Below are 60,948 nucleotides of genomic sequence, written 5' to 3'. Positions count from 1 at the left end.
CACGTAGGCACCAAAGAAACCATGACTGGCAGGAGGAATGTGCATATAGGCGCAGATAACTTTGTAATGGCTGCAGATTAAAAAATAGGATTTTAAAAAGTACACCGGAAATGGGCCCAAACCTTTTGGGATTTGGAGACTCCAACATATGGGGTCCTTGGCAAAGCGGTTCTGTTTGGACCCATTCCCCCCAAATTAAAAACAAACAAACAAAAACAGTTACAATATAAAATAAAAACCAGAGGAATCGGTTTGCTTCAGAATACCATTGGACAAATTATGGCTACAAAATTGATGGCAACAGACGGGTTAAAACATTTGTCAGCCCCAGTGGTCTGACTGATCAGGGTGGGAATTTCAGGAGCAGAGAGAGAGAGAGACGGACGATGTGAACCTTAGCCCCTGGCAGGTTTTGGCTACGGAATTTCTTCTGGCAACTGCAAGGGGTAGGAGTTCTTTGCCCATTGAGCCACCACCATTGTATCCATTGGCTGATGGGGGAAGTAAAACAAGCAGACACTTTCTCTGAAAAGGTTTTTCCCTCCTTGGCATTACTGTGGCTACCCAGCTGGACTTTTAACTTGGGGCAGGCTCACCTGGTCAGCGCCGCCTGCCCTTATCCAAGTGGGCGTCTCACTCTGACACAAGGCAGCCATTCGCTGCACACGCTCGTGAAACCAAAAAGTTCTCCAGCCCAGCGACGCGGCTTCATGTCAAGCCCAGATGGGGCTGGACATAGCCAGTGTTCAGCAACAGCTCACCTTTGCCTGTCAGCCAGACTTCCCGCTAGCCCCAGATTCACAATGCCAGATGTATACACCTGAATTTTGCACAGGGCTGGTACGAGGGCACTAGCTCATGGTTATTTAAATCGTAGGTTCTATTTCAAGGAGTAACATGGGGCATCATAAAGAGAGAAATCTGCCCTGGCAGATAAAGGCTCTGACCCTACAGGGGATCTATTAAATCCACTCAGATTGGCAGGTTTTAGCCAGCTGGGACAAAAGCACAAGACAAACTCTTTGATAAGAGCAGTATCACTTCAAGGCGTGATTTTCAACTGGCTGAAGCTGCAACCTACAGAGCACCCAAGAAACAGAGGAGAATGGTCTAACCCCAAAGATCTCATGTGTTGTTACTTCCCTGTGATTCTGGGCATTTTTTGAGTAACGTCCATGGGACATAGATCTTGCACTATAATCAAGAGGAACAGTGTGTAAGAAATCTGTTGCAATTCAGTGTGATTCCTGAGGATGATGGGCTATGAGAAATCTGACCATACTGGCTGGCAATAGATAAACGCCCCGGGCCAGTAGCACTTTTCTGGCTACCACTAACGGTACTATGTCTAGCTTTCACATTTTATTACAAACATAAACCCCACAGGAATCTTTTCCTCTTGATTTAACTTTAGAAAGATGGCGCCGTTAACAACTGGAGCTGGTTGGAAAACACACAAATTTTCAACATTTTTTGGCGGACAGTTCAAATTTTCAGAAGGTTTAGATGGCTCTATACGCTGGCTGAAAAACTTCCACAAAGGACGTCACTGAAATTTTCAACATTTCCAACCATCTCTGTTACTAAGAGCACAGTCACCGTATGTGTGAGAGACACAGAGAAGCGGATGAACCAGAGGAAGCTGTGGGTGTGGCGAGAAAGGGCACTAGGCAATTTGATGCTATTCAAAAGGGAGAAAATGCTGCTTTCAAAACTGAAGACATTGCTATAAACTTCCTGCTCTTACGGCTTTTCAGCCACCTTGGTGGGGATTTCGTGTTTTACTTAAAAAACTGAAATCGGAGCCTGGCTTTCCACATGGTTTAACTCTTCAAATAACAAGTGGAAGCGCCAAATGCTACGGGTCACAGCCTTGCCAATGGAGGTGAAGGAGGGGTTTGAAGCAAGAGTAGGAATCTCCAACGTTTCCAGTCTGCATTCTGCTTTCTAAGAGAAAGTCCCTGTCCTAGGTCCACATCCCACTTGACAATCTGATCCTTCCTCTTTTGCTTGGTTCCCAAAATGTACCACCCTGCAGGGTTCCCTGGATCGGCAGCAGAACAGCTGCTCCTGGCAAATAGAAATGCTGCTCGTTATTTAAAACTTGGCTTCCCCCATGTGTTTGTACAAAGAGACTGTAAGTGGCCGGCCCATAAAACCCTGTACAGCTCAGATGGCTTCACAATGTCTTTTTCTCTCTCTCAATGTCCCTGGACCTCCTGGGCTTGTGTTTATGCAGCCTGGTTACTCACCTCGGGAAAGAGGCTGCGATTCAAGTGAGGGACCCAGATGACACTCAAAGGGGAACTCGTATGAGCAAAGTCACATCAACTTCATACCATTGCTTCCCAAAGACAAAGCAAAGATTCTGGAGCCAGCTGGGTTGTGAGACTTTCCCAGCAGCTGACACGGGCCCCGTAGCACTAGAGGATTCATTAACATTCATTTTTGTTCCTATACTGGCCCTGGATAGTGAATTAAGAGATCTAATTTGTTCCCTTTAAATGAGCAATATGGAGACTGTCTAGGCTTAGAGTCCATAGAGAGGAAGACAACACTGGGTTGTGTTGCTGCTGCCACAGCGGAGTCATTGTCAGAGCATCTCTGATTCCTGGCATGCCCTGGGGAGCCCAAGGTGCTACTGTGGGCAGAAAGAGGGTTCAGCCTACGACATCTCCTTGGGGCAGCTGCAGCCTCGTGGCCCAGCGCCACAGGTACCTGTACCATAGTGCTCGAGGTGCCGCAGCCATCTCAGAAAGGCTGGAGAGGACAAGAAGGGGAAGAAATGTAGGCTGGTGACTAGACGACTTCAGCTGGTTTCTTCTCACGATAGCTCTCCCGTGCTCGAGAGAGAATCCGCTCAGCACGATCCTGTTCTCTAGCGGCTGGGGCATGGCCGGCCGGCCGGCCCCCTGGCACCTCACCGGTGAGCTGCAAGGGATCTGTCTGTCCAGCCAGCCACCGACGGCACTACGGCTGCTGCTCTGCAGCACGGCTGATAGCAACACATCAAAGAGGCAGCTTTGGCCCGGATGGACACTGAAATTCAGAGCCACCCGTCGCACCAGGATGCGGGAAAGAGGCTGGGGTATCAAACAAGTGGAGCGAACGGCAGCATCTCCCCTGGAGACCGGTCACCAGGCAGCACTTCTGGCTCCACTGTGAGGAGAGGTTTGTCTGTGAGGAGACCCCTCCGCTTCTCAGTAGTCTGATCAATGGGGCAGTGAGTCTGGGGGAGAGGAAAGGTCCCTCTGTAACCCACGCTGTGCTGGGAGCTGGGATGGAGGGCGGGATAAACAACCACAGCAAGATTCTCCACCAAGTCTGGCTGACCCCTAGCTGGTCTCACCGGTGGGTGTGGGGTAGCAACGGCCCTGCCCTTTCTACAGAAAGCTCTCTTCCATGTCGTGGTGCCCTGGGTTTGGCTCCGGGCAGCCTGACTTCGGGTCTGGTTCCTCTTCCCCTTCCTGCTGCGGGTCCAGGGGGCTGTCACAGGATATTGTGGACGCTGTGTTGGCTTCATTCAGAGTAGAACTAAAAAGGGAGGAGGGAAAGGAGAGAAATAAATGCACTGTCTGAAATCTCTGATGTCCCGAGCGAGGACCCGCTTGCTAGGAAAGACGTGGCTGGCTCTCCTGTGGCATGCCAAGTTACTATGTAGGCCCCACAGTGGCCCACTGCCATCCTCCATCTTGGAGGGGCTTCAACCGAGGCTGCACCTCTCACAGAACGATTGACAAAATGGAACTTAAATTCACCCCCTTCCCATACACACAGCGCAGCCAAGGGCTGGGCGCTCCGGGAGCACTAGATGCTGCGTCTAAACAGTCATTTGCTGTGGCTGCCTCTCAGCCCAGGCTGGCGCGAGGATCCTGAATGCCAGCTGGCCATGCCGATCGAAGAACTGGACCGCTGTGAAGGGCAAGGCCAGGCTGTAGGTAGATTTAAGGATCCTGAGAGGGAAGGGAGCAGATCCTGGAGTTGCTTTCCCTGTGTCCCGCCTCCCGGCCCCTCTCCACCGCCACCGACCATGCTTTCCTGCTGCTTCCACTCTTTCTGAAGCATTGGTTGGCTTAGGTCTCAGGAAGTCAGTGGGGACAGAGACCAGATTAGGAGGAAGCATTAAGAGGCCTGCGTTTGCTACCTGGCCCGGCTGACGGAAGCCTCTTGAGGGGAGTCGTCAATACCGTCGGGCTTAGGATCGGGAAGGGGGATGATGTAATTGTTGTCCCCGCCATTCTGCTGCACGGCTGTATAGAGGACACTTCCGGTGCCGGAGCTGGGGGCGGGCCCGGTGCTGCTGTCTCCCGGGATCCTGGGCCTTGTGCGGAGAACAGCAGGGTGGTCGCTCTTCAGGAATTCCTCCTCGACCTGTTGGTACCTCTGCTCCCCAGGTGCAGGTTACAAAAGAAACGGGGTGGGTGAGAGTGGGATAGTGCTAACAGGGATCAAGCCGGCTTCCTCGGGCATGTAAAGAGAAACTACAGAGTCTGGGCCATGTTTCCACCGTAAGCATGACACTCTGTACTGCTATCGCGCCCGCCCGCCATCGCAGGAGTGCAAGGCACTTCTCAGACATGAAGCTCATGATAAGGAGACAGGAGGCTGATTTTCAAGCATCCACTGAGCGGCTCAATTTTTGGGTGAGCCACCTGAGATACCAGGGGCCTGAGAAGTGACGCTGGTGTCGCTCCGTTGTGGAGTTACTCCCGCTCTATGTCAGCGTGAATGAGAGGAGACTCAGACCTGCTGTGTCGAAAAACCGAGGCACCCACCATGACGGCTGGACAACTGGGGAGGCGTGTGGAATTTAGCGCTTTGCCCAAAGTGACCCGAGAACACGGGGGAAGAGCCAGGAAACAGAACTCAGATCTCCAGAGTCCCAGTCCTGAGCTTCCACAACGAGACAATGCTCACCCATTACATGTGTCCCTCTTGCTTGACGTACCCAGGCTATTCTTGGTATTAGCAACCTGCCCAGCTGCTGATTTTTCAGCTACGGCAAGTTGATCTTTATAACAAACGGTTGGAAACAGCGTCACTTTTCATTTTTTTTTCTCTTAACCAACAAACAACTGCATTTCAAACCGTGTGATTTAAGCCGTAACGTTTCGTTGTCACCACTGACCTCCAAGGGCCCTGCAGTGCTTTACAAAAGCGTAAACAAACTAGACACAAGGAGAACTCTATCTGCCGCCCACGTGCAGCCGCCTCTGAGAAACGGCAAAGGTTTAACTGCCCGCTGCAGCACTACCCAGCATTTAGGGCATGAAGTGAAGAAGAACGCTGTGTCCAGTTTGAACCACAAGAGGGATTTAGATCGCTAGCATGTAATTGCTTGAGTTGGAATATTAACACCCCCTTCCCTCCCAAAAGTACCCGGGATCTTACAGACCAGACTCTGCCAGAGTCTCAGTTCTCCATCTCCTCTGACAGATGTGTCACCAAGTATAAAGTATGTTTGGCTGTAAAATGGGGCTCATTTCATATACAGATTATGTCTAGTTCCTACACAGGTTCTATCTAATTTAGACAAAGGAAGAAATACCTGGGGCGTATCTAACTAAGGTGCTTAGATGGCTCCCATGTACCACAGCATCAGAACACCTCATAATCTTCAATGCATTTATCCTCACCACACTCCTGCGAGGTAGGGCAGTGCTATTAGTCCCATTTTATGGGTAGGGAACTGAGGCAAAGGGAGACTAGTTGCCCCAAGTCACACAGGAAGGGTGGTAGAACAAGGACTTGAACCTACATCTCTCAAGTTCTAGGCTAGTATCCTAACCACTGAACCATCATTCTTTTATAGGGGAGTTGCCTCCCCACACCCCCAGCATAGCACTCTTGAGACATACCTTCTTGTATCCATCTGCCAGGAGGTTCCCCATAAGTACCACCAGCTGAGCGAAGGAAGGTCTTATCTCAAACTTCTCTTCCCAACATTTCTGCATGATGTCATAGCTGGGGAGATGGAGGAGAAGGGTGAAAAGGACACCACAGAGTTACATGGCAGAAGGGGTGGTGGAGCGGGGCTGCTTCTCCAGTTGGAGGAGACACGGCCCGTGCAAACGTGCAGGGCGAACACTTACATCTCGCTGGAAGCGTGGGCGGGCTTAGACATTCGATAGCCACGTTTGATGGCATTGTAGAACTGCTCGTTCATGGGTAGCTCAGGGTATGGAGTCCCACCTACAAGAGGAAGAAGAGCTGGAAAGCAGGCTAACAGGGAGGCTCCACCACTCACACTCTGTGTTGTTATAAAACCAGCACCACCCTCCTTCCCTCCCGTTCCCCATGCCTAGCCCTCCCTTCATCACCAGACCTGTGGTGGGCAGCGTATGATAGGACCAGGCTCTGTCAGAGAGGCCCCCTCCTGGCATGGGGTGGGATGGGACTCAGGGAGAGATGCCCCCTCTTGGGCTGGGCTGGAGGGAGATGCAGGGACAAGCACTGCTGGACCCGCGTGGTGCAAAACTGAAGGAAACCTGGGAGGTAGGTCGTGCTCTGCTGAAGGAGGGTGAGTTTCAGGGCACTTACCCAGAGTGAATATCTCCCAGAGCAGGATCCCAAAAGACCACACGTCACTCAGGGTTGTGTAGAGGTTGTTGAAGATGCTCTCGGGCGCCATCCATTTCAAAGGCAGGAAGGTCTGCGAAGACAAGAGAGAGCAGAAATGGGTTAGGGCCACGAGTCCACCAACCCCCTAGGGACAGCTCACTTCTGCACCAAGAGGCTGGGAAACCTGTCCCTTGATTCTTCACGGAGCCCAGCCTGAGGAAAGCCCCTCAGAGCCACGCTCCAGCCCAGAGCGCCTTACATCAACCGTTTCCCTTAGGGCCTTGACTCCCATTTACCGGAGCAGGGTCTTACACTGACCCTTGTCAGCTGGGAGATCAGAACAGCAGCCCCCTTCCCAACTCCAGGCAGTGCCGACAGCTGCTATCCCCCTGCCGAGGCCTCACCCCCTCTCACGCCATCATGGAGCAGTTCGGGCCCGGCAGGGCCACCTTCCTGCTGAGTTCTCTTGCTGGGCCCCCTCCACCAGCCTGGCAAAATGGACTATTGCCTTTCTAAGGCAGACTTTCTGCAGCTGAATGGTGACAAAATGACCTCCCTGGAGACAGAAGGCCCCAGCGTCCCCACGGAACAATCACAGGATGGGGCGGCAGCCACACGCGCTCCCCTCAGGTCCGCTCTCCAGCGCACCTCAGCTCTGACCAGGAGGAGCGGCCTTCACAAGCCAGGCACCAGCTCTGTTTCGACATCCACTCTCATCCCAGCCGACCAGGTTGCCGGCGGCGATGGAGTCTTGTGTGACACAGACGCCCGGCCTTAGACGGCGTCCACTGACATGTCTCACCCGGGCCATTGAAATGGAGTCGGAGGGTGACTTCCCCCCAATCCCAGCTGAAGCTGGATGTCTGCAACCTGGCACATGCGTCATTACGAATAGATCGGGAGCTGACTGGAGATGTCCAAGAGGCCACAAAGAGAGGGCCGAGAGAGACATCCTAGTCCTCTCCTCTCCACGTTTCCTGTGTTGGGCCCAATCCGGACATGCCTGTGATGCACTGAAAACCGCGCGGCTCCGGGCTGTGTCAGCTTCCGTGCAGCTTGGCCTGCATGACGCCCTGTGCTGGATGTAGCATCCCTTGCGCAACAGGTATCAAAAATAATCCCCAGGAAGGATTGCTAAGGGGCTTGGTTTCATTTCCTGTTTTCTCTGGAACAGCAGCAGCAGCGAAGCTGGATTGGAAAGCCCCGGTTCTGCTGCAGAGGGGGAAAGGGAGGGGCCTTGCCCCCTACCCATGAGCTGAGCGGATGGACACGGTTCCTGTGTGATGCTGGCTACTTCTCGCTTCCAAGCAACGACAGCTGCTCACCTACACCTGTCAGGCTCTCCATTCCCATTTTTGCCCGGCTGGCAGCGATTCAGCGAGAGGAGGAGAATGGAACAGAGGAACCCTGATCATATTCCAGTGTGGTCTGGTGGATCAACCCCTGAGCCAGGACTCAGGACCTAGGTTCTTGTCCCAGCTCTGCCACTGACTTGCTGGGTGACCTTGGGCAAGTCACTTCCCCTCTCTGTGCCTCAGTTTCACCATCTGTAAAATGGGGGTAATAACGCTGACCCCCTTCATAAAGCTCTTTGAGATCTGCTGATGCAAAGAGCAAGGGATTATTCATCTTCCCTGAAGCCCCCTTTTCAGAAAGGGCCTGGGAGAGTTCCCCCAGCACTGCCACTATTGTAATTTGAAACAAAAAGAACATCCTGGAGGACGCTCATTAGAATCAGGGGCCTTTTCCACCTAAAAAGATCTGAGTCTCCTTCCTTGAAAGCACTTGCATGGGAGCCTGCAGAAAAGCGCTTCCCCTTTCTGTGCGGTCTAGTGGTTAGAGCAGGGGCCTGGGAGTCGGAAGATCTGAGGCACAGTCCCAGCTCTGCAAGAAATCCACGGTGACACTTTGGTACCGCAGCTCAGCCTCTCCGAGCCCTGGCCTATCCATCTGGACGATGATTCATAGCTAGTAACCGCACAGGATAGAGTGAGGAGTGGTACCGTGCTTGGAGGTCCTTGCACAAAAGGGGCCGTACTGGTGTACAGTTATTAGTGCTGTTCTCTAAGTTCTTGCAAAGGACCCTGGAAAGCACGTTCATGTGGGTCTATGAGATGTAAAGCCTGGGGTTAAAGTAAGGGGGAGAGAGGGAAATCTCCCCCTCCTCTCCCTGACTAGGGGGACCAGTGCCCCCCCGCAGACCTCCTCCTCCATGGCTGGTGGTGAGACTCCCCACCTGCAGGGTGTGCGCCTGCTGGAATAGGGCAGGAAGGGAGGGGATCTTATAGAAACCTGGGTCCCCTACTCACGCTGCCTTTGGAGATGTAGTTGGAATCCCTCATGATATCTCTGGCCAGGCCGAAGTCGCAGATCTTTACCAGCTTCCCCTCGCAAATGAGGACATTCCTCGCCGCCAGGTCTCGATGCACGCACTGCAGAGGAGGAGACAGGGATGCTGTCAGAGGTGGTGCTCAGGCCACAGAAACACCGGCCCTCAGAGCGGTGGCAGGCGCCACGGAGCTACCAGAGCAAACCCCCCGCAAAGAGCAGCAAAATGAGCAGGGGATGCAGGCTGAAGATGCACAGTCGGCGTCTAGGAGCAGGGTGATGCCAGCCTGGCTTGTGCCTTCACTGATCCCGGACACAGCATGCTCACAGGGTTTGCTCCAGCACCGCACTGGCACAAACACAAGCAAAAAAGACAGGCTCCTCGAATGAATCCATCACTGACGCCCCGACAGTTGATACTGCTAGCATCTCCTTTAATGTCACGTCATGTCATTTAATGACACGTCGAGGGGACTGGGAGACCCGCCTGTCTCGCGGGGGCATCAGAACTGTCGCTCTGTGATCCTCTCTACTGCCGCCCCATTTGCTTTCACACCCCAGCCACACACGTTTCCTAATGAACAATAGATCTTCGATTCCATTAACAATTGGCCGGGCTCAGCCAGTCGAATTTAGCCTTAGAGACCCTGGATGCTCGGTCCTCACTGGCAGTTCAGCTTTCAGACCCGCTGAAGCCTCGGTTTGCAGAATGTCTTGGGAAGCCGCAGTGCTGCACCGGTGGGCGTGGCTGCGGGATGGGTGTCCGGACTGGAGACAGCTCTGCCCCAGGCAGGGAAGTAAAGGCTGCAAGTGGGCCATTGACGGCTGCTTGTTCACTGGCCCAGCATCGGCGCTGGCCTCTGGTGAGGACGCTTGCCTGGCTCCTGACGGAGGACAGGGCACCAGACAGCACCAGCACCACCCAGAGAGCGGTTCTGAGGCACTGAACGCTGGGGGTTTTGAAGACTATGCCTGGCCTGATCCAAGCCAGACCCAGTTTAACAGGTAGCGTAGCCACACCGGCCCCAGGACGACGCCAGCAAGTAGAGGCGGTCAGGGGCTGCTCGACACAAAGGCCGGCTCTCTGCTGAGGGAGGCAGCATCGTCAGAGGGGCAGAGGCAGCTACAGAGGAAGCGAGACTGAAGGTTCGGCAGGTCAAGGGGCTTTTACATCACAAACCGAGAGCGAACTTTGATTTCTTCCCCTTCGGAGCCGCCTCCCCCCCTCCCCCGACACACCGGGCAACGCTGCACACGTACGTTTTTGGACGCGAGGAACTCCATCCCGTTGGCCACCTGGAAACTAAACCCCACCAGGTCTGTGTAGCTGAGGAGCGGGGACTCATTGATCAGGGTCACCCGGACCGTCCTCTCAGGAGCTGGAGGGAGGAGAAAGGCAGGGGCAGAGGGACACACGCAATGGCTGTTACCAGGCTACCACACTGGTTAAAAGCTGGGGCTCGCGTTGGCGGGAACGGAAGCTGGTCTAGGGTTTTTCAGGCCTACACGGGGCCTCAATGGGGGGGTGGAAACTGTGCCAACGCTGCTTTGGCTCAGCAGACCCTGGGGGAATCAGATCACATCCCAACCAGCTCTTAAAGCAACAGAAACCAGCGACCTCGCAGTGAACACCACCTCCCTCTGATCCGCTTCTCGGGGACTCCCATTACCTGACGGGGAGTAGCTGTCCAGCTCGTAGGGCGTGCCGTAGTTGGAGGACTCGATGTCAGCATACTTGATCTCTCCCTTCATATTAGACATGGGAACGTAGTCCAGGGAGTCATCATTGCTCATATCCATGTAGCCCCCATCGCTTTCAACGGACAAGGAGGCGAGGCTGGAATGGGGAAGCAAAAGAACCAGTCAGAGCAGGTAGTGTCAGAGAGAGGTGGGTGGATTTGAGACGCAGGGAAGGGAGGCGTAATTGAAGGGACTCCGGTGATGGAGGGCCAGAATTCCACATGGAGGCACGGACAACGGCATACCTATCATTGCTCAGGCCTGAATGGTGGGTGCAAGTTGCAACGCGTCTGCCCGAAGCAAGGACTGGCTCTTGCGTGGCCAAACGTGAGCAAATGCCCCTTTTCCACGTGCACATCTTAAATTAACGGAGCTGTGCACAACTGTATGCACGTATCCCCACGTGCCAAAGGGTGAAAATTTGACTCTGAATTTCCTTCCCCCCTCACAGGAGAGGGGGTCACTCCAGTTAGGGTTAGGGGAAGCATTGATACGTTTGAAAGCACAGCAGAATGACTCTGCAGACTGAACTGCCCTCTTCTCTCAGGAGAGGTAGCAGGAGCCTTACTAACCTGAGTTTTTAAAAACCTTATTCTTTAGTTAACCACTGGGCACACCGAGGGCTCCATCTCCTACAAGGCCTGAACCCAGCCTCTCTAATTGCACCTGCAATTTGGCACCTACATTTTTCTTCGTGTGAGTTTTTGCACAGGAGTAATCCACACTTGTGCAGCTGAACAGGGTCCTTAGAGGGAGGCCTGCGGTCTGCATGCAAAAGCATGTGCAAATTTGCCTGCTTACTCTTGCATGGGTGTGTGCAGGCAGGCAGCTGGGCTGGAGCAGAACCGCCTTTGCTGTGAGCACAGTATCAGTCTTTAAATGGTTAATGCCGCTAACCAAACTCAAGATTGGCTCAGTACCTTTAAACTAATAAACACATGAGATGACTGCTGAGTTGCAGTGTTTAAGCAGAAGGCAAGCCAAGCCAAACCATGAGCAGTCCCGGCTCCTACCCTACCCCTGGTATGCTGGATTAGTACTAAGAACCTCCTCTTCTCTGCTACTCTCACCCAGCACTGGGCCCAATTCAGCAACAGGCAAGCCTTCTTAACTGGCCTGCTGGCTTCCTATTGGTCAGTGTCTCCCTGTGGCCTTTCTAGGCCTTGGAGGACTAAGTCTCGTTGGTAGCCTGGCCTGAAAAGGTTTTCCTTAAACAGATCTACTCAGAGTCTCAAAGGTATTTAGGCTCCTCACCTCCATTGACTTCACTGGAAATTAGAAGCCTGAAGACCTTTGAAGATCTGGGCCAGGCCGTCATGACCCAAAGCCTCCAGCAGGTAGCAGAGAAGGCCTGACAGACCCCATCAGTGTGCAAATGAGCTGATAGTGCATACAATTGCTAGTCTGGTACCTAATCAGACATTTGCATGTGCTGCTACAGTATCCGGGATCACAAATGTAGGCGTATAATTAAATGCACACAGACCTGGGGTCTCCTTTTGAAAACAGTTGGGCCTAGCTGCCTAAAGAGTAGCTATCCATTTAGACAGCGCGTGCCAAAACTCCCCTGTGAAAAGCTGCTGTGTGCACGAAACTGCGGGTTGCAGTTTCAAGAACTTACTTTGAAATCTGAGCCCAGATTAATGTTCTTTGTTCAACATGTGTTATTGCCTCATCTGACTTGACATGGAAACTGCAAGAGCTCCCACCAACGCCCTCTCTCATTTCACTATGGCCTCTGTGCGCTGGGACAAAACGCTGCTTTGCAACTTCCATCTGTGATGCCTCTCAGTAAATCTGCACAGATATTCCCGCGCCTCTTTCGGCAACTGTCAGAGGACTCTTTTCCAGCTGTTGTAGAAAAGCTGTCACAAAGCTCCCAACTACCATTGAAATCAATGTATTGCAGATCTGGCCCATAGGTTAAAATACCCTTCAATCGGGAGCCTTCCCAGTGTGAACAAGGGCCCCAGAAAACACAGGACCCTGCTGTGGCTGGCTAGGACAGCTGCATGCATAAAGGGAATAGAAGAGTGATACTTTATAGGCACCTGTACACCTTGTCCTCTTCAGCGTCGTTCCCATACACCTCCATGTCTCGCCTCGCCTTCTCAGTGTAGTACTGGAGGAAGGTGTGCTTGTTCCGGAGCAGATAGTCCACAAGGTCTCCGTAGCGGCAATACTCCGTTATGATATAGATGGGGCCTGCGGGAAAGGAGAACGTTTGATTCAGGTGCAGGCTGGGAGGGCTTCTCTTTTATCACCAGCGATAGCTGGGTGGGAAATGCCTTTCTTGGCTTGTGAAAATTTCCAAGATAACAAAAATTTTTCCTGTCCCGAATTAGGACGCAAAGTTGAAACCTTGAAAATTTTCATGAACCAAAAACCCCCTCAAAATGTTTGTATTGGGTCAGCTGAAACACGTGGACCATTTTTTATTGAAAAACAATTTTGGTTGACTACCATCAGCTTTGATTTCAAAACAACCAGTCGCTTCAAGACAGAAAACTGGGACGTTTGGTTTTGAAAGTGTCGATAATTTCTAGACTTTTTTCTTTTCAACATTGTTTCGGATTGAATTGGTCCACACTGACTTTTTTCAGAGAACAGTTTCAGTTTGACAAATTGGCATCTTCCAGTGAAACTTCCAGCCAGCTCTGCTGCCAGTCCCAAAGAGGTCACTGCACGCTTGTAAGGAATCCCCCTCCTTTGCTGGGGGATAGTCAATGAGTGGGGAGCAGGCAGGAGCACCGCTGGCTCCCCACAAAACATGGGTCTCGCGGCTCACAGGAGATTCTTTTCTTTATGCCTGCTGCTGGAGGGGGGATGGACACACAGTGGGTGGGCTGGAGTGTGGCAACTCTCACAGAGTTTTCTCCCCCTCAGGCAGCAGGCAGACATGGACAGCCTGGGGACAATGCTACCAACGTGACCTCTAAGCAGGATGCTTAGAGGGGGAGGCGACGGGTACCAGTTGTGATGAAGGGGGAGACCGTCCAGGGGAGGGGAAGAGGAGGGGACAGGTACCTCCTTTGGTGCAGGCTCCAAGCAAGTTGACAATGTTGAGGTGAGGCCCCAAGTGGCTCATGATCTTCAGCTCAGACATTAGGGCCTGCTTCTCACTGCTCCTGGCGGTAGCTGTTAAATGGACACAGCAGGAAGATGAATAAGAATGCTGAGGTGCGAAAGACGAGGGCACGACCCTGACTCATGCACCGCCCTCAAGGAAATAGGGTAAGACACACCCCACTGGGCCTTAGGAGGGACGTGTGGTCTGAGCACAAAGCTGGGAGCCAGGAGCTCTTGAGTTCTTAGCCGGGCTCTGATACTGACATTTGCAACTCCCTCTGATTTCTGCTTACCTAGACCCTTGCCTTTCAGAGAGGGCAAGAAAGACAGTGGGGCTTAGAAATAAATCCCTGGTCGTGCTAGGCAGGGGTCACAGGGACAGAACCTTGCCAGAATCATCTGCAATTGAACAGAACTGTAGATAGCAACGTCCTGGTCCTGATCCCACCACGGGCAGGGCTGGGAGGGGTGAGACAATGACGGACCCAGCTGGCATCCATGCGGAGGGAGGGATCATCTCACGGTGAGAGGAAACAAGCAAGGGAGAGAAGGAAAGAAACAGTGAAGGAGAATGAACGGGAGAAGAGGGGGCGAGTGGCAGTGAACGAAGGGGAGAGATGGTGGGAAACTCACACTTGAGCATTTTCACGGCCACTCTCATCGTGGACTGCGAATGGCTCAGGCCATGGGCCGTCGCTTCCACCACTCGGCCAAAGGCTCCGGATCCCAGGGTGCGACCTGCAGCAAAACACCAGGGAGATGCAGATTTCAGCTGCAACATCCACCCACAGAGGGCCAGGCGGCGGGGCCCGCAGGTGGGAGGGACGCACAGCAAATGTGCGTTCCTTTACTAGAAAGACAGCAGCACAGCCACAGCGATCCCAGCAGGGAATGAAGGTAACGGGGGCTTATTAGGGCTGATTTCTGCCTAGCGGGAAAGAGACCGGGCTGCCAGGCGCAGTGTTAATAATGAGGAAAAGACCCGAGGTGCCTTTCCCAAATGGAATTGGAGCTATTCCAAATCTGGCCAGCAGGGGGGCGCTGTTTGACAAATCCATCCCGGCAGAGGATCATTCACAGAGATGTTCCAGAGGGGTAGCCGTGTTAGTCTGTCTACAGCAAAAACAACCAGAGTCCTGTAGCACCTTAAAGACTAACAAATTCCTGCGGGCATAAGCTTTGGTGGGCTGCAACCCACTTCGTCAGATGCATGAAATGGAAATCACAGACAGGAGGTATATATATATACATCCACGGGTAAGAAACGTAACAACGGGGCGGGTAGGTGCTAACAGAGTCAGTTCAGTTAAGAGTAGATGAGGCCTATTCACAACCGTTGATTAGCCTCATCTACTCCAACTGAACTGACTTTGTTAGCACTTTCTACTGGGTCCTATCCCCAGCTCTCTCTTCCCCCCAGCATGTCAGGACCAGGCACACCAAAAGTTCCTGGGGCCAAGACAAGTCCTGGATGTTTCCACCCCACCCATCTGCCCCCTGCTCTCGGTCCCGGTCCCAGGGTGTTGTGAGGGTTTCCGAGATGCCCAGGCGAAGGGCTGTAGGAGGATGGAGAATGCTCACATTGTTATTCTCACAATGGAGGGGGGTTCTTCGGTGCTGCCCGTAGGTTCAGGGAGGGGCCCAGACCTGCTAGTGTGCTCCCCTCCTCAGGGACTGCCTCCTGTTCTGGGAGCGTAGCTCACATCACCCCGATGCTGCCCGAGAGCCTAGTCCGGCAGCCATGCCTCTGAGCTGCACGGCAGCCCCCCTGGGCCAGGCGGAGCGGAGAGAGAAACGCAGCCGAGGGGCAGAGCCACCGGACCTGACAGCCCTGAACGTGCATCCCTCGCCCGCCCCAAAGCAGGCAGGAGCCCACTGAATTCCACTAACCGCTCGAAGGTACACGAGCTCTGGGAGCGACCGGTGTTTGCTTCTTGTGCCCCATCTCTCAGTGCTAAGGGCATCACTGGGTCGGTGACGTACACATCCCATGCAAGTGCGTCTGTCGCACACCTGGGCCAGGCCACGGGCTCCCCCGCCTGCTCTCCGGTGTGTTTGAGGCACGCTCTCCCTCTCTGGGGATCATGGATCTGTGTCCCATTCTTTCACATCTTTAGCATCCCGTGGTGATCTCTGCCGAGCCCACGGTGCCCCGTGGGCTCCCCATACCTAGCATCAGCTTGTCCCTGGAGAGCTCCCAGCTGTAGTCGTAGGGGAGCTGCATGGGATCCACATAGATGTACTCATGTCCATCGGAGCTGACCGACTCAATCACCTTCCAGCGGATTTCATAGCGAGGCTTCTGGAGAGTGGGAAGAGGAGAGAGCTGAGAGCGTGTGGTGCAGCCTGGAGAGACACCTGAAAGATGGGCTGTCCTGGGACCGAACCTCCCACTGTCCGGTAGGTCCCGGAGCGGCTGCTTCAGGGAGACATCCCTGCGGTGCAGTCAGAGCTGCTCTCCCACATTATGGCCAGAGGAAAGGTCAGCTGCTGCGCGTCACACCAGAGAGGTGGCCGGTGGGCTCCAGCTCTGCACGGAGGAGCTAGAAAGGGGGGGCTGCCCATCACTGCACGGCTAGGCCCTCTCAGTGCATGCAATCAAAGGGGGGAGACCTCCCACCGCCCAGTCCCAAAAGGGGGGGAGGTTCTCGCTCTGACCTTCTGCCACAGGACGATGAGGATCACCAGGAAGATGACGGCAAGCATCACCAGGGCCAGGATGGCAGAGATGATGACCACCTTGAAGGGCAAGGCTACAACAGGAAGCACATGGGAAACAATCAGGTCCCTCCAGCCCCAGCTGGCCTGGGGAGCTCAGGGCACCCACTCAGAGAACCCAGCAAAGAGGGCCTCATCTGAAATGCCCCCCTCTGACAGCCTGCCTCGGCTTGTCCCGTAAGTACCGGTACCTCTCCCTCTCCAAACCTCCCCAGCCAACTTCAACCCCAGGCACCCGCTGCTGGGCCTGGGGCACCTTTTGGTGGCTTTTGGTCCATCCCCTGGAAACTGACTCTCAGACCAGGCCTGTGTGGTGTCCCCTGGCTGGTCCGTACCCAGCCCTTCCTCCCACGAGAAGTGTTCACTGATCCAGCAAAGCCAGGGGACGACCCCGCTGAGGGCTCGCCTGGGATGCCCGGAGAGGATCCTCTCCCTTCTCTGACACCAGCACAGACTCCACTGCAGGTCTCCAGGTAACCCTGGGCGATTGCATTCCCTGCCCCTAGAACTAATCCTGGAAAGAGGCACAAACACACAGGGGGCCTCTCCGCCGGGGTGCGGTGGGAAGGAATGAGTGGTGACCCTCCGGCCCCTTTGCTGCAGGAGAGCTCCCCAGCGGCTTTGGGGGGAGACTGACCTCATGGGCGTGTATAGAGCCCTGGGCAGTAGGAGGCAGCGGTCTCGTTCTCAGCGGGGGCTGGCACGGCCGACCCGTTTGCCGAGAGCGTAGGTTCTTTTTTAGTGGCCTCGCCCCAGCCGGCTCAGAGCGCCGGGCACAGCCTACAACGGTGTGCATGTGGCGTCCTCTAGTGCCTGGAGCGTGCTAACATTAATACTGGTGAAATCCACAACGGGTGATGCAAACACCCTACTCTCCCGTCCCACTGACTCCGTGGGGTCTGGCCCTGGCACACCCACCCCCTCCTGGTTTCTACAGGGATGTCACTGCTCGGTGCCGGGACAGAGGACGTTAAAACTGGATTGTGTAAAGGACTTTTACCCTTCGGACACAGACTACAAAGCAGTGGGCAGAAGCCCTGCAGGAAGACACGTCAGGAGAAGGAGGGGAGAAACAGGGATATTTTATCCAGGTAGGCAAAGTGTGCACATACCAGAAACTGAGCTTGCCTCATGCAGATGGCACGAACTGCTGGCCACAACCAACAGGCACCAAGGGCTCTGGCTATCCTGCTCCATAAACACAGGCCTCTTTCACGTGAACTAAAGGAGCAGAGGTATCCAGGCTCCGAGCCTCCGCAGGCTGCAGTGGCCAGGGGCAGCATAGTCCACCGGCCTGGGCTAAGCTTCCAGCCCAAAGCACGCGGCGCTGAGACCTGCACATGTTGGGCAGAGCAGGCGCCAGCCAACTCACCGTGTGGGACCAAGGTGATGTCCCGAAAGTTATCGCCCAGGAGGTTCTGCACAGAGCATCTGATGAGCAGGGGCTCGTCCACACTGCGGAGCCACAACGTGCTGTTCACACTGTAAACCTTCAGCGTCTCGTGGTACATGGAGTCGGTTTGCAGGTCCACCGCCTCCGAGTTATTCCCCAGCACCCTGGTGGGCTTCTCTTTGGTGCCACACCTGCCAATTGGAAAAGCCACAGATGGGAGACAATCCCAGCTGCACGACAGGGCGGGATGCTGTATGGACAGCTGTTCTATCCTGGCTCTTCGTGACCCACCCTGTGCCCCCAAATGCTTGAGGATAACAGCTCCTCCTCCAATGAGCTTCCCTGTTGCTGTGTCTCTACTGGGACAGCCAGCACAGACCCTTGTTTATTCACTGGCACCAGCACTGAGGAGCTGGGGGGGGGACTCAGATGAGCCCCTTGTTTGGGCCCCAGGAAGCCTCATGGGCCCATTTCAGCTTCTGTTTTCAGGAACTTTTTCCAGCCCTTTTCCTAATAAACAGTAAGTGTTGCAATCAAATCGTGACGGCTGGAGGGAACAAGCCGCTGGGCTCCCGCAACGCACCACTGAGCCCCGTGGGTATCCGCCCAGCTCCGGGAAAGGCTGTCTATAGCCGTGCAGTGCTGCGGCAGAGCCAGCGGGGAGAGGCACCCACTGATTTTGGTGCGTCTCATGAGAAATAATGCCCTGGCCTCCCAGAGGATGTTAGAACAAAAACAAGAGATTCAAGCCTGGTGAAGACAAGCCGCGCCACTCAGCAGCAGTGGTAAAGCAGGCCACAGTTCAGTCCCTAAATGACCTGATCCACACGTGCTGATGTGCCAAGACTGCTGCCTATCATGCTGACCAACAACCGCTCATTGTTCCCCCCCCCCCCGTCTGTCTGTCTGGATTCACCTGTCATCTCTTGTTTTACACTTAAATTGGAAGCTCTCTGGGGCAGGGACTGTATTTTTGTTCTGCGCCTGTATCCCAAGCACAATGGGGTTCCCATCTGTGACTGGCACTGCTGGGCACTAGGGTAATACAAATAATAACAGAGGTGAAAAACCACAGATGCATCTCCCTTGCCCCACGAGCAGAGATCTAACCCCCTTCAGGGCTGAGATTATGAAGCACTAAATAGACACACAAGTGCAACAATTACTCAGTAAAATTCAGTCCCAGTTTCTTCCCAGCAGGAGACACCGTAAGCGAGGTGTAGCAGCTCTGGGCATGGGGTGAGAAATGCCCATAGATGCCTAGTTCCTCTCAGCAGGAAGTGCTACAGGGCGTGGTCTGAGAACTTGGGGTGAGAGGATGCCCCAATACCTCAGTCCCATCCTTGCCCAGCAGGAGGCGCTTTACATACTTTTCCTCCAGGGACAGTCCAGGCAGATCCAAGAAAGGAAAGCCCTGACTCTGCATGCATCGGGCAACCCTGTCCCCCTCACCCTTTGATGTCGCTACAGGTGAACCAGCTGAGCTCCGGCTGGGGCATCCCTTCACTGATGCACGTGACCGTCTGCTCCCCACTGCTGTCATTGCTGTTCTCCTTCAGCAGCAACACTTTGGCCGGCACTGGGAACAGAAGAGACAGTCAGACCTTCGCTTTGCCTGTGGGAGGGGCGTGACGGGCATGAAACGCAGGTGAGAGCTGACCTCACTGGAGGGAGGAAAGTCTCTCTGCCCTCAGCACGGGGGTTAAGCGTGGGCCCGCTGTAACCGACTGTGTTTGGAGTGAGACTGCGGGGGGCAGGAGCCCATCTATGCTAGGGTACCTGAGCGAAGTAAGTAGCCACCCTGCAGAGGGCCATGAGGGGGCCTGGGCTGGCTATGTGCACAGCCACGGTGGCTTCAGCAATAGCCGTACAATTTTAGGGCCCCCCGCTGATGGAATGCGGGACGAGTGTGTCCCCTTCCTTGAATTCCTGCCTTGGAAGCAGGCAGGGGGTGAGCCGGGGTGGGGCGGGCAGCTGGTTTCCCTCCCCGACCATTAGCTGATGGGGGTGAGTTCTGGACTGGCAGTGAACTTTTCTGCACCCCGGATGGACTGAGATTTAAGGGGCAGATTTAGACCCAGTGTAAGTGGGGTCAGCTCCATTCCGCTAGTCGTTGGCTGGACCTGCATCCATTTCACTACGAACCCGTGAGTCAGGCCTCACTGGGAACGGCAAGGTTGGGTCGACAGTTTTCCATCAAAACATTAAAAAAAAAAAAAGGCTTTTTGAGCAACATGAAAGTGGTTTGTGGTAAAACACTCCTGGGGTTTTGAACCCTGGAAAATCTGAGTGAAAATGGTTTCGGAAAACTAAAAAAATTCCTGGGAAATTAAAGAAAACAAAAAATCCTCCCCAACTTTTCCTCTCCCCAAATTTCCTGCAAAAAACCATGGGAATTTTCTGGCTGTCTTTAGGGAGGAGCACACACAGGCAGCCTGGAGCGAATGGCCACCGGCTACCTGCTGAACCAAATGTAAAGCGTTCACCTGCCTTCGATGGTTTGTGGCATGCACACAGCAATGGTATTGCTTTGTTGCAACAGGCAGTCGTGCCAATCCTTTCCCCTGCCTAATGCAGATCCTGGGTCTGCCTCCTGCAGTGAATCGAGCTGAGACATTTCAAGGGAGGATGTTGTTTTGACAAAAATGACCCAAAGAGGCTGCAGTCAAAACTGCGGGGTCTTTGTGTCCTGCAGCCAAGAGTGGAGGGAGCTGCTAAGACCCTCTGTAACACGCTCTGATTCTCCTGTGTGTGGGCGTCTCAACGGACGGTGAGGTGCTGCCGCCTCACCATTAATCTGCAGGTAGAAGGACAGCTCCTGCGTGTCGTCCTCATTGGAGGCCCGGATGGTGTAGAATCCCCCTTCTTTCTGCTTCACCCGCACCAGGGTCAGAGTGGTTTGGTACCTACAGGAAAAAGGATGCCGGAGCAGTGAAGACGGGAAGACGCTGGTGCCCGCCAGGTGTATTGGATGAGTCATGCCCACCCAGACGAGTCCTGGGACTTGCACGGAAATCGCACAGCAAACGATAGTCAGGATCAACGTAGATGGCTATTTCTGGCTGGCGCTGAGATTCCCTTCCCCCTGCTCCACTTGGGATGAGAGCGGCTCTCGCTGAACCCTTAGCCAGAGCCATCACTGGGGAAGATGAGGGGTGGGGAGGCTGTGTCCCACCCACAGGGGCCGCCTCACCTGGTTTCCGACAGGTTCTTGCCGGTGATGGCGAATTCGCTGCTGCTCCCCACCCTCAGGGTCTCATTGTCCTTCAGCCACAGGATGGTTGGTGGTGGATAGGCCTCGATCTGCACCTGGAAGGTGCGGCTCTTGTGAACCTCGGCCAACTCGACGTCCTTCAGAGCGGCGTGGAACCGCACGAAGCCGTGCTCTGCGGAGGGTTCGGAGAGGGGCAGGGTCAGCGCCCCAGCCTGGGGCCTGCTCCCAGGAATGAAGGAGCGCGGGGGGCTGGGGTGTGTGGGGTGGGGTGACAGAGAAGGGCGGGAGGGGTATCTGGCTACTTGCCCCATGGATACACATCTGCCTCGGTTGAGGGTAGAGATGGGCCTGAACCAACGCCCTGAAACCTCAGGGCAATTTGATCCAGATCCAGTCTTTGTGCCTCAGGCCAGTCTTTCGTTGGGGGGTGGCCCCTCCAGGGCCTGCGAGGGCACTCTGGAGACCGAGGGCTTCCAGCAGGAAGCGAGCAAAGCTTGCAGCAAGGGAGGAGTTCGTTACTCTGAAGGGGCAGGTTTCACTACCTAGAATCCAGTTAAAAAATGAAAGGGATTCGACAGGCGGGGACATGAGACGAGGGCGTTCGGCCCAGCCAGCTCCTGCGTCCTGGGGAGGCTCCGAGCTCCGACAGGGATGAGTAGCTCATTGCCTCTTGCCCACAGCTGCCAGCAAGGTGCCGGGATTATCTGACGTGTGGGGATGGTTTTAGGCCTCCTTGGGATGATGAGCGACTTTCTGGGAGCAGGGGTTGCCAGGACCACATGGAACAGAGACCCTGTGGGGATGTGTGTGTGTGTGTGGGGGGGGGGGAGCCAGGCGTATGGGGAGAGAGAAGTTGGAGGGCTAGCTGATGCCCAGACTTTGCTGGCTCAGAGAGCGTGGCCACGCACCGATCACGCTGACCACAAGGCCCTTCCTTTCCATATTCTGGTGGTAGACCTCGGAGACGTTGCAGAGGTAGGTGCCGGTGTCCTCCAACTCTGCGTTCTGGATGATCAGGATGGAGCGGATGTCGTGGCTGGGTCCAGGCAAGAAGTCCATCACAGGCTCCACGGCCTTACCCGCCTGCACAGGGGAGAGAGGAGAGCCCCCCGCCCCAGCGAGATCAGGGCTCGACCATGACGGGGCCGCCAGCAGGCCAGGGGAGCCCTGGAACCCAGAACCCCGCGTGCGTCTGGATCAGACTGCGTCTTCTCACGCAGTCGGGGCCCTCCGTCTCCTCCAGCGGAAGAACCCAGGGCAGTCTGAAGCCAGGGCGGTATTTGAGGAGCGGGTCAGCCATGAACACAGCACTGGGCTTGACCTCAAGATGGGGCCCCGGGGGCAGGAGTGCTGGAAGTAGCTCCCTGCAGGCGCCACTGGCCCTGCTCCTCAGTCTCTGACAGGGGTCGGTGCGTGGCAGCAGGGTTTGTAGTAAAGGGGAGAGCAGCTCCCCCACCTCGCCAGGGCTCCCGTGAGCTCACAGCTCCCCGTCCTGCCTCCGTCTACTGGAACCACTGCTTGGTGGGTCCCTGCCTTGCCTCCACAGACACAGGGGGAGGGAGCACGAGCTGGCTCAGTCCCCTCAGGGGAAGGCTGGCCCAGTGGTTCACAGCACTGGCCTTGAACTAGGGAGACCTGGATCCCGTCCCCTGCTTCATCACACGCTCCCTGTGTGACCTTGCAGAAGCCATGTAGGCGCTCTGCGCCTCAGTTTCCCCTCTGTAAGCAGGGATAACGGCACTTCCCTACCTCCCCGCAGGGTGGGGAGGGTTGATACATGAACGACTGTGCGGCGTTCAGATCCTGTGGTGATGGGGACCGGATAACTACCGGGGACACACACAGGACACGACCTCACAGCGTGGGGGTGCAGTGGCTTTATCCCCGAAGGTGCAGGATCTGGACTCCCCAGGGGCTGCCCCTCCTACTTCTCCCCACCTCCCAGGCAGCCAGGGCTGTGTGCTGCGCATGCCGGCCAGATCAAAATCACAGGACTCCCAGCTGCTTCGGGGGAGCCTGTCATGAAGGTGCCAGCCCTGCTCGACACTGCCTCTCGCACAGGACACAGACGCGGCCCTGGCCCGACTGTTTCCTGGTGCAGCTGGCCAGGGGAGGAGCTGCCGGCCGGGTCACGGGCCCTGCGCTGCCGCACTCAAGCGCTCACCTCCTTGCGCGGGTAGAACCAGCAGAAATCGACCACCTCGTTGCCGCTCACTGTGCACATCACCGTGATGTTCTCGCCTCGCTTCACCACGGTCTGCACCGCGCTGATGGAAACGTTGAGGGAGGAGACTAGAGAGAGGAAAAGAGCAGAGGTGAAACAATGCTGGGGAGAACCAAATCCCCGGCAGCTGGTGTGCTGGGACCACTGCCTACCACTCGGACCAGCATCGGCTCATGGCTTCCTTGGACTCCCCGGTCTGTCTGGATCCTCTTAGACTGTAAGCTCTTCCGGGCAGGGGTGGCCTCTTTGCTCTATGGCTGTGCAGTGTTTAGCATAACGGCTCTGGCCATTAGACTTTACTGCAAATACAAATGACCAGGGAGAATCATCTCAGCTGAGTTCAACGGCAAGATATCCCACGCCCTGACCGGCGCTCCGGACAGGTAAATGGACTGGTTGTCAGTGGGACAGGGACATGATCTTAAATAGACCCTGGGGAGCCTGCCGGAGGGAGGGCAGGGGATTCTGAGGGGGAGGCAAAGAGGAAGCCCTTTTCTCCAAGGAATCCAGCGTGGCTCTGACGCGTTGCGCCGTGCGCTCACGTTACTGGCACGTGAGACCGTTCCCTTCCCCAAGCGCTGGAGCTGCGATCTGAGCAGCGGCCTGCAGGGAGGAGTGTCATTAGGACGGGCTCGGGGCAGGCCGGACGGGGAGGCAGCTGTCCCGGCAGCAGAGCCTGTTTCTCTGGGTGTGCTGCTGGCGCGCGCCGTGGCGGGAATTCAGAATGGAGTGAACCCGGGGGCCTGGAGTCTGCTCTCATTGACCATGCTCCATGCTCGTTCTGGCGAAGCCAGTGGAGAGGCAGGGGGGGTAAACGAGGGCAAAATGTAGCCCACAGAAATCAGCGTGTGAATCCCCTTTCACCCCGGAAAGGCCGGGCTCTCCGGCAGGGCCGCTTGCTAGCAGACAGCTGTGCTGGGCTCTCACCCAGGGATGAGCTGGATGCTTTCAGCCCTTTGGCAGAGGTCTTCAGACGGTGGGGCGTGTCCCCTGAACATTTGGGGGGTGTGGTCAGGTGTGGGGCCTGCCCCATGGCGGGTGGGGAGGGAGCGCCACCCAGCCCCGCTCTGCCTCCAGCTTTGCTCCGGGCCCAGCTCGGCCTCGGCCCCTGGTCACAGCGCGTGGTCTTGGTGCCCAGCCCCCGTCGTGCCCCTGGTCGCGGCACCCAGCCGTGTTTCGATGCCCAGCTCCCAGCCGCGGCCTCAGCGCTCAGCCCCTGCCTTGGTCCCTGATCACGGCAGCCTGGCCCCTTGACCTGCCGCAGCCCCCAGCCCTGACCACAGGCCCTCCACCATGGCCCCTTCCCAGCCCCAGCTGGCGGGGATGGGGACAGGGATAAAGGGGGGGGCGCAGGGTAAAAAGTTTGGGGACCAATGCCCTGGGGCCACGGTGCCAGGCTGAGGCAGAAAGTCCATATTTAGTTTGGAGAGAGGCTGCAGCTGCCCTTATACAGACCAGCCCTGACCCCGCTGAGCCATCCCAGAAGCGGCTCACCCTGGATTCTGTAGACATAATATGGGTCAGAGTCCACCTCCCGCTCATCCAGCGTTGCCCTGCAGATGTAGGTCTTGTCCTCGAAGAACCCCTTGAAGCCTTGTTGCCTGTCATAGAAAGCGGGAATTGGGTTCTCGATCTTCTTCTCGTAGAGCACCACCGCGGTCTGGGGGTCGGTCACACGGCAGGGGATGGTGGCCTCGGTGTAGCCGGTTATGAAGATGAATGCGTCCTCAGGGCCTGTGGGGAGGAAGACCAAGGAAGGGTCTGCAGAAGGGAAAAGGGAAAGGGAACCTGGTTACAAGAGAGACAGGAGAAGAACGTGCAACTGCCCACTAGCCACGGGATGGGACAGGATCTCTGCTTGGAATGGACATGCTGAACTCCCAGGACATCTCCTCCAGCTCTCTCGAAGCGGCTGGGGTTATTACTCGGAACATGTCCCATCAGGCTTTCTTTGCTGCGTGCTTTGCTCTCAGCCGGGTGCTGAGATGGGAGTTTCACTCCCTTTTTTCGTTCAAATGATTCTCTCCCACCTGGGGTCCTTCACCTGGGGGCACTATATTTCTAACTATTTCTGCACCATGCCCTGTGCTGGGGGTGGGGGATTGCAGGGGAACTTGGATGCAGATAGACAACTCTAGCCTCCCATATGTGTCATTCATTCTCCTAGGTACTGTCATCCCCCCCGTCCTACAGCAGAGTAGGGGAACCTCCCTCTAGCATCTTCAGTGGGAGGAGAAATCAAAGTCAGCACCATCCTTCTACTGGCCTCCACCCCCCACTTTAGCCCCCAGAGATACACACAGAGAGGGGTTGGGAGCGCTCTGTCCCCTACCCGGCACAAAGACATAGACGGCCTTCCTCTCCGCATGCCTCTGATTCTGGGAGTGGTTGTAGGTGCACACGTACTCCCCCGTGTCGAGGCCCGTCACGTTCCAGAGCGTGAGCGTGCTGGAGAAGGTGCCGTCTCTCGACTCCGGCGACGCGGCTACGGGCTGCATGTCCCTTTCCCAGACCACCTCGGCCTCCCCCGAGCACGTCAGCGAGAAGCTGCTCAAGAGATTGAGGATGATCTCGGGGTCGCTGGGTGAAATGCGCAGCTTGCTGCTTCCAGGCATCACGGCTGGCAGACCTAGGAGAGAGTGTATGGAGTAGATCAGATGGGGGGCAACTGTCCCACGGCGCTCGGTGCGGGCTGGCGAAGACCCTAAGGCAGGTTTGCAATGTTCACCTTTGAGCGGCTTTGAAAATAATCTGTTGTGACGTTCAGGGGTGAACCCACTGCACCATCGCTACAGACTTGGAACGAACCCTCGCCACCACACACGCGGGATCCCTTGGCAGCAGCTGTTAATAAACACACACTCTTCCCCGACCTGCTGTTGCCACCCGACCTGGGATTTTCAGAACCGACCAGGGTATTTAGACACCACAACTCCCGCTCGTTTGACCGAGTGTGTGTGTCAAAATCCTCTAGTCGGCTTCAGAAACCTCACCCTAGATGTTCACATTTGGAATGGGGCCCCCCACGTCTGCAAGCCCAGATCTGTCAGAAACATAGCAGCAGAATGAATATTTCTCTCTGGGGATCTCCAAGCTCATTGCACTCTTAAATGCATGTAGCCTCACAACAACACTAGAGGGTAGGTAAGCTTTATTACCCCCAGTTACAGATGGGAAAACTGAGGCACAGCATGTCTAAGAGACTTGGCCAAGGTCCCACCATGAGTCTGTGGTAAAGCTAGGAATAGAACCCAGGTCTTCCTGACTCCTAGCATTGTGCTGTACCTAAATGACCACCTCCCACACGTATCAGGTAACCGTGCACCCCAAGAGGTTGTAGAACTCACCTACCCAGTTTGCATGTGCAAATTTGAAATGGGACGGTGCAGCAGGTGAGCATGCAAACTGTCTGGGGGGAAGTCAGGTAAGTCAAGCCTTTGAAAACTTAGATGCTAAAAGTTTGTGCATTGAACCAAACTCAGCATCTTCTGACGTGATGCCATTACACCTGCCCTCGTGATCTCTGGGGCGGAGGGGATCTTTTGGGGTGAACAGTGCTCTGAGATTCTGGACAGGTGGCAGCCTGTCCCTCCCAGCCTGCTGATAGCTGTGCTTCCTATGAATCCCCTCGCACTGGTTTATTTGCCCCAGAAATGCTGAGTCGAAGAGCTGCGTTTGCAGACAACGGTACCCGTGTCACGGAAATGACCCCAGCTCTGCTGCAATTTTGCCTCCCTCCCTCCTCACGGAGGGTCTCAGATGCAAACGCTGAAGGCCGGGAAGGGTCATGCGTTCGCTGTGACCAGGTGGACCGCTAGGGCGCTCTCTTCCAGTGAGCTCCGTCCCCACGGGGCTGTGTGCGAAGAGACGTGGACGAGGTAGGGCCATGTTGTTTAATAAATAAATAAACTTTCCAGGAAATCCCTTGGAAGCGATACAGAAGGCAACATCTTCCTGAATTGCTTCCTGTGTCACTCCCTGACAGCTCTTCGCGGCTGCCGGCTTCCTAGCTGCACCCTTCGCTCAGACCCGGCGGAAGGAGCGGCCTGGAATTGGAGGGGACACACAATCTTCCACTCAGTGCTCCCCCAACCCCTGGCCCCCAGGCTCCTAAAGCATTGCGTTCCCACCGGCAGGCAGGGTGCAGCTGATGTGAGGTCCTGAGCTGAGCTACAAGCACCTCACCTGCCCAGAGCAGTGAAGAGAGAGAACAAATCTCATGTGCATCAAAGCCCTGTAGGAAAAGGAAATTGGCTCTGATTTAGACCAGGAATGTGTGACACTAGCCCTTTAAATATGGATGCTGGTGTGTGTGTTTGTCTACCTGTGCACCTGTGTGTGTGTCTGTGCATGGGAATGTGGGTGCACAGGTGTGCGTGTTCATCCCAGCCCCACTGCCCCCTCGCGCCCCATTCATTCTGTCCCCATGGCAGGAAGAGCCCTTGGGGAATTCTCACGTGTCAGCAAAGAGTCGTGCTCACGCCCAGCCACACCAGTCACACACTCACCTGCGAGGAGGAGGAGGAAGAGGAGGAGCATCTTCAGGGACGGAAGCAGCATGGTGGGGTTCTGTTGCACCGCAGGCCACGTCCTGTCCAAAGCAACCCAGAATCAGTGCAAAGAAACAGTGCAAAGAAACTTGAGACCAGAGACCAGAAAGGAGTCCTAGGTCGCCCCCATCTCCCTAAATATGCTGTTACCCGCCCCTTCTCAGCCCCCAGGCCACGTCTATGCAGCCCCAGCGTGTTTGGAGGGAGAAGGACCCTTTTATTTCATGTTTTCAAGGCACTTGTGCTTGCTGAAGGATGACGACGTTCCAGGCTGGTGGCGTTTACCCCCCTTCTCAAACCTCCTGCGGTCCCGCTCGCCAAGGGCCCTAATCCCAACATCTACCCCCAGACCCCTCTGGAGATCTATCAGGCTGCAAGCGAACACACCAGGCAAAGAGACCCAGCTTGTTAATCTGACATTCCTTTGGCTGTTGAATCCCCTCTGACGGATCCTCTCCCGGGAGTGTCCTAGGTGACTCTCCCAAACACACAGACAGGCCCTGGGCAGTGAAACCACCAAACTCCTCCGGAGAAAACTGTTCAGGGGCCGTGTCAGGGTATCCCTTGCCGGCTGCCAGCATGCCAGGCGTCTCATGTTTCCTTCCACCTCCAGAGGCACTGCACATCTCAGGCCATGGTCCAATGTGACCGTCTCTCTGTCTCTCACTCTTGGCAGGCTTTACTTAGTTTCCCTCATTCTGGAGTCATTGAAAGGCCTGTTCTAAAGACGCTCTAGTGACCAGGGACTTTGCTGAGTGTTTCACTGAAATGTATCAAATCTTGCTCATCGTTTTTTGGAAATCTCTCTCCTTTGAACCGCCCCAGCTCTCTCTCTTCCGGCTTTCCTCAGCCATCCTACTCTCTTCTCTCCTTGCCCATGGATTGGTGAGAAAGCTGGTCAAGGGGTTCTTTTTCTCCTGAAAAATCCAATTTTTTGTTGGAAAATCAATAACGTTTGGGGTTTTCTTGCAAAAAACGGAAGGGTTTGGAGGAAAGCAGACCCTTACCACACACATTTTCATTCAGTCAAAAACCCGATTTTCCCTCCAAAAAAAAAAAAAAGTTATTGTGGAAAATTTTCCATCAGGCCTAGCCGGTGGCTCACGCATCCTTGTGCAGAATAGGTGATGAGACATTAGCAAGCGGGTGATCTCCATGTGTTGTGTGGTTTTCCTCCAAAGCAGCGGAGACTTTTTTCCCCGTCTCAGCACAACCCTGCAGATGCAGGGACAAATATTTGAAAAAGTGAAACAAAAGAAGCCAAGAAAGGAGCAGATGTTCTCACTGCACATGGGGAAAGACAACAGGAAACGAAGGGCTGGGCCCTGGGAAAAGACAAGAAGTGGCAGAAGGATGCGTTGGAAGCCGTTTGGACTAGGAGCTTGTTCAACAAACAGTGCAGCCTGCAATCCCCCTCTCTATGACTGTCAGAGGGAGCACGGCTCCTCAAACACCGCCAGCAAGGAAGGTGGAGTGTGGAGAGGGCTCATGGGCCATCTCCTGTCATTCTTTCAGCACTGCTGTTCTCAGGAGCTTTTGAGGGTATCTGCCAGGTGGGCACTGTCCATCTCCCTCTGCTCCTGTGGGCTACTGCCATGGTGAGTCCCAGAGATCCTTGCAGGAGAGATGGGCACGATGCCATGGTCCAAAATACACAGGAGTCTGACCAAGCCCTTCCTCTTGCGCTCAGATACAGCACGAGGTTCCCCGCTAAAAACCCTGGAAGGAAAACTGTCCACAACTCCCTTTGACAAGGAGGAGCCCGTGTAGGCTGCCTCACCACGCACAGCCGCTGAATCCGAAACGGACAGTAACACAGAACAGACACTGCGCATGGCGCAAGACCATCCAGCACCTCTGAACTTTGCGCAAGTTCAGATCCAGACCTGAACGTCACAGTTGCGCCTTCTCCCTGCCGTGGGCTGAGCCAGCACCTTGCAACGGTACCACCCACCCCCTGCCCAAAGCACTGGGGCATTTTGGATCTGGAGACAAGGAAGAGACAAATGCAAAGGCAGCTCTGTGTGTGTGATGTCTTCAACAACGTGAACCCGAGCAGGAGTCTGTCACGCCAGTATTCCAAGAAATAATGTTGTATCGGTGGCACGCAAAACGTTGCCAAGTCTGGCCCTAGGTCCTGTCTCTTACTGCACCAATATGTTGCATCTTGTCCCTCTGGTTGTGCCTGAGTCTGCTTGGCATTGGAGGGAAATGTTTTTTACATGACGTGCAGCCATCGGATGTTTTTGTTATTCTTTCGCTTTGGCTGGAAAAGAACTGATTTACCAGCAAATCCTGCCAGGTTTCTGACTTATTCAGCAACTCTCCCCCAAATCTTGGTTCTGTCTTCTTTCCTGCTTTCTCAGAGAGTCTGGGCATGTAGGGTCTGTCTACACAGCAAAGAAAAACCCATGGCTGGCCCGTGCCAGCCAACTCAGACTCACGCAGCTCATGCTGCAGGGCTGTTTCATTTCAGTACAGACTTCCGGGCTTAGGCTGGGGCCCAGGCTCTAGGATCCTGTGGGCTGGTAGGGCCTGGTGCTCCCAAGCCTGAAATCTACATAGCAATAAAACAGCCCGAGTCCCGCCAGCCCACGTCAGCAGGCACAGGCCAGCCACGGGTTTTTCTTTGCTGAGCAGACAGAGCCTCTGCAGATAAGAGGAGTGAGATAGATCTCAGACTGCAAACGTACCTAACGTCACTATTCAAATTCTCCAAGTATCTTGCCCTAATCCCGCAGCAGAGTGGGAGTAGAGAGATAGCTAGCTAGCTGCCTTTATATATCTTAACTGAGCAGCAAAGGCAAAAACAAAAAACAATTGGTTTTGTGCCACAATCCACCTTAAACAAGATGTATTGTTCATAGATTTTTAAGGCCAGAAGAGACCATTATGATCCCCTAGTCTGACCTCCTGCATTACACAGGTCACAATCAATGCCCGGAGCCCGTAACTTCTGTTTGAACTAAGGCACCTCGAAAGATGTCCTGTCTTGATGTAAAGGTGATCTGAAGACTAACACGACTGACCTCACCCAGGGCCAGATTTTGATCCCAGTTGCTCATGCTGAGTAGTCCCTTATTCCATGAATAATGCCTTTGATTGCAATGGGGGTCACTCAGGGAGTAAGGTACTACTTGCCTCTCAAGATAGAATCATAGAAGTGTACGGCTGGAAGGGACCTCGAGAAGTCATCTAGTCCAGCCCCATGCACTGGGGAAGGAGCAAGTATAAAGCATCTCTGGCTAACTCATTCCAAAAAACCTCCAGTGACGGATTTCCACAACCGCCCATGGTTGAACTCCTATTTCAGTTCTTATAGCTAGAAGTTTTTCCTAATACCTAACCCAAATCTCCCTTGCTGCAAATTAAGTCCATTACTTTTTGTCCTTCCTTCCGTGGGCATGGAGAATAACTGAAAACTGGCTTCCTTCTAACAGTCCTTAAAATGTTTGATGACTTATCAGGTCTCACTTCAGACTTCTTTTCTCAAGACTAAACGTGCCCAGTTTTTTTAACCTTTCCTCATAGGTCAGGTTTTTTAAACCTTTCGTCATTTCTGTTGCTGTTCTCTGGACTCTCCATTTTGTCCACATCTTCCCTAATGCGCGGCACCCAGAACTGGACACAGTACTCCAGCTGAGCCTTCCCCAGTGCTGAGTAGAGTGGGACAATTACCTCCCATGTCTTACACACCACAGTCCTGTTCAGACACCCCAGAAATGTTCATTAGCCTTTTTTGCAACTGCCTCATATTGCTGATTCATATTCAGTTTGTGATCCACTATCACACCCCCCTTTCTTTTTCTGCAGTACTGCTGCCGAGCAATTTTATAGTTGTGCATTTGATTTTTCCTTCCCAAGTGTAACGATTTGCATTTGTCTTTACTGAATTAATCGTGTTGATTTCAGCAGGGCCCAAGCATAATTTTTTCGGGCCCAGTACAAACTTTTAACATGGGCCCGCTCCCGTAATGGGGATAATGGGGGTTGCAGCCTGGGCCGGGCCACCTAAGGCCTCCAGGCCCCAGTAAAGTGTGCCCTTGTCCCTCTCCCCACCCGCCATGTGGGAGCCCTGGATTTCAGATTTGCCAATTTATCAAGGTCCTAATCCTGTCCTCCAAAGCGCTTGCGACCTCTCCCAGTTTGGTGTCATCACAACTTTTAGAAGCATCCTGTCCACTCCGTTATCCGAGTCACGAATGAAAATAGGGACTGCTCCCAGACCCAGGATGGACCATTGCTGAATCCCACCAGTTACATCCTCCCAGTAAGGGTGTCAGGAACTGGGCCTCATATAGGACCCAGGTTAACATTGGACCAAAGAGCGGCCATGACAGCGCTAGCGGCATTCTCCTCCTCGTGCCTCTGGCTGCCTTCCCCTGTGTTCACGGCTGGTTTTAATCAAACTGCTGTTTGCGAGAAGGCATTTCCATTGGAGACGCTTCCCGTCCAGTGCTTGAGGGTGGCAACATCTCGCTGACTGCACCGACTTCTCCTTCGTTTAGCTGCTCTGGCTGGGTGAGAGGCGTACAGAGGCTCTTCCCATCTCGGAGGAAATGCTTAATATCTTCTCCAGTTGCTTCTCTACACAGTTGGCATGTTCTCCTTGGCCTCGAGGATGGAAAGAAAGGAGGAGGAGACACTGTCACTGAGGGAGTGTGTTTGGCTTTTATTTACATGGCTCCTTTCTGGAGGATTAAGTGTATTTTATTAGCCAGATTCATCTGGCTGTCACGAAGGTGTCTCTGTCTCTCTCTCTCTCTCACACACACACGCGTGTGCGCACACACTCACACAAAGGTTTTACTGCCCAGTCAAAGGCTCCATGACACATGGATCCCATCAAATGTTGGCAGCTTTGACCTCCTCAAACCTAACCCAAATAATTAGCACCAGACATTTGCATCTGGAGATAGGAAAATAGCTCAGGAAGTGGGCGTTGCGGTGACTCGCAGGAGTGCCAACGCTGGCAGTTGTATTGCGAATCTTGTGATATTTGTGATCTTTTCCTCCCAGCTCATCTCCTGGAATAAGCTGGGACCCTTGGCTTTCATCAGAAGACCCACAAGTTCCTAGCCCTGCTGGCTGCAGAGAAAAGCCTGTTCTCTGACCTGGGGCACACACGACTTCAATCTCTGCAGGGCTGTGGTACTTGAGTCTAATCTAGGTTCCTGGGCTACATACAGGGGTGGCTGAGTGGGGTTTAGGGGCCTGTGTTAACCAGGAGGTCAGAGTAGATGGTCCAGCAGGCCCTTCTGGCCTCGAACCCTATGATTGTAGGAAATGGCTGCAAACATGACGTGATTATGACCCAGAGGCTCAGAAACCAGCAGGCAACTATAAAGGAATTGCCAGACTGGCTCACACCTGAGGTCCTTCTAGCCCAGTCCAGGTCCAGACCAGCACCAGATGCTTCAAAGTAAGGTACAGCCCTTCCCCCCCCACACCCTCCGTAGGCAGATGTGCAGTAACCTGGTCCCCAGGAATCTCGCATCCTGGCTCCTAATAGTGAGGGATTGCCTTGAGCCCTGGGGTAGGAGGTTTCACATCCCTTCTGCCCTCCAACTGTGGGGCAGTTTGGGTCAGAACCCAACCTTTACATCCCCTTGCCCCAGCCTGGAGGAGCTGAAAAGCTGCGGTCCACCTCTCCCAGCAGCAGAGGGACAACTCTCTCTCCAGTGACTCTCCTGCCGGGGGCTTCTTTGGAAATTCCCCTGCGGAGCCCCTGGATTAAAGGGGCTGCCGCGTTGCTCCCGCTGGGGGCAGGAGGAATGAAAGCGTGAAGGGATCTGCTGCATTTGTTCGGGGTTAGAACTGCACCTTTCGCTTCTCCCCCCACAACTCTCCCTGCTTAGTGGGGCACAGAATTGTGAACCGGCTCCTCGCCTGCTTCCTTGCTCCGTTACAGAACGCAGCCGTCTTTCTGCCCTCCCCCAGCTCGGTACCAAACAGCGACAGGGCGGGATTCAAACCAGCTAGACTGGAGTTCCCCAAACTGCTGGCAGAGGCCTCCCCGTGAATGGCCCCCTCTCTCCCCCCACCACCACGGGATGCCAATGCTGCCTGGCCTCCCTGCCCCATCTCCTGCCCCAGAGGGCTGTGCGAAGGGAAATCGTTAGCAGCCTGTCAGGGGAGGGTTTCTGGGCTGAACTGTTTATTATTCTAAAGGAGGAATTTGGCTGGGAGAGGAGACGGGAGGTCACTTGGCGCTGGGACGCAGCCCAGCCTGGATTGGAAACGCAGGCCCTGCACTCACTGAAAAGCGCATTGTCAGCTGCTGCTGCTGGCTGCATGGAGCTGGGCCCGGCGCTGGCGCAGGCAGGCAGCGGTGACAGCAGCAGCTTTCCCATGCACTGCCACACTCTCGCTTCCTCCCTGCAGCGCTGTGCAAAGTGAAGGTAGCTCCAGTACAGTCAGGGGGGCTGCAGCCCCCTACACCGGCGCGGAAAGTGTCCCAAAGCCTCCAGATTCTCCTCTCCTCCCGGTGTTTACTTCCAAAACAACAGGCCTGGAACTCGGGTGACCAGATAGCGAGTGTGAAAAATAGGGGGGAGGGTGGATGAGGGGGTAATAGGTGCCTACATAAGACAAAGCCCCCAGGACTGTCCCTATACAATCAGGACATCTGGTCACTCTACCTGGAACGGGCCTTAATCTGGGGTTCTAACCCCTCCACCCCAATGCTACCCTGAGATGGGGCCAAACCGGGACTACTGAACTGAATCCCCCAAGCATAGGGGATTTAGACAAGATGGGACCAGGATTCAAACCAACCTGCCTCTGCATTGCCCCGACGGCCGTATTTTATACCCTCTCTAACCCTGTCAGTCCGTCCTGTCTGCTGTACACACCTGCGTCTGCAGGCATAAAGCACGAGGCATGGGTCACTCCTTTGGATCAGCAGAGACATTCTGCAGCGTGCCGGCTGGATTCAGGACTGCGGGATGAGAGAGAGGAGAGGGGTGGCGCTGGGCGCTTTTCAGTTTACAAGCCCGTTACACCGCTCCTGGAAGCGAAGGTCTGAGAACCCTGGCGCGTTAAATGTTATCACAGCACTGGCCCTAGGTCGCTGTTGCTTTCAGGGCCCAGCATGCGGCGATGGAATAAAAAGAGCTCCTTTGACCACTCGTCTTTGGATTGATTGTTGGTATTACAGTCCCCAACCAAGACAGGGAGCCTGCTGTGCTAAGCTCTGCATGGCCAGAGTCCAGGCTTTGAAGACCTGACTACCTAACTAAGGAAGGCAGCCAAAGGATGGAAGGGCACACAGAGGTGAAGCGACTTGCCCCACGTCACTGACTGAGCTGGGAATACACACCACCTCTCTCGAAACCCAGGCTCGGGTCCAATCCTTTGGAGCATGCTGTTTCTCAGTGCTCCGGGGATTCATTCTCCTCTCGCTTCCTGTCTGCAAGGGCTGGTTGCTGCTGTGGCTTCTCAACCGCCCCCCCGGCAAATGACGGTCAGCCGAAGTCACGTCTTCTAGGGCAATGAACTTGGATCGGAAGTTCTGCGTTGGGAACAAGGTCAGGTCCGATTCCTCGCTCGGTTTAATGTTAGTAACCGGGACGTCCTCTGGGGAAATCGGCCTGCCTTTACTTGGAGATGCATGTGGTTCTCTTCTCCACCTCTGACCCCTGTGCCTACGCTGCAGCATCACACAGAGAAGCGTTATCAAGCTAGTGTCAGTCTGCCGGATCACACTGATTCATTACGTTTCCACCCCTTCCAGGCAGTGAACTTGCACAAGGATGTTATTAATGCAAAGACGCCCTTAGTAAAACTTGAGATGTGTTGTGTGGGTTCAGGCTTCACCAGCGCGGAGCACGTCTGCCAGCAAAGCCATCACACGTGGGCACCGGAGAGGCTGCAAGAGTTGGAGGATCCAGCATGAGGCCAGGGTATCAGCCATCAGCATGGCACTAGGCAGACACTCCCCTGGGCATGTAGTCTCAGGTGTCCCCTCCACACGTGCCGGCAGCTTCTTCCAGGGCATGCAGCCGCCTGCCTTCCAAACAGGGCAGTGTCACAGAAGAGACACCGTGTGTCCTGCCGAACCCCCAGCCCAGGGCGTGCAGCTTGTGATGCACAGAGCAGTGCAGTATATTGCAGGGCACCCTGGCTGCCAACATCGGAACCACGCTCCCAAGATGCTGCTCGGGTCAACGCCGGTGCCCCCTGTTTAAAAAGTGGGGTGGCCCTTTGGCTCCCCCCACCCGCCCCTGATCTCCGGCGCCCATGATCTCACAGCTCTTGCAAACGTGCACGAAGTAAGCATCACGCTCAGTCCTGCCCACTCCCAGCGTTTGCAAATCACGAGTCTGTCCCCCGTGCCCCCCTCGCCCTGCCCCAAATCATGAGATCGGCTGGGAATGCATGAGATTGAAAATAAAAGTTGGGTTCTCTTGGGTTTTGTCTTCTGGTTTCAGAGCCTTTAGGGCAGGGCCGGTTCTAGGGTCCCATTCTGGAGAGAGTGGGTATTCTGGGACCCCCTGGATGTCTCTATTTAAAATACAAACGTCCAAGAGTCCAGGGGCTGGTTAGAGCCCTGGAAAATCTTGGCTATCAAGAGTTAAAGAAAGAAAATTTGGCTCCCATGGCAGTATTTTGCTGCGACTTCTACTAAAGGACGAAGACTGCCCAATCTGCTGCTGTTCCACTGCTTAGCACTGGATAACTCTGCACATATTTCGACCTTTCTGACAATAATTTGGGGCCCCTTGAAAACCGTTTGGGCTAAAGCCACATGTGAACGTAGCTGGAGTCCTGAGTTCGCTCTACAGAGAAGGGGGCACTTCGGAAGCAGCATCCTTGAACCCTGGGGCATGGGGTGGGGGGAGTAACACCTGGTATTCGGGGGAGCGACCCCTCCCTCTGGTGGATGTTTGGAGTGGCATATATGGAACCGATAGGGAGGGCTTCTGTGATACAGCGGGGGTGGGGCAGATCCGATAATCTTGTAGGGCTCCCAAAAATATAAAGAAACTGGGAAACCACCCTGCAAATCAGGCAGGTTGATAGCGGGCGTGGCCGATGGGCTGAGGAGAAGGAAGGTAACTTCTGAGCAGAGAGCAACGCAGGAGCGCAGGACAGTAGGCTCTGCCATGCCTGGCAGAGAAAGACAATGAAAACCCGACATCCCACCCGCTGGACGATGAACTCTGACCCAGCCATTAAACTGCGGCTGTACCAGCTAAGTCAGGCTGCAGGGCAACCTCGCAGCAAATATAGCCACCATGCTTCTGCCACAGCAGTCAAGGCCCCATGGCAAAGGGTGGCTCCATCCCCCTCTTTTGTTATCTTCCTCTTTCCCTGTCCTGTTTCAATCCCAGTTCTCTCTGCTGGGTCCAAACCGTCCCCTGCTTCCTCAGGCTAACCTGCCTTTGGAGACAGTGGAAGATAAAGGGGGGTTCATCGGGTGAGTTTTGCTGGAATAAGGACACCAGAGTCAGGCCCCAAACCGTCGGGGTTTTTGTATCTGATGTTTACTGTCTGCAGAGCTAAGGCTCAGAAATGAGCAGTGAAGTAGGGAGAAGCCAGGCCCCAGGCACTAAAGCTAAGCCACTTCTCTTCCTCTCCCGTGCTATTTCTAGCTCTTTTTTATGAGGTCCCGGCCTGTCTGCGAGTCCAGGATCCCCCACAATGCTTTGCTCGACCCAAAATTCTGCCAAGCAGGCAAAGTGCAGCTGTTATAAATTAGCTGAAAGTAAAATAGACGTTATTTCTGCTTTGTTTAACTGTATCTGAATCATTAAGTGAGATCATAGGTGCCCACGTGCAATAAAAAGCGTCATATGGATCCCATGATCAGCGCGTATTGGCTCCATTTGTACACACGGGGGACCTTCCCCCTGCCAGGCTTTGCCCACTGGGGGCTCTAGGGGGTCTTAATTTTTTGGGGACATGCTGTTCTTCCTCAAACAGGGTAAGGTGAGTTCTAAAAAACGTCAATTGCAATTGCTTTGCAACGAATCCCTTCTTCTGCCTGGCCCTCTCCACCACCACCCCGCCTCCGTGACTCCACTTCTTTCCCATCCTCTAATCTAAATAAATCAGAGTAGTTTTTGGCTGGAACTGTCCTCAATTGCAACATCCCTCCTCTGGGGTCCTGAGACTCCCATGACACTGCATTTACTCACAGGCCAGATTATCATCAGAGAGCCTTTTCCCAGCACATGGCTGGAATTAGGAGGCGCGCACATGGGGAGAGACTGTCTTTCCAAGCCCATAAACAACTGATGATAAAACACAGAGGTAAGAAATCCGAAACCAAGCCAGGGGGCTGGGGGAAAGTCCCAAGAGATGCTGGGTACACACGCGCACGCTGAAATGTAAAGTTTCCTGGCTCCAATCTAAACCATTTAGACTGGGCCTGATTCTCCACTGCCTTAAAGGCTATGCAGCCCCCAGTGCAAAGTGGGTATATATTGCTGCCATTCCAATCGGGTCATTTGGGGCCCACTTTGCACAGGTCTGAACGATGAGAATCAGGCCCTGGGTGGTTATCTGTTATGTGCCAGTCTCTCTCTTTCCCTGTTGAAGTCAGCAAGGTTTTGCAAGCCCTTCCTCTGACAACCCTTCTAACTGGAAACCTCCCAGCTACAATAGGAATATCCATAGTTACATTTGCCAGCAGATCTCCAAGCGCTTCACAAAGGAAGTCAGTAGCATTATTCCCATTTCACAGATGCCACAAAGTCACCCAGCAGGTCAGTGGCAGCGCTGGAGATAGAAGGCAGGTCCCCTGACTCCCAACCCAGCCGGTGATCTGCTAAGCCACCCAGCCTCCACTACAGAAAGGAACTTGTATGGACTACGCTGAGTGGGTTTTCCAGCGCTCCTCGGTCTGCCCATGGTGAACAGACGATTAAGCTCAGAGACAGATTCACATACACAAGATTCCCTTCCAAATTCCCTTCCACTATATGCACGATACAGTGTGCCCTGATCAGACTGTAATGCTAGTATAAAAGGGGTCACCCTTGAGGGCCAAAATGTTCACTCTCCAGTGCCTGAAGTTAGTTAGGTCGATATTTAGGGCTCTAAATGAAAGCTGCCTGGTTTTCAGAGCCCACTGACGTCAATGGGAGTTGGGGGCTGAAAATCAGGTGCCTTTAATTTCAGTTCCCAGAGACGGATGTTGGTGCCTGACTTTCGATACCAAAAATGAACATTTTCAGTAAGGATCCTAGTCACGTATTAGGCCCAAATCCATCCTTACAGTGACTCCACGGTGGTCAATGAAGTTATACTACAGACGAAGGTGATTAATCCAGCATACAGTTCCTAATGTGAACGTGATTAATCCAGCGTGCTAATATTGTACGGGAAGCATCTCCACTCTGGTCCTAGTCAATTTTACCTTCGAGTTAAACACCCAGCGGCAGATTCTCAGTCGATGTAAGACACTGAAGACAATGGCTCTGTCCTGATTTACCCGGAGTTACGCCAAGGACACCGGCTGGAGAGCTGGCTGCAGAATGTCACAGGCATTATAAAGACTAGGAAGGTGGACAAGTTAACTGGCACATTGGCTGCATAAACCAGCCTCTCACTGCTGGAGATCTGAGCTTAGTCTTGGCTGAGTTCCCCATGAAATGACTTCAGTGGCCTCGGCCGGTTAGAAGAAGGCCAGAATTGGAGCAGAATGAGGCTGGGTAATCAGGAGCAAGGCAGAATGTGATGGGAGCTGGCCAGGTAATTTCCAGCGCCACATGTCAGTGACATCAGCCCTTTCGTTTCCTGAATGCCCGATTCATTTCTTTTTAATAATTGATTTCACTGGTTTTTATGGGTTCATTGTCCAGAGATTTCCAGGCTAACCGGGCTGGGGAATCCTACAGACCATCAACGCAAATGCAAAGGAAAAAAACCATGGCAATTAGCCCAGGAATAACAATATTCGGTATTTAAAATATCAGCCCTTTCTCTACACAAAGGAAAAAGAAGAGAAGTCCAGGAGAGAGACAGCTGGTAATGAGCAATGCAAGACTGGAAGGATTTAATACGGGCGATGGGATGTGCTTGCAGACGGTTTTGAGAAGCCTGCCCATACAGGGCCCGATCCCAAGCCCATTGTAGTCCGTGGAGGGCCTCCCACTGACTTCAATTACCTTTGGATCAGGCCCGTATTTAGCCTGGCTCTGGCCCTCTTACCAGCAGCTCCTCACTTCATGAGCAGCAGAATATATCAGATGGACCCAACCGGTCCTTTCCTGCAGGAACAAGCGGCCATCGGGGCCTCCCATGCTTCCTCCCAAGGAGTGAGCATGTGTCCCTCAGTAACTCGGTCCCTGGGGAGGAGCAGGGAATTCCCAACCCTCTCTGGTTCCAGCTGCAGAGCCAAACTTCCCTCTTCTTCTCAGAGCCGCTCCCAGCCGGTGAGAATGACTCGGTGAGGACCAGGTTGGCAGCTGAAGCTCACCAAGAGGCCACTGCTGTCCTAGCAGTCCCCACTGCAGGATAAACGTACAGAGCAGAAGTTGAGGCAACGTGTCTACCCCTGCCCCCCCCCCAGTCATCCTGCCAAAACACAGTGCTCCAGCTGCAGTGCTCAGCGCTGGGTCATCGGCCTTGCAACGTCTGACCCAGGCCCGAGAGGAGGGAGACAACACAACAATAGAGGGGGAGGATGCTTGAAATGATGGCCAGTTCCTTTCTGTACCATGCATAGCCCTGGCTGTGCGACTCAGCGTTTCTGCCGTCGGCTACTGAGTGTAAGGAAACCCGGGCGAGCGCCGTGGTGGGCTGGAGGCTCCCTGGGAGCGGGAGTAGATGCGTTTGGTAACCTACGGCGGGCGGGTTGTGCGCCACGTCTAGACGTGCAGGAGTGTGGCGACTGCGTTGGCAAGCCTGCGCGTGTGAGAAAGCCGGGTGTTTCCGGGAATGGCCAGCCGTGGACGTGCATGAGCGCAGCCACATGTGCTCACGGGCCTTTGTGGCCATGCATCCGTGCAAGGAAGCTCATTGCATCACCTGTTCGGAGTTTGCAAGGGGACATGAGATCAGGCCGTGCCCCATGCATTGCCCCCACTCCCTGTGAGGCCCACGGGAGAAGTAGGAAAGGAATGATCTGTTTGGGATAAGTTCAGAATAAAGCGAAACATCTGTTTGGAGAAGGGCCAGCGTTATAAATAATCCCCCACTCCCAGAGGGTCGACATTCATCACCCACTCATGCTTCCTCCACCTCCGCCTTCAAAATAAAGAACAGGTTCCAGAATCCACAAAGCTATTCCTGAATGTGAGGGAACGTGGCACGGTCTGTGGGAAAAAGCGTTTGCGGCGTCAGGCAGGAGAGGGGCTGGGCTTCACCTGGGGAGAGGGGCAGAGGGCAAGGAATGGGAAACAAGGCATGGGACTGTTTGGAAAAGGAGTGACACACAGAGCACACTTAGAGCAAAGCAGATGTGTGACCCAGCTCTGCCGCTGCTCCTCACCGCTCATTCCAGTCTTGACCTTCTCCTGCGCAGCGACGGCCACATCATGATGAGTGGAGCCAGCTCGGGCGGCAGTGCTGTGATCGGGGCAAACAGCTACATGGGGACTCGACTAAGGCCATCAGAGCCTGCTCCACTGGTAACCTAAATTAGAACGTATAACCAGACCTCCCGAGGCCGAAGAGCAGCTCGCTATCCATCCCCCGTCGTCGGCTAGAAGAAATCAGGCCCTGGGTATCCCGGGTGTCACTCAATTTCAAGACGCAGTATACAGCTGATGGAGACAGCAGGCCCCCTTCTGTCTTTGTCACCTGTTTTCGGCACACCTGGGGTCCTCTGCATGTGTCCAAGAGGATGGGGGAAAGGGCCACACAGAACCTTTCCCACCCACTGCCCGGAGCCAGCCAGAGATGGGTGGCGAGTCCATGCTAGGCTTGTGATGGCAGAAGAACTAGCCTTTCCAAAGGACCTGGGGAGAGGCAAGGTGGGGACGGGGCCAATAGTCCTGCTGCCCCATTGTGCCCTGGCCAGCTGGGCTGAGCCGGCAGGAGAGAGGTGGCCAAGGGGATGCGTGCAGCACTCTGTCAATGGCGGTAGGAGATCCTGCTCCCAAGGGGTCACAGTAACTCGGTCAGAGTTCTGCAGGGACTGACCCTGCTTGTCCTCTTCCATTGCACCCAATGTCTTAACGCCACAATCAGGCCCAGGCTCTGACACTGAGTCCCCCTGTGGCCTTAGTCAAGTCACCCATCCCTGTCCCTCAGCTCCCTCAATGGGGATGAGAACATATGGCTGCCATCATCAGGACTGAGTGCCTTCAGCTGAGCTTGAGGACTAATCAGCCCAGCTTCCAGGCTGATTAATGAGCTCATCTGGGTTGTGGCCGGTCTGCCTGATTGGCTGAGGGGAGCCGGCAGGCCTACTTTTAAACTCAGCAGCAGTTTATGCCTGCAGCTGTGATTGCTCCTGTGCTTGTCTTGTTCTCAGCCTTGCTCCAGTCCTGCTTGGTTCCTGACTCTGATCCATGGTGCTGTTCCTGGCCGTGGGCTGCTGCTCTGACCACTAGGCCTAGCCACCCATGCCTGGTTCTGACAACCTGGCAGGGAGGGAGTTCTGTGCTGATTTATTAGTGTTTGCAGAACAACAGCTATGAAATGAAGCAGGAAGTGTAAAACTGCTCCACTGACTGGGAGCCCAGCAGCCCCCAGACTCCGGCTTACTTAGATAATTGGTCCTTGCAAACAACGATGCGATACAGTGCTGGTGACTATGCACAGCCCCCGCACAAGCTGCTGGGCTCCAGCTCCCTCCCAGCCAGAGAGTAGCTCAGAAATCCCCTTCCAGTCCGCCAGGCCTTTTTTATATGCAACGAGTCTGTTCCATTGAGGTGTACAGAGCTGTGATGGCAGAGAACAGGAGTCAGCTGTATTTTGGAGGGGGGAGAGAGAGGTATCTCAGTGCAGTCTTCACGGTGCATCCACTTCATTGTCAGAAAGGAGCTTGGAGATGCTGGGTACCAGACTGAAGTGGCGAGTAAGGGTGGAGCAAAGGTGGGATGCCATCTCTGCTCCTCAGGCTGTGCCGTTGGCTGTCTTTAGAGAGGCAGGCAGATGTTTTTTCACTGTCAAATAATTCTGCGGCTTCCAGGAAGCTGTGATCTATCGTCCTTGAGTAATTACAGGGAAATGCTGTGCTAAGGAATACAAGAGGGAAAACCACTGCTCCTGGGGCATTGGAATCTTCCCTTCAGCTGCTCAGATGCCATCCTTTCCGCATGGGCGCTGTGGTGAAGTCTGAACCAGAGGGGGATCCGGAGAGCCACCCATGTACTGACTGGCTGCAATCCCAAACAGAGAGGAGCTGCGGGATGGAGATGACACGAGGAGGGAGAGGAAACAGTGAAAGGAAAAAATATTCCCCTTCTGTTCCTCTCTGAATTTTTAACACTCCCCCCCCCCCCCCCCCCCACAATGTGACCAGGAAGCTCCTCCAAGCCCAGGGACAGAGAAATCGCTAAACCCAACTGACCAATCCAAACGTCAAACCCAAATAATGCAGTGAGCAGCTGCCAGGGCATTTTCCCAGCACAGCCGAGGGAAGCGAGGAAAATGAATCTTCCTCTAATTTGAAAACTTCCGTGAGAGGTGGCACAAGCCAGCCGCTGCCAGGCACGGGATGAAACGGCTCCGAAGGCGTTTGATCGTCTCTTCTCCACCATCTGCGGAGGACCAGGGCTTAACTGCTTAGTTATGGAGCTTCTTGTCCTTGTGGCCAGGATTAAGCCGCTCTCCAGATCTGGGGTCAGGGAGGAATCTCTTGGAAAGGGCTCCAGGGAACTTTTCCCTGTTTGTGAAACGGTGATCAGGGCAGCTTCTTGTGATTGCAGAGGCTGCAGCCAGGAAGGGGACCTAGGGGGTGCGATCAGTGGAACTCAATCCCTTCCAACTTTCCTTCTCCTGTAGCATGGTTAAGTGGATCAGGCACCAAACCAGCAGACCCGGGTGCTGTTCCTGGCTCTGCCAGTGACCTTGGGCAAATTACATCCCGTCTCTGTGCCTCTATTTTCCCTCCCGCTCTAGGATTTGCATTGCAGTCGCAACCTAGAAGCCCCAGTAACAGGCTGGGAGCCCACAGCGCTAGGTGCTGTACTGACCCAACGTGTTTTGCCTCTCTTGTAAGCTCTCTGGGGACAAGGACTGTCTCTCACTCTGTCTCTGTGCAGTGCTCAACCTAATGGGGCCAAGTGGTGCAATTGTAATACAATTAATGAACGCCAATAACACGTCTCAGTGCAAGGCAGCGGGTGGAGATACTCATGGGACATGGCTGCGGTGCAACGCCTGCTGTCAGTGATGGTTTGCATCTGCTTGGGGGCACAGTAGTGGTGAACAGCAGACTGGAGAGAGCCAAGAAAAGAGGGAAGGAGTGGAGGAGGTATAGCTATCAAGCAGGTCTGGTGTTGAGGGTCCTTGGCTGAGGTACACAGTAAACCTGACACACTGCCTGATGGTCACCCTTGAAAAAGGTAACCCAGGGTAGGGAGTGCAGGGTTAAATGCCACAGGCAAGGGGCGGAGGTGGATGGTCTTGTGGTTAAAGCGCTCAGTGCGGGACGCCAGAGATCTGGGCACGGGAACGTTGTGCGGCCTCATCCATGCATGTTTTGAGAACTTTGAGATCCCCTAACGGGAAGTGCCCCAGAGCACTAAGTGATCTCATTGGAGGCACTCGTCCCTTTGAAAATCCACACCCGAAACCAGCGAGGATGAGATTTCCTGCTGCTCTGGCCAGTGGTGGGAATTGTTTCATTCAGCTCTGGTCACTGCCTTGGAGAAGATGTATAAGCAAAACAGATGTAAGGGTGGCAGGGGATGGGCATCCCCTAAGGGGAACACAGATGTTTGGGGGGGGGAGAAGATAGAGGGGAGAGGAGAATCCCATGAGGAACTGGGGAAGCCAAGGGTCATTGCATTCACACAGTGGAAGAGGAGGATGTTGCTCCCTGAGCAGCTGATGGGTCAAAAATTTCCAGCAGCTTCACAAGAGAGACCGGGTCAGTTTCATCCTTGACGTAACTCCACTGACTCCCCAAGCACCTGAAAGCCCCTAGCTCGTCAGCTGCCCCGTCCCCCTCAAGCCCTGACTCCTGACAGCCGGCACCGCTCACTGGGCGCTGCCTGCCCCATAAGCGTCGCCGTCTTTCTGGGATCTGAAAGCCACAAATAGGAAAAGGGGAAGGAGAGCCAAGGCCTCTTCATTCCAGGCCTGGTGTTTGGACAACCACAGCCGCATGCAAAGATTCCTGCTCTCTTGCAAAATGCCAAGTAGCAAACCTCCTGCTGGCTCAGCAGGAAGCTGAGGTCAAGCCCCTGCGATACAGCTGTGCGGAGCTGCGGAGGGCACCCCCCCTTCTTACAATCATAACATTCTGAAGGGGCTTCTGCCGGGCAAACAGGAGAGCGAGGGGGGGACAGACGGAGAGCAGCAGAGAACGAGTCCAGGGTGCGTCTGCTAGGAGGGTTATGTAGCGTAGCAAAGGCAGGGATGGAGACCTGCCGCTCTTACAGGTCGCCCTGAAGAACCTGCCAGCATCTTGCGGGGGGCACCCGCAGAAAGGCCTCGAAGCGGGAGTCCAAGAGATTCTCACAGCAATGTGACCCCTCTTCTGCCAACGCCAAGCGCAGCCTGAAGGGCAGCAGGAGACGAAGAGAGCAAGGGGTGTCCAGGCGTCAGCAATGATAGGTACTTCCAGTAGGATCCCCGCGCGTCAAGGATCCCAGACTCAGGCCGCTGGCCATGTCCCAACAAACACACAGCGATCTCCCCTCTCGGCTGCAGGAGGAGGGAGTGCACAAGTCAAGCTCTTGACCTACCCTCCAGCAGCACGGCAGAGGGACGGGGAGCCCAACCACTGGAGCTTCCACCCTCTATAACTTTAGTTTCATGGCTCCAGTGGAAATGATGAAGACGTAAGTCACTGGAGCGGCCACCGCCCTCCTTTATTCTGCCCTCCCTGGATGCAGGGGGCTGGGGATCCTGTCTCTTATAACCTGGAAATGTTTCCTCTTCTTTCGGTGCCTCAGTATAGGGGCAAGGGAGCTGGGACCCTGCATTCCTTTTTTCTCATCACTCCACGCTGGCGCCCTGAGGCCCCAGTCAGGATCAGGGCCCCAGAGGTGCTGTCCTGAACAGCGGGCAAATGCTTTGGGAGGAGATTTCCATGCTTTCCTGGGACAGGCTCTGACTGCAGCCAGCTCCCCAAATCCACCTTCCCTTCTCAGCCCTCCAGCCGCAGCTTTGAGAAGGATCAACATGCGTTCTTAGGCCTGGAGGAATTCTCCTTCCTAAATAAAGCCACATCCATGTTCTCTTGAAAAGCTCCCAAGCGGGAGGAGAAAAGTTTGGCAGCTGTGTGCAAGGAGGGGTGGGGGAGCTCGGAAAGGCGGTCGAAGCTCCCAACCCCTTAGACAAGCGGGGCTTCTATCCTGCAACCGGTTTCTAGGCAAATACATTGAAACCGGGGTGACTTCCAATTCGCAAGGGGAGAATGCGCCTTCAGAAAAAGCGGCTTGCGATGGTGTGTTTTCTCCTGGCCCCAGTTCAGACAAACCCACAAGCAAACATATTTTTTGTATAAATAAGACAGTGTGTCTCGCCAGTTAAAGCAATTCAAACATGAATGTAGCAATTTAATTGGTGCCAATTACTGTGTCTCGGTAACATTAAGATTTCAGTCACAGCCCCTTAAAGTGCTGGACGGGCCAAGAATATTGAAGGCAGAGAGCCCAGCGCGCAGGACACAACAGCAGGAGAGAGGCCTGCAGAATCGATCAGCTGCCTTAGGTCGCCTGCCAGCTCCCTGGCTACTGAGTGTGACTAGTAGCGAATAAACCCCCTTCTGGGCAGGGCAAAAGTCCATCTGCTCCATGAAGTGGTTGGAATCAACGGAAGCTATTCTCCTTCCCACCCAGGGGCAAAACATTCCCGGCTTGCTCTCATCGTGTCCTGAGTTCTTAGGGAAGGGGGGATAGGAACAGAGGATTCTCCTCTCCTGCTGGTGAGATGTGGGCACAAGATACAAAGATCCAAACTTTGGGAAGCCTTGGGAACCAGGGTTTTGATCTGGGCCCCTCTTTGCTCTCAATATACAGGTACAATGCCCCATGCGCACACCCTCCAAGCAGAGTTTTGTTCCTGTTCCCACCTCCCACAATTTCATATTTTCTCTAGTGGCCCAATAATGGGTATTCTAGCCCCGGGGGCACCCGGGGATGTGGGAGCGCTGGCGTGACGGGCGTAGGCAGACGTGATGCTCAGAGGTGGGCATACGCCATGGCCATTGGATACACAACAGGCATAGGAGAGCAGACACCAGAGATGGACATATGTCATTTACATCACATCTCCTGCTGAATGTCAGTATCCTGGGGGGCAATGTTTCTTATGGGTTTGTTTTCTGCACGGGCCCTTTCAATCACACTCTGCTGACTCCTCCGGTAACCATCCTCAACCTTACTCATCTCTGACATTTATATCTCCCTGTTCATCGCTCTGGGAGTGAGGGCAAGGTCCAGCCAGCAGGGGCGGCGGTGCCTCCATCACCCAGTGTGTTACGCCTGCACTGCAAGGAGGGGCAATGGGTTGGGCAACGTTTGTGCATCTTTCAGGGGGCAAGCTCCACCCCTGCTTAGCACTTCCTGTCCCTCTCCACTGTCCCTTCCCCTTCGCCAGGCAGTGCATCTCTCAGCACGCACAATGCAGCACAGCTCTGCAAGGTGCAATTTGCTCCTGTGGCTGAAGCACTGGACTGAGGCCCAGGAGAAATCGGGGTTCAATGTCCACCTCTGCCGCAGGCTTCCTCTGCGACCTTGGTCAAGTCACTTACACGCTGGGCCTCAGATCCCCTCTGTAAAATGGGGATACTAAAACCCTCTTGGCCTGGGAGCTTTTGGGGTGGGGCCTGTCTCTCACTGGGACTATGGGCCGCATTAGTACAATGGGGCCTAGATCTCAAGGGGGACTCAAAGTGCTACCACAATGCAAATAAGAATGATCCATTTCAACACCTTGCTCAGTGGCAGAAAGACACTGCCAGCTCCAGCCCCATGCAGTCCCTGCTGGGGGCACTGGAGGTGGAGGAGGCCAGAGGGGTGTTTGGTTTGGGGACCCTAATTAGGCATTTGGGGGTGGAGGGGGGGGGAACACCCAACCAAAACAAGCCTCATTATGTCCTATTTGCCCAGCAGAGCAGAAGAAGCTTTCTGGAGTCTTTCCAGCTCCTCAGGAAACAATGCCTGGTTTATACACCCCCCACAAAGATCCTCTCTTTGGTATTGCGTCCCCTTTGTTTAAACAAAACAAACAAACTCCCAGGAGCCTTCACTGACCTGAGGTGACAAAGCCAGAACAATCCCAGCATTCAGGTTGATTCTCGGCCAGAGCTGGGCTCCGTGGAAGTCAATGGCATAGAATTCAATGGGGCCAGGATTTGGCCCAGTCCCCACATCCCAGCAGCAGACTCTGACCCTCCCACTTACCCCTCTGCAACCTGGCTGCCTTCAAGGGGTCACACAGGGCAGAGTTTAGCCTGTGATGCACAGGCACGGCAGGTAAGAACTAAACTTCACTCTGCTTCGTGGGCCTGAGAAAACAGTCAGCACGTCACAAGCAGCCCTCAAGAGCCCAGGGGGTTCCTGTTGAAGTCAGGGGTGTTGCTTGTGTGAGTCAGGCCCGCTCACCTGAGTCAGGGCTGCAGAATTGGGCTCAAAGAAAATTCTCCCCACTTTGCTGCTGGGCTGATAACCAACAAAACCCTCGTCTTAGCGCTGTCAGACCCTTGGCTGTCCTGCCCAGGGATTTCTGCTCTGCACCAGCCACAAATTCCTTTGGCTAATAACCTCAAATGGCTGTAGGATTGCTTTTGACCCGGCATCACAAGCACTGAGAGATTTCCAAGGCTCAAAGGGCAGTGAGTTGCCCAGCTTCTGTAGCCCTTTGGAAAGTCCCAGCCTGCATTAATAACCCTCTGATGTGATGCTGGACAGTAAACGTGGACCCTTTCCTATCAGGCTTGTCTCCTGCACAGTTTCACTTTCAGAACTTCTCAGCCTCCTTTCCTGGTCCTCTCTGGCTTAAGCAAGTGCATGACTCCCATTGAAATGGGGTGGTTGGGGGACTGGAGCTGGTGCGTCAGAGCTTTCCCGAATCAGGGCCTAAAACTTGCCCTGATTCCGGACGGGCCCCATTCTCTCCCTGATCTTTGGCCAAGCTCCCACTGAGAGAAACGGCGGTCCGCTGTGGAGCCAGGCTAGACTACGGCCTGAACTTTGTGCTCACTGATCAAAGACCACGCTTACAAATGTAATGCAGCCCTCTCTGCAGAATGAGGGTGACATCGCTGCTCTAGTGCATGGGTACCGCACCAGTTCCACCAATGTGACTTTGATGGTAATTCAGTCTCTGGGCACCCGTTCACAGCCTGGCCTCTCAGCTTAGGTTACCAGCCGGCATGCCCCTGGTGATGGTGCTTTTAGTGACCTGAGCCCCTCTCTCCTGTACCAACTGGACTAAGACCCCGGCTCGCATTCCAGGAAGCACTAAAAAGCCATCGTGTTGGGACAGATGCAAAATAATGCCCAGGCGGGGAAAGGTCCCCCCCCAGGCCACTGTCCATCTCCTGAGCCTTCCTCCAGTCCGGCTGCAGATGCACTGTGCAGAGTTATGTTTTCCTTCGGCCGGCCGGGTCCTGGAGAGACGCGGCCCACCAGCCAGCCCTGCTACGCTTGGAGATCGCCCCTTCGGCCTGTGCGGCCATCCCCCTGGCTCAGGGCGGGCCGCCGGCCGGGCCCCTGACGGAGCCCAGCAATGAGCCCCTGCGGTGCGCTGCCCTGGGAAGAGCCAGATCTGGGCAGCAGACGGATGTACCCGGCGGGGAGGAGGGGGAAAGGCTGACGGGGTGATCCCCGCAGTGCCCAGCGGGACCCAAAGCCCCTTGGTGGGAGCTCAGCTCCAGCCCGTCTGTTTGGCAGCAGGACCTGGATCTGTCTGTCCCTCCAATCCAATCTCCCTAGAGCCAGCCCCACAGCACCCAGCGTCCCCCAGCCCCTGCCCGGCCCGGGAACCACCAGGGGCCCCGAGCGAGCAGGACGCTGGCCGGGAGTGGGAGCGGGCAGCCATGCAGCAGCCCCCCCCGGCCGCCGAGCCCTGCCCGGCCGTGACCCCGCGCCCGGCCCCCGCTTCCCACCCGCCCGGCACCGCTCCGGGAGTCGCGGCCCCGAGCTCCGACGTGCGCCGCACGCCCTGATCGCTGCACCCCGGGACGCCGGCGGAGGCGAAGTGGGGGGGACAAGAAACGCTTTAAAGCCCCCCCCCGGTCCGGTCCGGTCCAGCCCAGCCCAGCCCAGCCCGCGGTCGCTGCCCCAGCCGCAGGGCGCTGAGCGCGGCGCGGTTCGCCGCTTACCGGGGGGGCTCGCTCCGCCGCGGCCGGTCCGCGTCTCCTCGCCGGCCGCCTCTTCTCCGGCCCGCCCCGCCGGGCAGCGCTGCCCGCGCCCAGGGGGAGCGGGGCCGAGGCGCCGTAGAGCCCAGCCGCTCCGCGTCCTGGAGCCGCCCGGGTTCCCGCTGCCCCGGAGCGTCCCGGGTCCGCCCCTAGAGCATCTCAGCGGCCCCTCCAGCAGACCTGCGCCGGGGGGGACCCTAAGAAACGCGCCTCTGCGGGGAAAGGACCCGCCAGCCTGCCGCGGGGGGACACGACAGACAGCGAAATCCCCCCCCCAAGTCGGGGGACACTTTCTCCTCCAAAAGGCTGGCTCCGTCTCTGACTTTTCCCCCTTCCTGCTGCCTGCCCCCGCCCCCCGCCAGTCAAAGCGCCCCCCCCCCCAAAACTTACGGCTCCAAACAAGCGGCGAGTCACCCGGCTCCGAGGGGGAGTCTCAGTGCGAGCGGGCGGGGGCGGGGGCCTTGGACCTGCAGATCCTGCGCAGCTCCCAGCTCAAAGCAAAACAAAAGCCAAGAGCAGCACCCTCCACCCTGCCTTTCCTCCTTGGACTTGAGGAAACACGGCCGGGCTCGGCGGGGCGGCCGCTCTCCTGCTGGCTCCGTCTGCTTTCAATTCTGGCCTTTCTCCCTGTGTTCTTTGCAAACCCCCCCCCCTCCCCTTCCATTTTTTTCCCCTTTCTCAGGATATGAGGGGATGTTTAGAAAATCCACTGCCCACGCCAGCAGCTGACTCATGTTTTTATTAAAGAAGGCCTGCACTAAAGTGACTGCACATATGCCCTCCCACGACTGCCACAGCGACTCCAGCCCTGATGGAACCACTGTCCTGCCGGCACAGACTGGGCCTCTGTCCTGGAGTCATTGCTCTAACGATTGCCTGCACGGTTAGTTGTACTGCTCTAAGCAGGCTGGCATAGATCAATTGCTATAACCGGTGCTTAATTTGTACCAGAGCTGAGCCCCGGCACCTCTCGGCTTGGCAGGTCATAGCCCTAGCACCTCTAGGTTTGCCGCATCAGTTATGAAAGTAAAAAAATGGCTTCAGCCCCGGTACCTCTTTCTTTACAAATGAAGCACTGGCTACAACCCTCTAGTGTGGACGCAGTTAAACCTCCCCGAAAGGTGCTCAAAATGGGATTGCTTAGTCCGTCGTGCCTTGTCTACACATACAAGGGTTTGCTGGGATAGCTGGACAGGTAAAGGTTTACCAACAAGCCCCTCTATTGGAGATGCAGCTAATCATGCCCAAAGAACTGGAGTTTATACCAGTTTCCCCATGAATAGGCTTTACCGGCAAATGGACATTTTTTACCGGCGTAACTGCGTCTACACTAGAGCTTCTGCTGGCCCAGCTCGAATGGTCAAGGGGGTAATTTTTTCACACTCCTAACTGAAGGAGCCTTGCTGGAAATTTCTCTAGTGTAAATTAGGCCTTGGACACCTTTATGCTGGTATAACTGCATCCACACGAGGGGTTGTATTGGTACAACTGTCAGAGACTTGTCTTCAGTAGAAAGATTTTGTCTTTGCTCCACTCCTCGTGGAGATGCAGTTCATTCTGGTAAAAGAGTTTGTTTGCTTATATAGCCTATAACAGTTCTCCAAATGAAATACAGTAGAACCTAAAAATTACGAACACCCGTGTTTCGAGCTGACCAGTCAATCGCACGCCTCGTTTTGGAACCGGAAGTACGTAATCAGGTAATCAGGCAGCCGCAGAGACCAAAAAAAGAAGCCAATACAGTACAGGACTGTGTTAAATGTAAACTACTAAAAAATTAAAGGGAAAGCGGCATTTTCCTGTTGCATTGTGGTGTTTCAAAGCTGCATTAAGGCAATGTTCAGTTGTAAACTCTTGAAAGAACCACCCTAATGTTTTGTTCAGCGTTACAAACAAGCTCCATTGCCGAGGTGTTCATAATTCTGAGATTCTACTGTAAGCTACAAAAAGTACTTTTTTGCTGGTGTAACTAGGCCTGTATTAGGGCTTACACGGGTACAGCGATGTTGGTAAAAAAAAATCATATCCCAAACAGACATCGCTCTGCTAGTATACATTTTGAGTTTAGCCCAGGCCAAAGTAAAAAATCACCTCCTTAAGTTGACAAAATTACACCAGTACAAACACTGTTGTGGACCAGGCCTCAGAGCTCCTGCGTTTACGAGAGGGAGTCATCATTTACTAGACTGTTAGGGGGATGTGTTTACAATAGAGCTGGCTAATGATTCGTGAGCCTTAACAGTTTAGGAGCTTGCTATTTATCTCTGGTTTATCTCAGCAGTTTCTTCATCTTCCCATTGATGAGAATCCAAGTACAGACTGTTTATTCAGAGCTCACATCAGGCTGCTGAGTGGAGGGAAGTGCCGCGTGGGAAACCCCAGGCCGTTACCATACAATGTGACTGCATTTTCTATAGCATCTTGCACACAAGTGCGACTCCGATGTACTTAGCAGATAATGCAGCTACAATAGCACCCAGAGGTATAGGGACGGGAGGAAAGATATGTGAGCAGCTGAGATCTGAAAAGAGATAGAAGGAAGAGAGGAACAGAGGTAAGAGGGATGTTTTCCCAGAGGGCAGGAGATGAAGAGGAGAAGGGTCTTGCACCAGCCTGTTCAGAGACCTACTGAGGAGGTCAGTATGGGGTGGGATGGGCAAGTGGAAAAATGTGGCACAGATCAGGATGAGTGAAACCACACAGCTCCCCCGTGCCATTGTCGCTGGAAATCCATTTCAAAGGGAGTTTGATTTACCCTAGCTTCAGGGAAGGCTCCTTCTAAGTCCCTGTACTGAGACGGCAGCTCCAGGGGACATAGCTCTCCAGAGGAAAGTGACAAATCCTTAGGAGTGAGCTCCTCACTTGATGGTTGGGCATGGTCCCATAAGTGCAATGAGTTGTATGTGCATGTACTGAAGGGAGCCGGGATTGGGCTAGACAAACCCAGAGACCTTGCGGTGTTCCCCACACTGTCAGCCCCCACGCTTACCCTCCAAAGATGGGGAACCTGGAACACGGTGCTCTCTTTCCCTTTGGTGCCACCAGGCAACGCTGTGATGAGAATGTCTAAGAGGTCCCTGCCAGGCTGACCTGGCAGATTTCTAGTTCAGCGGGCTCAAAAGCAGCCAGCCGGGGCAATGCCTGTTCTGCTGGAAGCCGTTTGCCAAGCTCTGCAACAGACTCGGTGAAGTGGGACCCTCCCTTGTTTCCAGGAGTAGAATATCTGAGCTCCACGGACATTTAGGCCTGAGCCTGCCACAGTCGGAAAGGGGCGAAGAGTAGATTTTAACCACAAACCATTTGACAGGAGAGCTGTCTAATCCTGGGGTGCTGGGCCCCCAAATAGATGACATGTTCCCGAGGAATCCCCTACCTTCCGGCCTCCCCCAGAATGAATTCAGGCCAAGAATCTTCAGTGCACTGCCCTGTGCATGCAGTGAAAGCTGGCACCCAGCACCCAGCCCATGACGATAGAAACAGCCAGCCGGCCTACCGAAGGGAGCGAGACCGCCCTGGGCTCAAGGCCATTGGCCTGTTACCCTGGGAGTTTGGGAAAGGCTTAAAATCACATAGACAAAGTCCCGCTAAGGAAGGCCCGATGCATGCTGGGAACTTTGTTATGAGCACTGGACTTTGTTGATGTGTCCCGAGTGTGTGTCCAAGGTTGCTTTGTTCAGAAGCAAAGACTGTTTGGTCTAAAGAGGCTCCTGGGACAGGCTTGTTCTAAGGAAGCATGAAACCCAGAGTAAGCCGGGTGTGTGGGGGTGACGGGGAGCTCGTCTTTGCTGTTGGTTGGATTGGTTTTGCTTGCTCTGTGTTTAGTCCTTTCTCATTGCTTTCCTCTATTTTTCGCTCCAGTCTACAGATCTAAGGGGCCTCTGGCCACACTGCAACAGGGGTTTAGCAACTTTTACCTTAGACCTCGCCTCCACAGGGCATTCCCGGCACAGGTGTTGCTGCAGGGAGCGCGGGCACAGCCGATGGCAGCTGTGATTTGCAGCAGGGCAGCTTAATGTTGCTTGAAACCACAGTCAGCTGCACTGTGCAAATGGTGGCTCGCAGTAGCTTTGCCTGTCCGCACTAGAGATTTTCAGGGGTGCTGCTACACCCGTGGCTGAAATCAGGGTAAATCCCTAGTGCAGAGAAGACCCCAGACCCTTCTGGATTTGGTCTTCACCAGTTCCTGCCACCAGGAAAGAATTGTCTGACAGCTGGACCGCACCTGCAGTCCAGCATATGGACAAAGACTCTGTCTCTCCATGAAAGACCCACAACTTGGGCCTGAAACTGTCAATAATCATCACCCCTTTATCACCATGGAGAGAAGCAGCTATTTGTTAGCTTCCCTCCCCCTGCCTTTGCCCTGACCTGCGTCTGTTGTGTGACAAAGGTGCCATGAGGACACAAGATTGCTCTAATAGTACGGCAATAGAGGCCACAAAAGGATTTAGATAGCCCAGTTAATGATTCCCACATTGAAGAGGGGGTTAAGAAAGAAAAGATGGGCCTGGGGTCTGCCAATTTCCCTGCAGATTTAAGGAAAGAAAAGGTGGGCATTTAAGTCTCAGACCATGAGAAAGAAGCTGCAAATTTTTGCCATTGGCCAAGGGGTGCACAGAATAACATCTAGTTAGCCCACAACTGATGCCAGCCCCCAACGTTCCTTCCAGCCGGCCGGTCTGAGCACCCAGCTCCCCTGGAACACAACTCAGCAAAGATTTTGCCTGGATTTCTCAAGGACAATGTTCAGCGCTTGCTCAAGGGCGATGCTTTTCGGGGAACTGCTGGCATGGGGCTGATGTCCAGGTCCTTTTGGCTGGGTGGAAGTGGATGCAATACAGTCCCCAGATGAAAGAGTGAATGGTTTGTTTTCTCTGCAGTGATAACAGTGAGTTTTAAAAGGAAGCCCAGGCAGGCAGGAAGCTCTGGACAGATTTTGGGAGCGATCACATGGCCAATTCCCTAAAACTCTGGAATCCAGCGCTCCCCTTCTGTATCCCTCCCCCTCGTGGGGCAAAGTGAGGGTCCTGAGGATTTGCAGTCTCGAGTATTGGCCGAGGGACGAATGCCATGGACTGTGCGGGAGATTTTCATTCCTATTAACTCCTTCCGGGGCCTGAGCACCGTCAGTCACCCTGTAAAAGGCAGGGTGCGCCTCAGTGTCATTGGCCCATCCTGCATCCCATTGGCCCAATGAGCAGGCGGTCAAAGAGCTTTCGCGTGCAGCATCACCGTACCAGGATCCTGTCCTAACCTGGCATCATTCCATCTTGGGGACACAGTGACAGCACGCTGCAAGGAAGCAACCCCTGGGATGCAGCACCACACCCCTGGGGTGCCGCCCTTCCCTCGCCCTCTCCCATGACCACAGGTGGCAGCTCGACCACCCTCTGCCTCATGCTTTCAGGAACCTCATGTCCACTTCGCCCCAGGATGTTCAGGGAGAAACAGCCCTAGTTAGCGGCAGAGGATTCCAGGCAAACCCATTCTAGCTTCTCTCCCCTGGAGAATGTGGCGAGCTCCCTTCCCGCTCTCTGGGCCCTCTTCACTCCAGAGATTGGACTTGTAACTCCGTGGGATCAGCCGTGTTCTTGGAGGCAGCGGCAGCAAGCTCCAGTGGTGAATAATAATAGCAGCGCCTTCCGGTCACCCAGACATTCCAGCACATCTGGAGCCACTTACTCTGGAATATTTAACCCCTTGCATGCTTGGCTATTGCAATGCCTGGCATGGCAGAGGGGAGCAAACTCCTGGCCACTTCCAACGTTTGTGGGCTGAGCCCTGCACTGTTTCCTTGGTCCCCCAGCTGCCCTGTTGTCTTCCTTTCACCTCCCTTCCCTTTTTTGCGGCGTTTGTCCTTTCATGCCTCTAGCAGGGCTTTAAAGGAGTCCAGCTTCCCTGGGCGCCTCCCTAGATCCCCATAATGGAGACAGAAGAGCAGCACAGATTCTTCCTCATGCCTGCACTTCCAGAGGCTCCTGACGCTACAGGAGATGCCCCAGGCTCCTCTTCCTTCCTCCCACAGGAGACATCCAGCAAATGTAGCCTCTTCTCCCCCCAGCCCCAAGTGAGCCCCTTCTCTGTGGCTGCTGGTACAGTCAGAGGGCAGGCCCCAGATGGAATCTGTCCTTACTGCCTTCCCTAGCCAGAGCCAGGACCCAGGCACTGCCCCAGCCGAAGAGGAAGAGCTGGGAGCTGCTGTGTGGTTTAGAGCTTCGTTCCCTGGTCCTTGACACAGGCAGATATAGGCCCCGTGTTCGCATCAGGGTGGCTCGATGTAAGTAACAGGGGTGAACAGAGATCATTTCCTAACACACACACAGGCTGCCACCAGCTGTATTGCTGGAGGGAACAAGGAGTAGCGCCGAAGGGCTGGTTCTTAATGTGAAATGAGCCTGTGTGTGAAATCAGTGTCTGGGCCTCAATACAGAGCCTTTGAGACAAGTGTCCTCATCCCCAAAACCACAGCCACAGCAGGCATCGCAGCAGAGGGATCACAGACACCCAGCCCCCGTGCGAACCCAGGGGGATTGGGCACCCTGCCCCCATGCTAGCCCAGTGGGAAGAGACACCCTGCCACCATGCTAACCCAGGGGGATTGGGCACCCTGCCCCCATGGTAGCCCAGTGGGAAGAGACACCCTGCTGCCATGCTAACCCAGGGGGATCGGGCACCCTGCCCCCATGCTAACCCAGTGAGAACAGGCAGCCGGCACCCTAGCTAACCCATTGGGCGGGCAATCCTGTTGGTCTTTAAGCATCACACGCCCGTCACTGTCCCACACAGAAAGAGGTTGCGGAGGCAGATCCAGTGTCCCAGCAGCTGTCCCCTGCAGCCTTTGGGAATCCTGCCGCAAAGAGGCCCTGCCCCTTTAGCATCATTCATCTGCTAGCCCGAGATTCCCTCGCCCTGTTCCAGGTGGATGAGGAGCTGCGCCCCAGCTCTCTGGGAGAATGCACCTGTTGCCCTCTTGTGGCCAGCTCTGTGAATTCCAGGGGGATTCTGGCAGCAGAAAAAGTCCCTCACCACTTTTCTTCCCGATCACGGGGGTGCAGGGTGGGAGCAACAAAGGGGAGAAGGCAGGGGGAGGTGTATAAAAAGAACATGAGCATCAGGAGCGAAGGCTCATGGGACTCTTCAGTGATTACTGAGACGAGATTCGATTTCAGTCTAGCCTGGACGGCACAGTCCTCATGGTGGGGACCGGTTACCTGGAGCCAGGTTTGCAGTATCCAGGTAGGCATGCCCTGCTAGCCAGGCATTTGCAGGATGTGTGTGCAAACCGCCCCCCCCCCCCCCGATTGGCACACTTGTGTGGCTGGCTATATCACATGTGCAAATCCAGCCTTTTATTCCTTTGTCAGGCTGTGCACGCCTAAGGCACTGACTCAGCCATTCTAATGCCAATAATGGCGGGTGTCGTGCTGCTCCAGGTACCCTCCAGTGGGAAGCCTGATTCCATGCACCTTGGAGGAGAAGGGACACCAGGAATGAAGTCTCAGAAGGGGAAGGCCTCTTCAGCAGCCGTACACCGGTTGGAATCAGGGCAAGCTCTCAGCGCTGCCAACACCCGTGAATTTATCTTGCAGATGGCGATAGTTAGCATTTTCTTAAAGCTCCAGCACCAGGCATTGTGTGAACATATGAGACTCTCAGTGTTTTTTGGGTTTTTTTTTTTTAGCAAAGGAAGTTTCTTGCCCTTGTGGTGGCTGAGAAAAGGCAGAAAACGGGACCGGAGTCGGTAAAGAGCCCAGCTTTCGCACAGGACGCTCAGTATTTTAAAGCCAAGCTCATGCTTTTTGAGGCCTGACTCATGATTGTGCAACACTGGGGGAGGGCAACACTGGTCTTGGCAGTCCCAGCAGATCCCAGAGGCATGCGAAGCTGAAAACTGGTTGGGCTGGGTTTGGGCCCCTAGGGGGGCCAGAGACAGTGGGATCTGGGAGTGGAGAGAGCAGTCGAATACATCAAGGCAAGAGAGGGATCTTAGCAGGCAGATGGAGCCAGGAGGGGGCGCTCTCAGCACATCAGCCAAGGAGAGGAAGGGTGCTGAGCATCCAGGCTAAGAGGGGGAGTCTCTTTTAGCAGGGGAGGGGAAATGGCTGTTCCCCGCTCCCCCTTTCTGTAGTCCTGTTTATTAAGGGTCCCAGCTCTGGCCCAGGGCACGGACCACTTGTTGCCGCCACGTCTGTTCAGCATCCCTCCTTTCTCCTCTGCTCGAGAGAGCGGCTGCAGGCCTGCGCGGGCGAAGAGATGTGGGGTCCCCCTCCTAGGGCAGCCGAGCCCCCTGAAAAGAGAGACACGTGCATGCCATGCTTTGCTCTCCTTTCCATGCCCTCCCAGTCCTGGCTCCCTGACAGGAAGCGCTTGAGCCACGTGACTCAGGAATGAGAACAATGCGCTCCACATGCCTGCTGTGGTTTGCTCGGGGGTGGGAGCGGGGGCTGGCTCTGAGGTCCCGGCGCAGCAGGGACGGGCCGTTCTCACGCGTGCGCTGGAATGGGCGTACCTTGGGTTGTGGGATTTCCTGCAGGGGCTCCATGGCCAAGGCCGTTAGGGGACTTTCCCCACACAGCCGGGAATTGGCCCGATCACACTTACACATGGCGGGTAGGTTACAGCCAACCGGCCTCTTTCTTTCTTTCCAGACAGACAAACAGACAGACTTGCAGTCATTCAGGCTTTGGTCACAGGAGCAGGGCTGTGAACCCTGGGGCCCAGAATCCAATCTGGGCGATGAGATGCTATTTTGTCTTCACTTCATGCCCGACGCGAGGCGCTGTTGAAGGGGGGCTGAGTTCCACGCCAGTGGTGATGCTGCATTTTCATGCTGGGCAAAATGATTCCTCTCCCTATATCGGCACCGATGTTCCCCCATAGATCATTGATTTCCCAAGATCTGCCACATCGTCCCAGGGCCAGTCAGGGCCGTCAGGGAGCAGAGCCGACAGAGTGCCTAGGCCAAGGATCCAGGGGCCCTGTGTGAGCAGCGTCCTCCCGGCTGGCTCTGTACCAGGCCCCATTCCCTTTGCCCAGCTGCCTACCTCCTACTGACTGCACAGAGCAGCGTTGTTCTGTGCTGGTTCGACCAGCCTACAATAAGCGACGTCCTTCCCGGACAGGAGCGTGCGGCGCTGGCTTTGGCCCCGGTCTGCCTGGCCATGCTCTTCCTCCCGCACGTCAGTGGCGTGGAGATACTGCTGGGGAGCACAGAGAGGGCGTGGGAGATGGTCTCCCACCGAGAAAGCCTTTGCCCCCCGCTGCTAGCCCACCCCCATCTTTGATCTAAAAGCCAGGCTGGGAATCTTGCGAGAACAGGCCTGCTGTGCGGGTTCCTTGTTCCAGCCCATTCTCGGCCGAGCTCGGAGCTCGCCGGGCACCCTCCCTGCCAAGCTGCTATGTGAACGTGGCCCGAAATGAATATGTGAAATAGCCCAGAGCCAGCTGTCATGTGACTGCCTCACGGGGTTTTTGCTCCTGCTCCCAGCAGACACCGGGCAGGAGAGCAGGGACGGCAGGAAAGTGGGACCGATCGCACACCGTGGCAGTGACATGGAACAGCTCCCACCCTGGGCCAGTCCGGACTCGGCTCATGTTCACATGCAGTCTTGGAGTGACTTCCTTTCTTGGGATGGGGTCACACATCAACCATCCCTCAGGGACCCAAAGCTGAAGTTCTCCCGGCCCAGGTAGCGGGTTAGTGTGAGGGCTGCGGGCTGTGATCTACACCTGCCGGCTCGGGGACCGGGAAAAGAAGTCAGAGCCTTTTTATCTGCAGACCAGCCAGGGGAGCAGTGCCCAGCTAATGCTGGCTGGTGGGGTTACAGTCAGATCCTAGGGGACAGGTGACCACGTCCCCCAAACTAGGATCACACCCGATTTCAACTGTTTTATTCCTGGCCACCTCAGTCCTGAATGGGCCCTGAGGGTGTGTGTGTGCCTGCGCTCAAATGTGTGTGTACCACTGCCTTCTGCTGGGTGCAATCAGAAAATCAATTGCGTGTCATAGTCCCTATATGTCTGTCAATCCAGGGAGATGCTTCAGCTGTCAGGGCTGGTGCTCTGAGTTCTGTACCTGCTGCCACAGTGAAATTCTGGGCAGCGGAGGTAGCATGGTGCAATTCCTCCGTGCTCATGTAGTTGTTGCGATATTTAACCCTTCACCCCTCTGTCCGTCACCTACTGTTCCTCTCCCGTCAATGCTGACGGCCATGACATTTGGGGGGGGGTGGGGGGGTATAATCTAACTGCATGATTCTTGTGCCAGTCTCACAATCCAGCACTGGCGGCTTTACTGCCATTTCCCTGCCCTGGTTTGTCTGCACTGCAACTCCTTGGCTCCACCAGGTGGTGCCATTCGATCACATATAAACCAGAGTAAAACCCAGCCCAGGCCCTGGATGCAGGAACTGTGCGGTGCTGTGGACGGACTCCTTGCTGCCTCGCTGGCCCTGCAGCTGCTTGGCGTCTGTCTGTCCCAGAAGCTCCATCGTCTCTCTGCACTCGGCCGGGGTGGGGGGGAGGCAAGGAGAGTGTGAGGGCATCATTCCTGTGGAAACAAAGGATATGCCGTTCTGTGCACCCCAAGGCAAAGCTGGGCTTTCCCTGCCGTTCAGACCGGGGCAGCAATTAGAGATGAGTTGTTTTAAACAAGGAGCCTGCCAGGGGCAGAGCAGCAGAGCGGGGAGAGGACAGGAATCTACAGTCCCCAGCCCG

General features: G+C 54.8%; 1 protein-coding gene across 1 annotated transcript; it reads right to left on the bottom strand.

Annotated features, from left to right (window-relative positions):
• Window positions 1–616: 616 nt before the first annotated feature.
• On the bottom strand, window positions 617–28,423 carry PDGFRB (platelet derived growth factor receptor beta). Its single transcript, XM_067567418.1, has 23 exons — window positions 28,185–28,423; window positions 27,756–27,838; window positions 25,580–25,876; window positions 24,742–25,008; window positions 23,188–23,315; window positions 21,932–22,106; window positions 21,003–21,195; window positions 20,600–20,715; window positions 19,262–19,388; window positions 17,789–18,000; window positions 16,357–16,451; window positions 15,868–16,000; window positions 14,332–14,436; window positions 13,657–13,767; window positions 12,681–12,834; window positions 10,560–10,726; window positions 10,150–10,268; window positions 8,871–8,993; window positions 6,541–6,652; window positions 6,093–6,192; window positions 5,859–5,964; window positions 4,145–4,383; window positions 617–3,534 (listed from the first exon to the last, which is right to left on the bottom strand). Exons 1-23 carry the CDS (start codon window positions 28,421–28,423, stop codon window positions 3,384–3,386), a joined length of 3,552 nt encoding a protein of 1,183 aa, XP_067423519.1. The 3' UTR covers window positions 617–3,383.
• Between the last annotated feature and the right edge of the window lie 32,525 nt (window positions 28,424–60,948).

This window comes from Emydura macquarii, unplaced genomic scaffold (genome assembly GCF_026122565.2).
Source record: "Emydura macquarii macquarii isolate MOO-44397 ecotype Brisbane River unplaced genomic scaffold, CSIRO-AGI_Emac_v2 contig_2768, whole genome shotgun sequence".
In the NCBI taxonomy this organism is placed as follows: domain Eukaryota; kingdom Metazoa; phylum Chordata; order Testudines; family Chelidae; genus Emydura; species Emydura macquarii.
Note: the sequence above shows the minus strand (reverse complement) of the source record. Positions and strands in the feature narration are given on the sequence as shown.

Excerpts from the sequence above, each read along its gene's own strand:
- PDGFRB (XM_067567418.1), bottom strand. The coding sequence starts at position 28,423 with ATGTGCAGTGCCTCTGGAGGTGGAAGGAAACATGAGACGCCTGGCATG. Across the intron at positions 21,196-21,931 it reads CCTTGTGGTCAGCGTGATCG|AGCACGGCTTCGTGCGGTTC; the intron begins GTGCGTGGCCAC and ends AACCCTCCGCAG. Across the intron at positions 4,384-5,858 it reads TGGCAGATGGATACAAGAAG|AGGTACCAACAGGTCGAGGA; the intron begins GTATGTCTCAAG and ends CCTGGGGAGCAG.